This window comes from Aphis gossypii, chromosome 2 (genome assembly GCF_020184175.1).
Source record: "Aphis gossypii isolate Hap1 chromosome 2, ASM2018417v2, whole genome shotgun sequence".
Classification (NCBI taxonomy): Eukaryota; Metazoa; Arthropoda; class Insecta; order Hemiptera; family Aphididae; genus Aphis; species Aphis gossypii.
This window is the reverse complement of record NC_065531.1, coordinates 17,542,068-17,614,156: the sequence shown is the minus strand read 5'-3', so window position 1 is coordinate 17,614,156 and position 72,089 is coordinate 17,542,068. Positions and strand designations below refer to the sequence as shown.

Sequence of the window (72,089 nt, the reverse complement as noted above, 5' to 3'; positions counted from 1 at the left end):
AGCGACATAGGTAATCAAAATAAATCACATCATTCACACCATCCAATCACAATATTTTGTATACATTACCTACATTAGAACGGTGAATATACGGAACGAATAGAATATACGGCTGCGGTTCGTACATCAAACCCACGAAGATATTATGTGTGTCATTATTTTCGTATCGAGCAATAGGTATGTGTTTAATTAATAACCCCTAACTAATAGCTTTACGTATTATCTGAGTATTCCTTCTGATCGGTAAAATCGACGCGTCCCAAGCATACCTCGCATTCCTGTGGCTGCGAATTATATATCACCAGAAGGGTGTTCGACGTCATATTGACTTACAAACATAAAATATATAAATACAGGTGAATCGTTCAAATCTAAAATCAACGGTAACATCGCCGACGAAACACGTTTGCTTTAGTAGTTTGGTGTGGCGTTTACGTAGGTATAGTTCTACCCTTAAGAGTATAAGACGTATACACATATAGAAATATATAATTATATTATTATTACGTGGACCCTCGCCAAGTGACTCTATACCGTTACCACTACCACAACCAACCCCCCCCCCCTCCCCCTCCGATAGTTCGATTAGGCGCACAGCTAGTCTATATATTTAAAACACAACGAATCGGCGCCGTGTACCGCGCTGGAATAATTAACCTGAGCGGAAAATGCGTTTGTAGTACAAACGCTGGATGCATACTTATAATAACCTTGTTAAAAATTCGAGATAGCGAAATAACGAAAAAAACAAATATATTTATACATGTACACATAAACTGTACATGCGTATTATTTTATACTACATTACTACCTATATACGATATTATAAAACCGTCCGCCATTAAATTTCACTACGGTTTCCGTTCAGATTGTGATGCTCATCTCTGGGGTACGATTTTTCGGGACGTAACCATGCCGCGCGCGCTCGCTGCTTATTCCGAAACGATATCACCTGCTAAACTGCCTCTCGCCGAAGCCCATCGCGGGGACCCATCAGAAAATTTGCATATACACTCATATCACACATACTCACGCGCACACGTGCGTTTATTCGACGCCATTATTTTAAATTGCGTTCGACGATTCTCGGGGACCGAATCGCGAGCAATATCCGCCGAATCGTCACACCGCACGCCGACGCATCTTCATCCGCCGCAGTCAGATCTCGGAGGGATATTATCGCGCGCGGTGAGATCGTTTCGGTCGTGTATAATGTGCGTACATAATATTATACATGCGTATAATAGGTAATATGTCGTTGTAACGATGGCATCGGGAACTCTCAAAAAAGTTACAGTACGCATAAAACTTTTCGAATCACTCAGGACGCCAATAATAACTATTTCACGAATAGCTGCTATATACGGCTACACATAGGTGTGTTATTAATTTTACCTATTAGTGAAAAACCGTGTTCACAGTTATTTTATTTGCCGTGTCATATATCCAAAAGTCGTGCTCGATCCAACCCTAGACATTTCTCGGTAGATCGCGATTAATGAATGATACCATCTTGATTACCACTGCCAATCGGAATGCGATAAAATCTACATGACACTAAAAATTTGAATATATATGCTGATGCGAACCCAACTTGACGGTATATGGTTAAACTATCCATAAAACTAAAGAACCACTCATTTGCATCATTAATTTGTGATAATTGCCACGCCAGAAGAGGCATACACGGTTTTAAGCAAATCCTGATCAAGGAATAAGAATCATTATTTTAGACTATGAGATACAAGATCCAGAATAAGGCCCTTCAAAATTTTAACATTATAATAATTAAATCAATGGCTTGGGTTTTTCAGGATTTATCGATTTAAAAACGTAATAAGTACTACAAAACGTTTTTCTGCAACAATTGTTTTATCAAAAATTATAATATAATATACACATTATTATTTCACATTTGATATTATGATGATTTACAATCATACCTATAATTTTATCGAGTTCGGCGTGTTTTGATAACAACGTATACATTGAGTCTCTGAAGTCTCTTACTTATAACCATGAATATCGTCCTTCATTTCGTCGTTATATTAGACTAATTTATTAGTTAATCATTACCTTTATGTATATAAGTGTAATATTTATTGTCGTATTCTATCGTATTATACTTATTTTCTGCTTTTCAGACGTCTCCAAGGATAAGTTTAGTAAAAAGAGTATACGCCTGCATACAAGCATAATGATTTACGTACACATTTATTACTCTTGATGCCATTATTTAAATCACGTTGTTCAACGATTCTTTGGGGCGTAACCCAAGCACAAACAATATTGGAATTATCTCATCGTCGACGTCGTTTTAAAGATAATATCTGCAGAAAAGTTCTCAGACGACGTATCAATCGAAGCGATCAAATCGCATTGTAAACGTTTATCCAAATATTTGTCATGGGGGATAAGTTTCTTCGAGTGAAACAAAAACAAACAAACCATTAGGGGCAAAAAAAAAATAACAAATAAATTCTTTCGTTAAAGTGCGAACGTTAGTCCTCGATAAAAAAAAAATAAAACTCATTTATGTGAATTGATATAAATCTTTTAAGAAATTCGATAATTATGTACATCTTTATTAATTATCATAGATTTTTTTTTTTTACAATATATCTAAATTAAAGCGGTTTAAAGCTCGTAAGTTCGTCTTCACCACGTACCTGCTTGGTGGTCTTATATAGAATAGCATATTACGCAGACATTTTATAGGATAAAACACGCGGCTGATTGGAAGTCGCTCAATGAACAAAGATAATATATTATTACCATAAATTATTTGCCCGTCCCGTATGGAAGTGGTAATTAATTATTGTTAAATTATTATCCATCAAAAGCCCGTATACGTCGTCGTTCGTGTGGAGTAAAGAGACTGAATATTATATTATCTTTATAATATATTATATTGTTGTTATTCTTATATCATTATTATTATTATGATTATCGGGAGACGCTATACGAAAGCAGTATAGAGTTTAATCTCGGGAACTCCTTGTGGTGGCGGTGCAAGGATACGACCACGGCGAGCGATGCTTCATTCCCCTTATTTCGTGCGGTATAGATTTTAGTTTTATTTTTTTCGCGCAAACAATAAACGATAATGCGCCATCGTTACGTATTGTTTGACTAATTAAAAACAAACCCTGGCTCGAATATCTCGGGGGTATTAAAAGAGCGAACACTGCTCCCCGCTATTTTTTATGATAGTCGTTACTCGTGTGTATATATATATTAAATATTCCTTTTTCATCCGTTCTCTAAAGACAATAAACGTATAATAATACAATATGTCCCGCCGATACGGTAGGTATATATTATTATATAGTGTTTGGTGTGTGCGGGGGTTCTCCTTTATTTAACGCTTCGTTGCGTTTTGCAATCGAGTCCGCAAACATTTAGAATATCAGACCACAAATATAATTATATATACTTATATAATATATAGTGTATACATAATAATATATAGGTGCTTTAAACTGGTTACTGAACACTACTACGGGGTACGCCGTATAGTGTCATCGTTGTACAAAGTAAGTATTTTGTTTGTTTGTTTGCTTGTTTAATTGATTAATTCTTTTCTTTTTTTTTTTATTCAGGCTATTGTGTGAAACTATATTATAAATTAAATTATTATAATTTATTTATATAGACATTATATTATTGTGTTTCACATTAAACATCTTATCTGTTGAATTTTAAGACATTTTTCATAATATGGCATAAATCAGAGACCGGTAACTCGATTTTCTCATGCACAAGTTTTTAAAACTTTAACGTCTCACAAACCAACTGTATAAACCTTTTTTTTTTTTTTTGATTCAAATAATAACCACAACATTTTTTAACTAAAGAGTGGTCTAAATCAAAATAGTAAATGGGGTGCAAGTTTTCTATCTCTGTTATGATGCACGGCATAAACATTTATAGCCATGTACAGAAGGTAATATAATATATAGGACGTTGATCGTTGGTCTCGTCATAAACACATTTAATAAATATTGAAAGTTATAAACTGCATAAACCCTAGTTAATATGCAAATATTTTATATGTACTACATCGTTTACTTGTGTGGATGTATTCGTTCTGTATAAAAATAGCTGATATAACTGTTCAAATTCGTTATTAAACATTAGTATGCACTGTTAGTTAAGTTCAATATGAAAACTATATGAGTTCACAAATCACAGTGACCTTAAATAACAATGAAAACAACAATCGTTATGTAACATTATTTATAGTGAAAGTTAGAGTAAACTTTACAAATGTTCAATAAACATTTTTCTTTTTTATTACACGTAGAAACCACATTAAAATATATTTATTTCTGACATAGAAAAATTATATAACTTTGAACATTGTGTAGTAGGTATATAATGCCATTAAAATTATACAACTATAGTTTTTAAACATGTGTTGTGACTGCCGTAGTCAAAATGCCGTAAAAATGTTAGCTTATGCTAAATTATTTATGCTTATCAAATTATAAAACTAAAAGTTTTTTTTCAAATATGACATATTTAAATAATTATAAATTTATATCTATGATATACCTGCCTATTGGCTATTATATATAATTCGATATTAATTATATTATATTATTTATATTATTATAATTTAATATGTTTGACTATTTATGTAGGTACATGATTATACTTTAAACATTATATTAAGCCGCACATGGTATATAATAAATTAATATAGTATTCAAAAATTATTTTAAATCAATAAAAAAAACAATAATATGATTCAACGTTGGCCGATGAGACAAAAAAGAAAATTGCAAATTGCAAATAGATTAACAATATTTTTTTTAATTTAACTAATAAAGGTTAAAAAATTTGTCTTACCTAATCGCACTTATCAGCGGATTCGTGAAACTGTATTTTTTTTGTGTCATTGCTGCAGTGACCAGTATGCTGCTGTATGATAATATATAAAAAAATAAATAGTTATGCCCATTTACGGTTTTCCGATTATTATAACACTATGAGTAGACATAACGATCAGTATACTATTTTTGCATTTGACATTCGATCTTTAAAATATGTGTACTGGATTTGACTTACACTCTACGATTGTAGTACCTACTAGTAACTATAGTTTCAGCGACTTTGATTATACAATGTCTGCAACTTTTAGTCTTGTATGGTTTCACTTACTTTTAAGTGTATCAATAGATTTTAAAGAACCAACATATTTAAGTATACAAGATTATAGTTGCTTGAATAAAAATTATAAAATCCATAAGTGGCTAGATAGTTTATACATTAAAAATAAAAAGACAATTATGATTAAATATGCACAACAACAACATTCTACGTGGTATACATAATAATATTATATATTTATTAATAATTATATAATTAATGGATTTATGGTATGACTGTAAATTCGTAGTATATTAATAATTATTATTTCATTATATATGAGGTATAGGTATTCAATTTGAATTTTTTTACTTATCGATAGAAATCGTAAATTATAATCTTAATTTCGAACGAAATGCGAGGTAGACAGTATAGACTCGTTAAAAGTATTATGGACACCGCACTATTATGGCGAAAAAAAGATATGAAACCGCTCGTTACGTATATGTTATAATGTGTCATCGTCAGTTATATACCGTGGACTATATGTATATGTACCGGCCGAGTCCGTAAGTTGCGGTTGTCGAGATGCCGAACGAATGAATTCCACTCGTTTATGTATATATATATAGATTATATAAAACGACGAACGGACGTCTTTAACGTCTCGACCGCCGCCACGCCGCGAATCCACGATCGAGTGCGGATATATAAATCTTCGGCACAGCGGCCGGGTGGTCTGCAGTCCGACGTGCTACTCCTCCTCGGCTCCGTTAAACGGATATCCATCACTATGCGGGCGCGCCCTCTCCCCACCACCGTCACCATCACTTTTGGTAGCCGGGGCCAGCGGAAAAACCGTTGTAGATTTCCCACAAGACAGTAGGAATCTCGAAGGTGTATAGTGTATGTATATGTGTGTCTGTGTGTGTCGAAATAGGAGCTAAACATTGTGGCGCGGGGGCGGCGAGGTTGTGCTAGCAGTGCAGGGTGGCCGAACTCCTTTGATAACTAATTAAGAAGGTTTGGCTTCTGCCAAGACAAAAGGAGTAATTAGTTACCGCCGTGCCGCGGCGGTGGCAAGTTCCTTTGGGCGCAAGCTGGCTAAACAATATCTTTTCCGATGCCCCGAGGGCACACAACCAACAGTCCAAATTAATAGCGCACATCGTAATTGCTTTTAATACAAACTGCCCGGTCACCCGGTGGATCGACAAGACGCGCGGCCGAATCCAGTAGCGGCGGAGGCCCAGAGCAATCAAACTTTATGTGTACTGCAAGACGCGAATGCGCCAGACTTTTTGAATTTACGATCTACACCGCCACTACGCATCGCAGTAAATAAATAAATGTATACGTGTATGAACGACCACTACATATAATTGGCATCGGGTAATGCCTTGTAAATTATACAAAAATTCGTGAAAAAAATAAATCCTTTGTACACCCCTACAGTTTGACCGTTCCCCTCAAAAAAATAAATAAATAAATAAAACAACCACAAGCAAACGGAAATTTCCCAGAGGAAAATAAGCCTTTCTTTTTTCATGCCTTTCTATGTGTGTGTAACTGATTGTATCGACTGCATCTTGGTCTTTAATCTCTACCCTGCACCCCATCTTTGTTACTTAAAATGACTAGCACTATAAATTAATACATTAATTAAGTATGCGAGTGTATTGCCATTTCGTGAGTTGTATTCTTTTTCTCTATAGGTTTATAGAAGAACTCATTTAATCTAAAAACCATATAATTATATCATAATTATCAAGTAAAACTAAAATAAAATTATTCTAATAATATACATATTATACGTTTGTATACTATTGTTTACTATAATTATGCTATCATATTTACTATATTATAACTATGTGAAAAATCAATTAGTCGCCTTATAAAATTCAGCATAACTTAATATTATATAATATGTATGTTTAATTTCTAATTTTTTAGATTAAAATTTTATAACACAAACGCCCCATAATATTTTTATTATTAAGAATGTAGTGAGTAGTGACTAGTGACTATATACATATTAAATTAACTTTTTCATAAATAATTTTTAGTATTAATGCATACAAATATTTAAATATATATGAAATGAACTCTTTAATTTGGTATAATTTTTAGAAACTTTTTATATTTCTAAAATATTAATTGTAAATATAATTTATTGTTAAAAAACGCCTGCTGTTTAATAATATTAATAATTGTTTCATTTACATACCTTATTTTATGACAATTAAGTATACACAAAATAATATTATGTGTATTAGCACACGAAAAAAATAATATCCTATGTTGGTAGAGTTTAATGAAAGGTAACACTATTATTTTATAAATACACATAAAGTATAATTTAAGTTTAACAAAAGACTGCATTCACACACAATAGTTGCATGTCAAACGCATTAACTCATTACTAACGAATCGTAGATTTTATCCAAATAATACACTTAAAGTATACAAGTCTATTTTTTATTTGGAGGTTTTTGATTTATACTGGCAAGTAGAAATATTAATGTTTCTTTCTTTTAAAATAAACGAGATAAATCAAATTTATGTTAGAATTATACAAATTTTAATTGGTAAATATTTTAACATAATTTTTACGAATCAAATTAATGAAAATAAACTTAAAATTACACTTTAAACAAATATTTCACTTTTTAATTTAAAATGAATCCATGATATTGTATTAAATAAAATAAAAAAAAAATGAAATTATCAAAACATTAAACTTTGACGAACATATTTCAAAGAACAAAATCCGTATATCTCATCATAACTATACTTTTATAGGTAATCACAATATCACATACATATTACTATAATATTAAAATACTTACTATTTTGCATAAGTTACATTTTAAGTTAAATAATATATTAATACAGATTATTATTTAAAAAAAATTGACTTAAACATTCAAATGATTATTTAATTGATAATCATCTGCTATATAACCTAAAATGTATAAAATATAAAATAATTGCATTTAAATTATTCTATAGATACATGTCTCAATGTCTCATATTAAATACAATGATTTTTAAAAGTAAACGATAATAATCCAACAAACTCATATTAAGCATTATACAAACCAAAATGTTCATTAAAATATCTACTTTGAAAACGTATACTTAGTATATAACATATTAATGAAATTTTTTTAGCGTTAAAGCACATATTAAAAATTTATTGTAATGATAAATATGGTATAAGTACATAATAGTTATTAGTTAAATGATAAAAAAAAACTATAGTTTGTAACTGTTATAATTAAATATATTTTAACATTAAATTAGAATTAAATTGATTTATAAAATATTTAGTTTAATATAAAAAATGTAAAAATATCTAAGATATTCATATATACAATATACATGTATAATATATAATTATTATTATTTATAAAAAATAATTTTAAGAATTTAAAAATAGAATAATTTAAGTTTAAAATTATATATGCCTATTTGTCGAAATACATTTTTATCATTTTAATCATAAAACAAAAATAAAATCATAATTTTTTGTGATTTTTTGTGCACTTGAAATATTCATAAGGTTTGTTTGTTTTTATGTGTTAAAAAGTGTATAATAGATTTTAGCATTTCGTTCACTCCCCAATTTCTGCCCACTCGAAACGCCTTTATTAATTTTTGTTTCAATTATAGACCGCGGAGTCATCCAGTCGGGTCTCAGGATTCAATTACCCTATGGAAATTTGTAATACATACATGTATAACATAATACATATTAACAAGTGTTTCACGTGTTCTGTCCGCATAACTTTCATGGCCGACAATGAAAAAAAAGCCACTTATTTGTATTTTTAACGAGCAAATATCATGTTTTGAAACAATAGACACGATCGGACGCGATTCGGTCAAAACAATAGTATCGAAACTAATTTTTTTCAATGGTTCTCAGTCATTTGATACAACTTATTTTAAATTCAAAGTGGACTATAAATGATGTTTTATGTATAAAGATATGCATTTTTAAGATATGTTTATTTTATAAAATTTGTAAAATTGTGCAAAAATGTATTTCTATCAATCGTTCACATTGGCAAAGTGATATTTTAAAAGTTTTGTTACGTTTATATTATAATAATATATTATTATCTTATAATAATATTATATCTTTTACGTGACTAAACAACCATAGTATAAAATGTATTATACCTAACATAGATGATATATTAACACACATTTGTAACAATTGGTTATTTTTTATTGACTGTAAGTATAATAATTATTCTATAAGTAGGTATATAGTTTTAATTTGTAATAAGTAACTATGTAGCTTTTCAATAACCAATAAATTAAGAAAAACTTGAAAATAATTTACTATTTAGTATTTATGCAGTATAATGTTTATTCTTATTTAACACTGTAAGCGGTATATTCCTACATAGAATTAAATAAAATTACTATTCTGGCCAAATGTTTTGTGTATTAAAATAGTATATTATGATGTATAATATTATTCAAACTTATTATCCATTTTGGACTCAACATTTAGTATAAATATGTTAATCATTAATTATATTATTATTTAATTTTTAGAATTATTATTGTTTCAGTAACGCATTATCCGTGTTAACTAAAAAAAAAATAAACAATTTATATGTATATTTTTAGTATATACGTGACACTTTAGACCATTCTCGATATGCATATATTTTAATAGATAGTTTGATATACATAACACCTATATTATCTATGTAAATTATAATGGTATCAAATGTATTAATTATGAATAATCAATAATATTCATCTTATATAAAACAATTATTTTCGTATGACTTATTAGATTGATGAGTTGATTTATGAAGAATTGAAATCTAACAAAATTACATAAAGGAAGGTTCATAAATTACTAGGTATATTTCTTATAACTAGTATCCATAGTAAACAATGTTTTCAATATTTTGTTATATTGTTATCTAATGTTTAATATTTGTAATTGTATTTATTTTTTTTTGCCTTTATAAATACTATAGGTACTACAAAAATATCCATTTCTCACCTATAACTTTTTAATTTATATAATATTATCTTAATATTAATAATAATGTAATATTACGTTCAATGAACATAGACGACGAAGTAGACTTTTAATAATAATTATAAAACACCGTCCATATTATTATTATTAATTAATGTGATTTGTACATTTTTTTGTTTTATTTTTTGTATATTCAAAAAATGCACTTACCTATATTTACATCATATATTGAATTGTGTACAATAAAGACCATAAAAGAATCAAAGTTTTGGAACTCCTGACCAACGGTCGTTGACGTAAGGGTCGACTTTAACAATATGTAGGTACTTACCTTTTACCCGAAAGAGAATTGGTATATTGAATCGTGGGGTTGTAAAATAAAAAATAAAAAGGGGGTTACGATGACCACCGATGAAGATAAGCTCGCAGTTAATTTATACGAATTTTGCATGTAAGGTCACGTGATCGAAGCAAAAGACATGAAAAATATTACGAAACGATATATTTCATGCACGGTTGTTCTACCGAATATGTTTTGCATATAAATAGGCCGGAAAATGATCGTCGAATTCAAATTTTTACATTTCTGACGTTCACCCACCCCCTTTCCTCGTATAAGTAGAACACAAGTGTCTTGTATTACAATACACGGTCATTGTCTGAAAGTTTTTTTTGGAAAACACGAGAAAATGTATCGCCATCAGCGGCGGAACGCTTCCGGTTTTATTCATATGTACTACAAAACGTGGTGGTATTCAAGACAAACGATATTAGCATTATGTGTTTGTAAGCTTTGACATTTCTTTTCTCATGTCTCCGGTTTTTTTCATACCCGTCTCCTTCACGCGCACGTGTGTGTGTATTTTTTTTTTTTATTGTAGAAAACGTTTTCCCGCTTTCCCTTTGACAGGACGAAACATTTGATGGATATCAAATCCTGTAAGGAACGAGACTATGACGTCTGGTCGTATATACAAGTATGTATTACATATAGCATACGTAACGATTACTAACCCCCTCACAATAATTTTGTTTCCGCCTCGTTTTCTCATAGCGTTACGAATTTGACGTGGTTTCTTTTTCAGTTTTATAATAATATACATAAATATATTATATATGTATGAACATATATCCATTTATATATAGAAATAACTTCAATAGGACCCCTCTGCAAAGTATTTGGTAAATCGTTTTTATAATATACCTACATATGGAACTAAAAAAAAATCTCTATTTTATTACAATAAAAGTCCACTAACAGACCTGTGTAGAAAGCATAACAGCGATTATTTGATATGAGATTTAACTTTATTGCAACAATGGGAATAAATAAATCATATCAATTCCATGAGTAATACTAGGAAACAAAATGACAAAAAATTAATTGCTTGAAACCAAAGATAGATTGCTAAACATTACAAGCCGGTACTGTAAATTTAATTTTATCTCGTACCTACCTCCATGATCTATGTATCATTTTTGTTTTTTTTTTGTTTTATCATAAAAATTATAATTATTAATTCCAAACAAAATTCAAACATTTTATTTTATTAATGTGTTATTAGAAATTATCGTGGTATGTAAATTGTAATTAAGCATGAAAATAATATGCATAATTATTATTTGTTTTCAATAATTGGGATGATAAATTAAGAATTCTATAAACAATAATGGATTAAAATTATTTTATTTAATTCGTGTATAGTATTATATTTGGGTATATTAATTATAGCTACAATAGCTACATACATAATATAGTAAATGCTTATTTTAATTTTATTTCATATACTACCGTAAATTGTTATCAACATTATTAACATGAACACATTTCCACCTAAGTGAGTTGAGATTTTAAGGTGCAGTTACCGCTAAACAAACAGTAGGTTCACAAGTTACACTCGATTTAGAGCCAACTATATAAGTGGTGTGTTGTAGGTATAATTATACATCGGACTATAATAACCGCACACGGAGTGTTATGAAATCATCCGAATCGATTGATAAAGTTTAGGGAACCCCAAAACACAATTATATATTATATACTTACCTATAAAACGTATATTATATACGTGCACAATCGGTATATTATTTCGGATGGAAGGTTCTTCCACCGTGCGCATTTGATCACATCAAGGCCATAAATTGTCAATGTTTACCCGTTCACCACCATCTCACAACCACCAATCACCGCCCGACCGCCCTATATCTATTTTGGACAAGGTACTTGGTGGCAAAAACGTCCGATAGCTATTAAACCGGGTACGTATTACCTATACACTTTTGACAATCCTATGTTAAGTATATCTATACTGCCTACAATATTATATACTGCACAGAGAGAGTGGGGTAAATGTTTGAATACAAAACTTGGCCCAAGTGTGCGTTTAAGAGCCCTTTTCTCCATTAAACTCGCACACATCGATGTCTCCACACCTGCGTGTAAATCACATAGGAATTCTAGAGACTTAACCTGTTAAAGACGCTCCTTCATACCCACCTCACAACCCCAACTAAATAGTATATAATATTATTATGTTAAAGACATAACTGCAGGAGCATCTTAATTATAAATGTACGTTCTCAGTTCTGACGTTTTGTCTAGGTACAAATTATGTTGTTATTTTATTATCTTACACCAGTGTGATAAATATTTTGTTACTTATATAGTTATATGCAAATAAAATCAATAGTTATAGTATATAGCAGCAGTTCTCAAACTATTTTTGGGGGTATCACTTAGGTGTAGATATGTGTATTATTAATCAGGCACGTATCACTAATGATTAAAAATAGAACGATTCAAATTTTACAATAAAATACTTTACTTTTTAGTTAAATACATTTGTTTTAAATAACATGGCAGTTAATTGCTTTTATTCATTAGTTTTTTAAAATAAGATATGAATTATATAGCACATTTTCAATGAGATCAGAATCTAATACTTATTTTTAATTTTCCGTTTACCACCATTTGGCCTTACGCGCGCGTACTATCATAGTCTTTCGCGTACCACAGTTTGAGAACCGCTGGTATGTAGTATTATAGTATAATAGTTATAATTATAATATGATTTCAAAACTTTCAAAATGTTATTGAATGATAATAATGTAACAAATCATAATATCTTATAACCAGGGCTCGAATTTTATAGCACTAAAAATTACTAAATATGCGCTATAATATGCGCTAAAAACAAAATAAATAGCAAAAATGAAAATGTATTTTGTTCACAAATTAAAAAACTTTTATATTTATAAATTAATAAATAAATTTTTTTTTTTTTAAATTGATTATGTACAAAAAAAAAATGATAAAACATTTATGTTACAAACTTTTTTTTTAAATATTAGGTAATACTACTTGAATTTGTTGATTTATTAAACTATAAAATATAAACGATTTTTGAGTATGACAACTATTCAAAATTGTCATTTTGTCATGATTCATTGTTTTATACCATATAATATAAATTAGTTTTATAGCGTTTTATTAGCGTATTCTGCTATTTTTATCTGTATCCAATAAAAATTAGCAAATGCTATAAAATCCGAGCCCTGCTTATAACAGTTATAACGTAAAGTTTTATACTTCTTTTTTTGATATTAGGCATATGGACAATTTTAGATCAAAGTGTATACTATAAAATTTATAATTTTTTACTAAAATTATTTATGTGCCTACTCCAATATTGAATACATATAAAATAATAAGTTGAAAGCTATACTAAAATTAATATAGATACATACATACATTGATTATAACTCAATAGTTTCTATAGTACACTTGGCACATATTACTATAGGTAGTTTGTTTAATGTTGTTTAAATTTTATATATTATTAATCCTATATTTTTTTTTTTTATAATATATATCAATACGAATACTTACGCACACACTATAAATTTACACTATACGAGTACGCAGTGTTAGTAAATAGATACTTGTTTTCCGGCATACATTTACAGATAATTATATTTTATATTGCTAATCTATAAATAATTAATATCTACATCGAAAAATCCAACATTGATTAATTTATATTACTTTTACTTATTTAGTATTTAATAGGGTTTTATTAAGTTATATTTTTCATTATGATAAAATACCTACAAAAAATTAAAATATACATCATCATGTATAATACCTTTAATTGTATCACATTAGTACATAAACAAATAATATATTATCAATATTTACAAAGTACACATAAAAAATGTATAGGTACCGTACAACTTTGGTATTGTTGGAATACTTTATACACTCATTGAATACAATATGATGTATGAATAATTTCAAAATATTTAAAGTGTATTTTTGGCTTAACGTCTGCATATGAGACCAAGATAAACTCGTTGAGCATTCAATCTTCCAAATTGTCCAATTTACGGGAAACGAATTACGTATATAATATACCTACGGTGCTGTATACGAACAAAAAGTTGGCAAACACTGCTGTGGCAATCGTCTTTATAAAGGATAACCACGTGTCCTTATTGAAACAACGCGCTACACAGAAGCGAATCCCAGGAGAAGAAATAAAAAAACACGTGCACACATCCAGGATAAGTCGTTAAAGAAGGGAAAATAATGATATATATATGTACTCATGTATACATATTACACATATGTCTGTTATACGGCAGCTAGTATTAATAATTTAACAACACTTTGATCGTTGTTCAATACATGTATAAAGCTTATGGAAAGTTTTTTTCAATTTCGTTCCTCGAGTCTATTATCTTCGAAACAATTTTTTCGTCGCCTTAATAATTCAAAATATATTATGCTTTACCCACCCCCCTTCCGGGTGCTAAACAAACATAATATTTTGTACTTGCAGCAATTGCAACAAGGCACCGAAGGGCTACAGCGGCGGCGATACATACCGTGGGCGCCATTCATCACATAATAGCTTCAGCTCGATTAAAATTTCACTACGAACTAAATCGGTTTCTTGTTTACATTCCATGCTCTTTCTCTCTGTCTATATGTGTATATATAGGTACACATACATGTACTAACGCACACACGTAGAGACATGTGCATATACGTACGTATAGGTATAGACCCTTATTAGTTTAATGAACTGTCCAGTGCGTAGAATAAATGAAAAAAATTCCTACTGTTTTATATATAATATATTAAATATAATTTACGCAATACTACCATTTTTGTATTTTTGTGTTATTCCATATAAGATTGTTGTATGTAATGAGCTCGTGCACCTAACCCTATACCGTATATAGGCTATACACTCCCTCCACTAGTTCTTAATTCGCGGATGGCTATGTTTTTATTTCTCAAATACGTGACCAGAATTTCACTTGCTGCAGGTGATATTTATTTTATAATTTGTTTACCGACATCATATAGCTAAGAAGAAACGAAATCGGTCGTCCGGAACAAAGACAATAACAACCATTTAACTGATCATCATACGTATTCGTAACAACAATGAACTTTCTGCAAGTAAATAAAATAAAATAAAATTAGAAGTTTTAAAGTTTTTTTAGGAGCATAATATAATAGATCTATACACTGAGTATTAAGTCAAAAATATACAGCAAGGTATATATTTTAATACATAAAATATATCATTTAAATATGGCATAGCGTGTTATATAGTATATAATATATTATATTTATATGTCACTTTATGTATTTGAACGAAAGTAGCTTGTTTATATTACTTACTGTATAATATACTTATAATACTTAATGTGTTATTATGTTAAATTATCGAATATTTTAATATTTAGTATTTTGGTGTAGGTAACACGCACCTAACCTATGTTGTACACTAAAAACGTTCCATATTGATTTTATAAAGTCTAATACACAGTGCATAGATAAATATTTTAGTTTGAAAATAACGTTACTCATTTGGGACCGACATATACTTTTCGTAAAACTTTAGTAAAATATATACACAAAAAGGTATTATTATAGACCCTTGAGTTATATATAAGTACTATAACTGTTAAATTATAATTAAAATTAATGCACAAACTAACAGCAAATTTTAGAGTAAAATATTTTTGGCTTAGGTAACCATATAATATACTGCAGCTGATGCAGCTTACATAATTATGATTTTGAATTCATAGTGAAAAAAATTACAAGTGGATACTTACTGTACAGCAAGTGTCGAGTAGATCACTGTAATAGATGTGTTTAGTTTGAATTAAATAATATCTCAATATATACGAATAATGTTTATTAATTATAACAAAATAATTAACATTATTAATCGTTAAACATTAAAATAACTATTAGGGAGGTATGTAATTTCGTACATTCGTTAACTTAAAATGTCTTAAAAAAAATTGTGGTTATACATTTTTAAACTATATTTTGTCTTCATTATAAATAATTTTATATTATTAGGTATTATATTTTAAAGTCTTAAAATTTAAAAAGAAAATTTTTTATAAATTTTTTTCTAACAAATATATAGTTATAACTTTTTATAATTTTAAAAATGTTGTCAAAATTATATAATTTTAAAAGCTAGTTATATATTATAATATATTATTATATTTTGGTTTAATAATTTGATATTTTTTTAATTGGTAAATGAAAAATGTATCAGAAATTTGTATTCAATTTAAAACACTTACCCACCGAAAATCTTTTTTTTACATTGATAATAATAATATTAAAAAAAAAAAAACTAAAATTAAAAATGTAAAAATTAAAATTAATTTTATACAATTTTATGTTACATAATATTAATTTAATTACATAGAAAAATAAATTTAACAAATTATGAAAAAACTGTTATTTACTACATTTCAATATGCAATAGCAATCAATAATGTGTAATTTAGAAATTATAGAAATTATTCAATTTATCAATCCCATGTTCAATAGGTAAATATGTGGTAAAAAATAATTTACAATAATTAAAGAATAAACTTGGGCCATGGCCCATGAGGATTAAATATAGGTAAATTATATTTTAATATACATTACGATTATAATATTCAATGTAAGCATTTCTAAACAAGTTTTGAAAAAACTAATGGGCATATTTATTATTGAAATGTAAATATGTTCAGTGTTTTCATAAATAGGTATAATAATTTAATTAGTACCTAGTTACCCTCAAATCCACTCACCCAAAACGGCAAAACACCTCTCTGTTTGTCATTAATTGTTCCTAATGTGACATTAGGAATGTCTTAATATACACATAATTCATTGTATATTGTATATTTATATTATAGAAGTTTCAAAGTTTGTGTATAATAATAAATAATAGGTTTATGATTATAAACACAGAAGGTACCTACTACCTAGGAAGTATACTACTAATCTCGCGCGCTTTTTTTAATGAAAATGTGAGCCGGTCTAAGTGGTAACACTGATTTTTAGCTTATCACAGTCGCCGGAGAACCAAATTCACGTGTGATAAACAACGTTATTTTTTGTATGAGATAAAATTCATAAAATCGCGTTTTTCCGTTTGTTCTTTTCAAATCCAGTTTATCGTAATATTTTTTTTTTACCATACGTTATTTCATCACTTGTGCCCTCAAAATGCCTTCCATTACAGACATGTTAAACTTAAACAAACTGGAAATGTTCCAGACCATGAGAAAGGTATTAGAAACCGATGGTGCAAACATCGTTCGAAATCTTATAGCATACAAAGATCAAATATTGTATATTTGGAATCCCGACGAATGCTGTTTGTATTCACTACTATTGAATACAGTTCATGAGGAACATCCTTTATATCAAGTAAGAAACCAATATTAATAATAGTGTTAAGCTTATCTTATTGTGTGTTTAACGTAACATGTTATGTTTACTAAATAGTAGATTTGCTCAATGATTGTTATTTCCCATAAAGGAATGCTTCAAAACTACTATTTATTATTATTAAACGATATGACTATAATATATTAATTGGATGTAGAATTATTAATAGTTCTACTATTGATATCCTATAGTCGTACCCTATTGTAGTAGGTACAATTTCAAACATAGTTATTTTTTTAAACACAGTGAAGTGTTTCAATTTAATATACAATATATTTATACCTATATATTATTTAAAAAATTATAATAAATGTTTTTTTGTTTTTAAATGAGATTTATATGAATATTACCTACAGTACACAATTTCAATAATTACAGTAGACTAACCGTGTTAGACTTTGCTTGATCAGTGTACCTATGGTATTATAATATTTGAGGACAAGTGGATACATATTATAAATGATAAAACTGGCTTAATCGCTTTATGATATTTGTTTATTTGTCTTTAATAATAACCTTTAAGTATTTTATTATAATACTAAGTACATCATTGCGTTAGTATTTAAATAAGTTATTTTCGCTTATAAATAATAAGTACCTAGGTAATTTTTAAACATTTTATTATTATAATTCAAAATGTAGGTATGTAAATTTTATTTTAAATATGGAATACAATAAAATAATGTACATGTCACTTGTAGAAATCTTTCATATCATCAAACAAAATTATAATGTTGTCAATAATTTAAATAATATGCATATACTTACATTATTGATGCTTCAATAATTTATATTAATTTATTAGTATTCTAACAATGTTAATAGTTAAATAACCTTAATATGGATTGTTTTATTTCACAGATTAATAATTAGGTGTACTAAGTTGCTTTTAAATATTTTTCTTAAAATGTAACACCTAAATTATAAATCATGTAGGTAAACAATGGTAGGTACACCAATTACAATGACATGTTATTACTTATAATAGTAGCCGTAAAATACATAACCCCAAAGTATAATAATTTCTTTGTACAATTATTGGTTAACAGTGGTTATATAATAAAATACTACTATAAGTTATACCAGCTATTGCTTTATATCTATAACTTATGGCTATAAGTTATTAATAATTTCAATAAAACATTATTAATTTATATTCATATGCTATTCCAATTCCAATTTTAACTTTTTACAGAGTATTCATTGAATTATATTTATGTTAATTAGTGGTGTTGGACTATGAAAAATATTTAGTCTGGGAAAACTATTGGACTGTGCTAAAATTTGTTTTGATCTAAATATATATTTAGGATATAAGTGCATGCTAATTTTGAATTCATACAAAAAAGGTTGTCCCCAAATTGGTAATTAGTTAGTAAACTAACTCATATTTTGCACTTATAAGACAAAATATAGGTAATATTCAATTTAAAAGAAAAATGTATATAGTTTTTATCTAATAAATTACCGGATGAATTAATTTTATTTACCTATCTCAATATCTATAATGTCAACATTAATATTATTCAATACCTTTTTCTTAATAGTCCTAAAATAGAAATATCTAATTATAATTATGAAAATAAAGTGCGGTCAGTACATACAGTTATAACTTTATGATATATATGGTATTTGTATTGGAGTTTTTGGTTGAAATTATTATAAATCTTAACATGCTGCTTGATCTTGAAATAATATAAATCATGTAAAACCTCATACATGTCTTTACTCCATTTTTAATTATCTAATGAAATGCTCAATCTTAAAAGAATCAAATTTAGGTGTTTATTTTCCAATCAAAGATGTTTTTCTAAAAGTCTATGACTACTAAGATCTTAAATTTATTATTTGTATTTAAGGTAGCATAAATAATTACTTAATGTTTAATAAATCAATAATGAACTATTGTCCTTTAATATGTAATTTAGAGACTCTTGATTGATTAACTAATGAACCATTAAATTAATTATTTGTTGATGAAATCCATTAGTAAGTATAAATACTAAATAAATTAATGTACTTAACATTTTTTCCCAGTAAATAAACATATGTTTATAGTATGAACACATTTGAATACCTAATTGAAATTTTGATTAATATAGATATATTATAGTTAGACAACAGTGCCAGCATGGGTTTTAAGGGGCCTTTTGCTACTCCTTCCTGGGAGTTTTTATTTGTACCTACTTTAATATCTCATATATGACATTCAGGATGGCTTTTAATTTTATCATTAAATTAAATTCTATACATTTGGAACATAATAGTAATTATAAAGAAACAATTATTTAAAAAAAAATTCTCTTAGAAATACAGTTGCTTTAAGCTTAACTAAATTATGTCCCTCAAGGTTTCAAGAAAGTATTAAAAAAATTAAATTGCTATCACTGAAACTTTAAATTATATTAAAATTATTAATAATAAAGACACATTAATTAAGTATGTGTATATTTTTAGTTTTTTAACTACTCTAGTTTTTAGTTTATTCAAGGTTAATTACAAAATATTTGGTTAATATAGAACCAGTCTCTGATAAACAACAATATGCAGGTCGTGGGTGTTGATTTATTTGTAGCACAAAAACATGTACCAAAGTTGACTGATATAAGTTCATTTGATAAAATAGTGAATGAAGTGAGGTTTTTATATCTTTATGAAAGACATAAAACAGCATTTTGATAATGTTCCTATTGAATTTGTGTTAGGTACTTAGAATTTCTTTTAAACAGACTTTAAGATAACATTTTTTTGGTTGATTGATAATTATAACACTATATTTTTTTCCATGTTGGACTCTTATTAACATTATCATTAAAATTGTGTTTTTATAAAAATAATTAAGATGCTTTTTTCATATTTTCTCTAAATTCAAGAAATTTAAAGAGATGAAATTACCGAGTATCTAAATCAAAAAGTTCTATGAGTAATTTGTGGAGAATATTGTTGACTATTAATATTTTATTATTATACATTATTAATTTTTTTTTAGTGTGTATATAAGGTTATAAGTAATTTTTATTTTGCCCCGGATGTATTTTATACTGTAGACGCGCTTGTAGGCTGGTACATTTTCTATTGTTTAGGTATGTATATTAAATATAGAACATTAAAATAATGATTTTATATTTTATGTTCAGTTTTAATGATTGTAAAATGTATTGGTATGTCCTCAATTTTTTTACTATACAACAAAATAATTATTTGTTGATAATTAAAAAACAAAATTTCCAAGATTTAAAACTTAAAAAATATGCACATACTTTAATCACATAAAATAAATAATGCAAAACTAGATTTATACGTCTAAATATTTAATTTACACGAAACATTTACTACCTATACTTAATTTGATGAAACTTATGGTTAGTTTGAGTTCCGATTAAATAGGTTTAAAATAAATAACAATAAATTTAAAAAATATACCTTCTATCATCACATTACATTACACCTTTTTGGAAAGCCTACATAATTTTCTATTATAATCTGAAACACATCTCCGACTGACTATGGCTGTGTTGTGTATACAATATGTGTATATATTATATATATATATATATATATATATATATATATAATTCTACGTTTAGTAACAATAATAATAATATCCATTAATTTGCAAATTTACAGCGCCGCTGGTTGTTCCGCTTGCAGACCCCCGCCGCTACAGTGATGTGGCACTATGGTACCAGTAGAGAAGGCGGCGGGGACGTTCTTCGCAAAAGTACCATTTGGCGTTGATTCCTCTGCCGTTTTTCCTCGGTTTCCGTTTAGCGGCCATAAATCGGCATGAAATATAAGTTCCTATTCGGAATCGCGCAATATAAACACGAGCCGTTAACACAAACGCGATCGCGGGGACGATGACTATATACGCATCTTCTCTCGCCCCCTCCTCACCGACAACCACCCATCACGCCATGGTGTGTGCCACCACTTCACAGGACTAAGGGGTTTTACTTAACAATTATCATAAATATAAACAGGCCCGAACTTCCCTCGACGACAACTACTACTACCACCATCACTATTACTACTCCGACTACTACTACAACTACTACGACGACCAAAGATGCGGTTTATCTTTTGAGGCCATTGTTGAGTTTATATATGTGTGTGTGTGTGTTTGAGTGGAGCGTAGGAAAAATGGAATAATAAATTGCCATTATCGCTCCCGATTGTTCCTTATATTATATTATGTGTAATTATGTATATAAGTCCGCGGCCGCGGGTGTTTCTTCTTCGCGTCTCATCCTTTTCCTTTTCCTGTCGGCCGCCGCCACAGTCGTCGTGGTTGGAATAAACCGCTAGCAGCAATGTCGTAGGGAAACGTCTTCGTCCGGCTGTTGAATTATCGTTTATTACAATCCTCTTCTTATTATTCGGCGGCTTGGTGTACCTTCCCTCTCGCACCTCTTGTGCTTGCTAGTCGTCATTCTCTCGACCAAAGCACAGACCTCATGCACGCAAAACGGCTCTATTAATGCTAATATACACCCCCATGGAAGAAACGGGCTCGGTTCGCACAATGGTATTTCACGAAAACGTCGCTGCCCGCCCAACAACTGCAATTGTTTCTTTAGATGCTCCTTTCTACTTCCACTCCACCCCTAGTCCTTCGTGACGATTTCGTATTTCCTACTCCGGTACACTAATATCATTTATGTTCCAACATTTACCGAGCTCGAGCGATTTTTAGTACAATAGTGGGGTACACACCATTATAATGTGATATTACTGAAAATTCTCGGTCCTACGATATAGACTTCCTGCAATATTAATAGTCATCACTCCAGTTACTTATACTTTAATTTAAATCATTTGTATTGTGACTTCATCATTTACTTAAAATATTGAACTTTATACATTAGTAAACATTTCTTAGCCACTATCATTATAGACATCGGACCCTATTTAAAAATAAAAAAGGAAAATAATCAACCTAATCATTTTTTCTTTTATAGATCATGAAATTAAAAATTTAGTATTTACCTACTTAAAAATAAACAAAATATATTACTTTCAGTTATTTTTATAGTTTATTTATATTTTATAAAATAATAGTTTTTCAAATGCGTATAAGCTGTACGCTTGGTACGTATTTATCATTAAATATATAATATAATTTTAAACCTATTTATGTTTAAACTTTAAAGTAATGCCATCATACTTATAAATGTTTGTAAATTTTCAGAAAAAATATTGAAAAACAATACTATTTTATTTTATTTTAATGGGATTGATTATATTATGGATACCAATGAATGATTATTGATTACGAATGATAAATTAATACATTACTATATAATAAAAAATTTAAACAAAAATCAAATTTTTATTTTAAAAACAAATTTATTTTATCGTTAGACTGGTAAAGTTTAATTTAATGCAATACATTTTACTATCATTGAACTTTTTGAACATTGGAGGAAAATAGTTACGAATTTAAAGCCACGACGCGTCGTCGCGACGATACTATAATTACTAATTAATGTATACTATAGTACCTATAAAATAAATATGTAAAAAAAAATTAAGTTTATTCTACTATGGTTATTATATTGATTATTGAAGATAATGTTTATTTTGAGGTTGGAAGTTTAAGTATCTAAATTACTTTGTCATTATGTATGTGTGATATTATACATATAGAAGTGGGTTGCTATAAAGTCATAAAATAGACACTTAAAATCTGACTTTAAAAATCAAAAAACATATAACAGTGTTGACTGGATTGAAAATACTGTTATTCTGAATATCTATTACACACGCATTCACGGATCATCATAGTTTTCGATCCATTTGGTCTACCGTACTAAAAACCAAAGTCTTTAAATTTACACGCTACATTAGTGCCTTGTATATCCACTTGCTCCCTTCCCCTATACTTCCTTTTATTGTTATTTTAATCCTGAGTGCTATTTCGAAGACTGATGTTTATTATGCACATTTTTAGAATGTTGTGCTGTCGAACCCCGGAGTCTGTTTAATGAACGTTGAATTTTGAAAAAAAAAATGAAAAGCGATGGTTAGGGATTAAATTGACTGCACGTATTGAACATTTTTAAATAATAATAATAATATAGGGCGTGCCCAGAATATTATATTACAATTCCGTATCAGAAAATAATCGTATTAGCTTAATTAAAAAATAAATAACGAGAAAAAATAACATACACCCGTCATTCTATATGATTGGTAATTATCGTTATTACTTTAACGTAGTTACTACCTATAGTTATAAAAATGAATATCGTTTTAAAAAACGAAAAAAAAGTCGAAACTGTAGGACCACACCCTGTGGTCATTAGAATATTAGGCAATGTGTCATATGATGTTAATGTACAAAATAACAGTGATAAATAAAATATTAATGACATGACTGATGGAAAGAGCGAAATGAAACTGCAATGGACTGTTATAGTAATCGACTGTGGTCACGCTGACTGTTGTCAAAGAATTCATTATTGCTGAATGTGTTATGTTAATATAATGATGTTATATTTTACATAAATGTTTTTTATCCTTTGAATTATTTAAATCCTGTTGAAACAAATTTTGATAAAAGAAAATAAAATTCGTCAATGCATAATAATAATATTGTGATAAAACATAATACCTATATAACATTGAATAGTATAAATTATCTATAAGTTTTTGTATATGCTAAATGTACAGTGTGTACTATATTTATTTTTTTCTTTATGTATATATTAAGGGTGTTTAACGTAATATATTTTGTTTTCCCTATCCAGTGCAATCGTATATTGAATGTCAGTGCAATTAATTAGTTGATAGTAGTAATGAAATTTATGAGCCGTATAATTTGTCATAAATTAATCAATAATATAAATACTTAAATTTATACATGTATATATTATAATACATTTATCGACAGTGAAAGGTTAATGTTTTTTATGACGATTAAAGGTTAATACGTTCTATAGAATAATAGAATAATATTGAAAGAACCTTTTAGATATAATATATATTTATCAAGTTATTATTTATATATATTATAGCTATGTTCGTATATATTTTAGCCCTACCAATAAATACAAGTCCAGGTTAATTCATTATCCAGTGTCAGAGAAAAAGGCACTCATAACGGATGTGATGCGATTACCCGTTATGTCGGCATTGTCCCGAGAGAAAATCCAGACGGATCGGGTACGCGTTTTTATTGGATGAACTTTCTTCTCCTTTTCTTTATTTTTTTGTTTCCTGTGTTTCTATTTCTTTTTCTCCGTTCTTATTACTACTATCGTCATCAAGGACCAAACTTTTACTTATTTATTGTCGCGTTTCTCACTTTATGAAAAATATATCTACAGATAAAAAAAATATCTCTATCTGGGCCTTGCAATCTAAAGGGGAAATGTTTTATTCGACTCGATTTTTCTTGCTTTAAAACAACACGGAATTAAGTTAAATCCGCGGCCATTAGACCTTTTGCGCCCTTTGTATTGAGTAGTTGGCCGCCCAAATCCGTGACACGGTAATCAACGGGTTTTACTTGGCAATATAATAAATAATGAAAACCATTCGACGTGAAAAAATGATAAGACATTATGGCAAAGATATTTGGATTGGTCAAATATATAGGGTGTGGTAAAAAATAAATTTATACACGTGATCCTCGGTCTGAAAGGAAATATGGTTAAATGTAAGTGCATGGCATTTTTATTTTTCCATTATGTCGCAATTAGGATTTTATTTTTACCCCTTTGGTTTCCATTTCCTCCTCTCTTGGAGATTAAAACGAAAGTTGCCTTTCGGTAATTAGATATGCAGGTCCGAGTGGGTTTTTGTAATCTGCGGTATTCTTAAGCTCGGACACGTAAAGGATTAACTGACAGTGGGCGAGCAAAAAACTAGTTTAAAGGACATTTTAGGATTAAGCACAGTTTAAAAAGACATTTAAAAAAACATCCTCGACACTGGATTTCGTAGCAGCTTTTAAGAGCTACTCTGAATTTTTGAAATAAGCTTCAACTCATATCCTGCTTTAATATCACAAAGTCTTTAGTAACTTTTTAAAAATTATCTTTGCATCTGCATATTTACAATTTCAAATGCCCAACTATAAGACTCCTTTTTGTTTTATTAGATATCAACAAAGACCAATTTATTTACTATTATTATGTCTTATAAATTATAACTATAATATAATATTTAAAATTTCAAAGTTTACTTTATGTTTATTGTTATCAAATAAAATAGTTATTTAGTGACCTATAAAACATAATATATAATATTTATATAGTATATAGTATATACATATATTATTCAAGCATATAATATAATATTTTAGGTAAGTTAGAAATTTATTTTTAAGCATTTTTTTTTTGTTTTCATTTAAATTTAAATTCTGTATAGAGAAAAATGTTGATGGTTTAGTGATTAAATTTGTTTACATCGTTGTAACTTATAGCTTTATTAATCAATTAAAAATATGTCATATCAATTATATTATGTAACTATTATATTCTATTAGCTTAAATATTTGAGGTATAATAATAAGTACAATTACGTAGTATATTGTCGACACAATACAAATTAAATTAGAAAAAGCACTCGTTTTTAAATTAAAGTATCATAATTTTCGAAATATTGTTTCTTAAAAAATTTTTATTTTTTATTTTTAATAATAATATAATGCTGATTTTTCCTAAAGTCGCTGAAAGACCAGTCTGTTATCTGATGAAATCTATCTATACCTATCTATTTGTATTTTTGATTCTAAACGAAACAGAAATTGCATGTATATACAATTATGGAATTTAAATGTCTAAAGAAATGTAATTTAAAATTTTACTAAATAATAATGTGTAAGTTATTATTTAAAAATGATATAGAACAATAATTAATTTTAGATTCTAGAGAATGATTCTTTTATAATAAATATATAGATTTTTTAATTTATCTAAATGACGTATTTAAATATATTATTTTAGCAAAGATACATTATTTTTATTACAACATAATACATTCAGCTATTGCTGTTTGGAACACCAATCAATTACTGATTTTTGAATTCTGAAATACTGTTGATAAGACAAGTATACTTTGGTTTTAAGTGTGCGTATAAAGTTTTGTATTTGTTTAAATAACATAAGATTTATGCAGATTGTACGAATTGTACATAAGTATTACTTGATATCGGAATAATTAAACGTTTAATTAAAAGTCCGTCGTCTACGGCCGATAGAAAATACCGCTAAAAGCCTCGTATATACGCGCATACAGGCGGCTTTAATTACAAGCCCCCGGGGTCATGAGCGGGTTAGGTGAAGAAGTGGGGTGGCAAACAAATTTATGTGCAGATTTCAGACCTCTGGGAAACGAGACTTTGTTTGCGGTGACAATTTGAACGATTTATGTGCGCTATGCACGCGGTGGAGGTTTAAACCGTCTGCTTTACCTCTCTAGAACCCAATGCTTTTTAACGGAGACCCCTGTACTTGTTTATTTGAATCGTTAATTCTTAATTTTTGATATTTTAACATCAAACCACAAAAATCATAAACATTTTCTAACATTATAACTATTTTAATATAATAAATTATTCTTAAATTAAAATAGAATTTGTTGACGATTAAAAAAGATAAAATTGGCACATTTGCCGTTTTATGACTTAAACATTTATTTTATTTTAAAATGTGATTTCAACTTGACCAAATGGTTATATAGGTTAAGTATGAAGTCTATACTTTTACAAATATGAAATTTTCTCCATTTTATAAGTTTAATAACTTGGAACTAATTATTTTTTTTGTTATTATTCTTATGATTTTATATTTAGTTAATTTCAATGTCTAATACGATATGGCTCATTTTTAGTCAATAATTCTTTAGGTCAAATGCATTGTAGAAATGTAAAATTACAATCATGTGCATGTACTATAACAATTTTACTATCTTAAATCTCTGGAGATTTAAAAAAATATTATTTCATATATATAATATATAAGCTGTATATATCCTGCAGTTAGTTATGAGATATATCTAAGAGAGGTAACAATGATAATGAAAAACAACCGACATGGGATGTATATGCCCCACCGACCAAGGAAATAGATGAATACCATCGGGGACTCTCATCACGTTCGTGTAATTTGAGGGACAATGATTGAAAAGCGGTGGGTTTAATACTGAAAAATGACTGAAGATCAACAGCAGACGATTTTTCAAAAAAATACTACGTCGACCAACAGAAACTTATGACCTAGAATTTTCAAGAATGTCTAAATCGTTGCAAAAAAAAAAAAAAAAAATGATATGTAATATAAACGTTTTAGTTTTTATCACTATATCTGATGGATTATCATTTATTTATTTATACTAAGAAAGTGCCTTATCATAATTAATTTAAAAAAAAAAAAAAACAAACTTTGTAAAATTATATTTACAAGACATAACTAAATTAACTAAGAATTATATAGCTTGTGAAATATGTAGGTAAGTAGATTAAGAGTAGGTTACGTATAATTTAAGATATTTATTTTCAAACCACGTTAATAGTCATAATGAATAACATATTTAGCATAGATAATTTGCTTACTAATTTCCTTGTGCATAACTACATAAATTAAAGTTAAATAGTTTTTAAAAACAGTCTTATTCATTTTGAACAAAATGTTAATTCAAATTTTCTATTATTATACAAGACTTCTTTTTAACTTATTTACTAAAATTGTATGGTTATATCGAATGGTTCAATTTTAAATCTGTAACAAATGTTACTTATACAATTCTATACCTATTTTGATTTATATAATTTATGTATATTTATTTATTAATTAATTTAAGAGTAACCTAATCTAACCTAATTTTTTCACATTAAAATAATAGAATTTTCGTGGTACAATGATGCATTTAAAATTTTAAAAATTTATTCAAAAATCATTTAAATTTAGATGTTAATAGGTTGAAGTAGCATTATTATTTATAAAATAAGAATAAAAAAAAACACGATTTATGTGTCGCCGGCTAGGGTACATTATAGAATCATCCAATTTTCAATTTTATAGAACATATGAATATATTTTCATTTCTTCTACGTCATACTTAATTTCTAAATTTCTCAAATTAAATATGAATAACATATTTTTCGTTTTAATACAACTAAAATGTTTCTTGGTATTTGATATTTGATTTTAACTGTATGTTGTTTTTTAATTAAAGGAAAATAATTAAAAAGTTTTTATTTTCTAAAACTTGTTTTCAGTTCCAAGTTGAATGTGAAAAGAAATGGTTATAATGTAATAAAAGGGTTAAAATGATATTAAAAAAAAAAAAAACAGAAGCAAACACCCTGGGGTAACTTTTCCACACAAATACGCAAAAATATCCATTCCCATTTCTTAGTTATTTTTTCCACTAAATGCTTCAGGCTTATTTGGCTAAAATTACCAATGTGAATATTCTCCTAATGTTTGAACTTCGAAAAAAACCTCTCCAGTGGCAATGTAAATAATATGCTGTATTCTAACAATACAAAACTCGTTTTCACTCACAGTTTTTTTATTGACATTATTTCACATTAGAAAAACAACAGTTATTTCAAACAATATTAACATAATGAATTTGGCTAGTTGTGTACCTACCTACCTTATATCTCGCATGGTTGTACATTATATACCCAATTTTATTTTAATTCATATAAATATATGTATATAGGTATCATTAAATATTTACCTTGTTTAATAAATAAAACTATATAAAATTATAAACTGCATTAAAAGTGTTCTAATATTATTTAAATTTGACTGAATTGGATACCTGCAAAACTTTTTTTCAACAATTATTTGCGTGATATAATTAATTTAAATGTGTTGTGGAATTGTGTTATTAAAATATAATAATGTTAGCTTTATCAAATATATAAACCTGATATGAATATAAACAACACAAAAGGTCAAATATTGCGTTTGTTATTTTATGGTCACGATAAAAAATGTACTGCAGTTTTAAATACCAACCCTATCACTTAAATGAACCTTTTCCTATCAACCCTTCACATCAAATGATGTATGGCTGTATCATTTCTTCGTTATATTACTCAATGAACCGGTGCATTATATCGTCGATGATAATAAAAGCCGACGGATTACGAGTGGTGTACCATTTTTTTTATATTCATCCCATTATTTATCACCCTCTTCACCCCGTTCTTTTTCGAACCTCTATATTTTTTTTTTTTTTTTTTGAGAGAGTTATTTAATTTTTTTCACTCTTATTGATATGCAAAATACGTGTGTAATGTGTATACATTGAGTGAAATGGAAAACTGTCAATGTCGCTACTGATCGAATTTCTAGTAAATAAAACAATAATTTTATGGCCACTGTTCATTCCGTTATCCTCCACGTACAAGTAGACAATAATAATAATAATAAATTTTACCCACTCATACTGTATTGTAAAATTATTTTCAAAGAAATAACATCTGCACTTGTTTGTTGGATTTTTCTCCATTTGAACCAATTGTATTTAGGTAGGTACCTACATCGCGTGTGAATGAGATCGAGATTGCCAAAGTTTAGGCCGAAATTAAGGAGGGTTACCAGATAAGAAAAAACTTTTCCGTGTGCATTTTGTGTATACAAAAGAATCTGATTGTCACGACATCGTTTTACAACGATTTATTGGATTTTGTATATTTTTTATTTACTTTTTTTTTTCAAAAAAAAAGTTGTAAAAAACCACAATACAGGCTTGTCACGCAACCTATTGAAATAGACTGGAATCAATCATCCTTACTTTATTACAAGTCTCATCGTTTCTATAGTTTTATTTGTATATTATAGCCTTGGCTGTATTATTTTATTTGATTGATATTATCTAATTTTCCAACTGAAATTAACGTATTATAAATAACGTTCGGGGTCGACAAACGATTTATATCATATTATTGAAAAAATATAGCTCTTGGATGTGTATAAAATGTCTATAAGATAATCGAGTACGACACAATTAAAACTAATTGCATAAATCAACATAGCCTTTTTAACTATTAGAATAAATTAAATAATTTAAAACAGTTATTACGTATTCATACGCATACTTATATCACGGTATTTTTTTATACAATGTATGATTTATAAATTTATTTAAATACATTTTATGAATAGCATTGATTATTATATAACAATATAATATAGAAATAGGAATAACAATAAATGTTTAAGTAATTTATAATTTTATTTAGGTGTTGTAAAATATATTATCACAGTTTTAGAAATTGTATTTTGTTATTGCATTCCTATATAGAATAAAATAATCAGAAACAATTTCTAGTATTAATGAATCTGTAAAATAATGAAGCTCCATCAATAACGGTATATATGCTCGGGAATTTTAAATTTATCAAAATTATTATGTATTTTTCATGTTAAAAAAAATTGATATTTCTAATTTGTGATATCCCTTTATATAGCCAGTTTATATCTGATGATAACAATCCTTGTCGATGAGGTGTATTGATATCAATACATGTTGGTCGATATGTAATAACTATAATAATCTTTTTATTTTAAACATGGATGTATTATATTAGTGTGTGTTAATGTAATGACAAAAATGTAGAGGTTCATTACATTTCTCCTTAAAGTGTTTTCATACATAAAAAATATGGTTTAGTAAAACTTTCCTTTATTCCGTCGAAAAATAAATACATGTTACTATGTAAATAATTATTTAATAATAATAACATTATTTTTTCGTTATTGTATTATATAATAAATAATACATATATATACTAATTTTATCGTTATACTCATTAATGTATAATACGGTTCCTAATACCTACTTATAGTGCTTATTCTGAAATTAAAAAAATATATATATTTTTATCTTGGTTATTCATTCTAATGTATGTATCTTACTATTCTTACCTGGATTGTTTTAGACATATGTAGTTTCACGTATACTTCGTATTCGTGAGGTATCGGATTTTTTTGTTTTGACTTATACTGTGATAAAAACGTTTGGCTAAAACTTAATGTTCCGAGGCGTTTTGTAACGACTTCAAAGGAAGACGGATGGCCGTAATAACAGTAAGGGCTTATGGTTCGGACTTTGCACAAAGGTCCTTTGTGCAAGTGGCATCCTTTCAACTCGACCATTAAGCTTTTCCGCGGGGCACACATACTAGTAATATATTGCTGGTAATTATAATAATAATAATAATAACAACAGCAATATTATCATCGTCATGCGTGTAATCTAGCCAAATCTTGTGTTCGTTCTCTCCGGGAGAGTTTTAAATAATAGCCGTCCACCTCTACAATTAAATTACATCCATAGGGGTAAGCAGGCAGGGTGTCTGTCGTCCGTCGTAATTCGCGTGTCCTGTGATATACGAGTGTACCTGTTGGATTTTCGGACGTTTAATCACAAAGGCTTTTGTGCGCGGGTTTTCGAAAAACTTTTGTCTCACTCTACCCTTCGGGCTCGTTTCATAATGTTTGATAATTATTAATTTTAACTAGCTTGTGAAATTTAAAATAATAAAATAACAATAATAAAAGTTATGACCAAAACAAAGCGATTTTATATCTTATTGTGATGTCATACACAATATTATACCCGTTTTATATTTTATTTTTGACACTACTACACGATTATTTAATTAATCATAAATTCTACGTTTATATAAAACATAAATGTATTATAATATTAAACAAGCAAAATTGTTTCTAAAAATGTTAAGTATTACGATACATAGACCACAGAATATAATATAGCTTCATATTCCAAATACATAGTCGGTATATAATAGAAGTGTATTAAAACCCCATTTATAGCAACAATCATAATAGAAATTTGAATGGGAACATTTAACTCCAAAAACCGCTATTATTTCGTGTTTGTAAATGGACTGAAACAAAATCAAGCCAACTTCAACTCTTAGTCAAATAACGCGTATGCAAAACACTGTCAACTATTTATATGTACAGTGAACATGAACTTTAAAGATGTAAAATGTTTTATTTGATTTCTGTAGAGATAACGAATCAGGAATTAAGAAAGTATTGTATAAACTTAAGGTTTCGATTTGGTGTTGTCCATACATATTGCGTATAAACCAAGAATTTCGTTTTCAAATTTAAGAATGATTAGGTATTTTAAATACAACAATTTACAATTAATTTTAAATTGCGTATTTAATGCGTTATAGATATACTACTCTGTATAATAATCTTTCGTGGTTTCATTATTGTTTGATATGATAAAAAGCGCTCTATTGTGTCTAAATATTTTTTAAGCAGGATTATTTTGCTAGTCTGGAATCTGCGGGATATTTTCCGGAGAAATAATTTTAGAAAACTTTAAACTTCTAAACAGAAATGATAGAAAAATGCTTTCGACAGTTTGAAAACAACGACGTTTAGAAAGAAGTGGTTGCTGGAACGGTTGGTTAATTTATATATCAAATAGTTTCCATTATCTCGGTTTGTAGTTACGTATGTGTATGTTTAATGGATAGCAGAAAGCTTTTATGTGGTACTATTTATGTTTGGTTATGTGCACCGATTGATTTATATGCGCCTGAGAAGTCGCGCACACGGGGTCTTCTCCGTGTAAAACTTCTAACGGTATTTTTTCCCCTGCGCGCCATTCCTATCATTATTGTTATTATTTATTCACCGCAGTTTTTCGAAATGAGAAACAAACACATATACACACACACACACAAGCGACCCGAGCCATTAATATGAAATACTGTTTAATCGAAGATATTGTTCTTAAAACTTTACCGAGGGCGTTTTTTCTGCGTTTTTTTATTATTCGTTATTTATTTATTATTTTCCATCCCCCGGTCTTAGGGCTCTTTAATCGTCTACACTTTGAGCCGTCGAACCCTCTTCGGGTAGAATAAGAAAAAAAATAATAATAATAAAAGGAAATAAATAATAAGAACAACCGACCGAATAATATCGTCTGCAAACGACCGAAGGCCATATTTCGTAAAATTAGGTTTTTATTTTTATTTATTTATATTTGTTGTTATTATGTTTTTTTCTTGCTTTTGTAAAATGACTTGTTTTTCCTCTGGGAATTTCTCGCTGTACAATCGATTGAGATCTGTGGTTTTAAGGTAAAATACTAGTTATATACTATAATATGCAAATCGCTATGATTGATTTTATTGTTGGTAATAATGTAATAAAATTTAAACGTTGGAATGAGAAGAAATATAAAATAGGTAACGCGTTATTAATGCTTTTTAATAATATTTTGTAGGTACAAAAAAATAAGTGTATACACGTTAATATTATATAGAATTATGTTTGTAAAAAAATTTATTTATAAGAATATACAACACTGTTAAGTCCGTATTGTTGAACTTATATAATTTATCAAATTTCAAAAAACAAATAGTGTTTTTATTAACAAAAAAAATATATATATATATTAATTTTATTGATGTAAAGTGTTGATGAAGAGATATGTTTTTTAATCTACCTCGAATAAGCCTTCTCTACTAATTTTAACTAAAATAAAATATGGTGTGAACTTTGTCGTTGAGAACAAAAAAGCAGAAGAGTAGTCTAACGTTTTTGGTGTGATGTTATTATTGTTCCTCTTCTATCACACCGGCGTGTTCATGCAACCAATTTCGTCTTTATATAGAACATAGAAAGCAATAACCTTTGATGGGGAAAAGGCCGCGTATTGGATGTTTTAATAAAAGTTTAAATTGAAAACGATTCGTAGTCGAGGCCATGAGGGAGATGAAAGTTTTATAATATTATTATAATAAATATCCGCGGAACGTAATCGTTATGCGAAGCGAAAAAGGGCTCTACTCTCCCCGATTGATTATATATGTATACACGTCTTCGTCTTCCAACGTTTTTAAACGAGTTTCGAGCGTATTCTCTCAAGTTTACTGACATCAAAGTCACCTTATATAATAGATATTATATATGTTACACAAGGTCGGAAAAGTCGAACAAATTAGAGAATAATATCAACTTAGCTGGTGAACACATTAATGAAATTTGCTTAAATTCGATTTTCATTGAATGACATAAATTTGATATGCAATAACATTAGTTTTATAGTTATCCTCTTGAATAACTAATTATTACCTTCACATGTATTTTAAGACTGTATAGCTAGTGTACATTAATAAATTGTTTATAATAATATGTAATATGTATATTATGCTTACTATTATTATTATTATTTTTTTTTTTTTTTAATAACTATTTATATATACTTCGTAATTTATTCTGCGCAGTTGTATTTTGTATTAAAAATGTTAATTACATCGTTTTTATACACTGCATTTTTTTTTATATTTATAACAACTACTCTAACTGTCACTACGAAATAAGCATCTTTTATGAGAATGTAGTATAAATGATATTATAGACTAGGTTAAGATTTTCAAGGATTTCTATCTACAGTATAGAGACTATCGTATTGTACATAGTAAATCAACTTAAGATTTTGTTCAACAAAATTACTTTCAAGTGAATAATTACTCCTTTTCTATATTCAAACATCGCACTTCTTGCCAAGTCATGTGGCACCCCTCTAGTTTGTACACAATACAATTGCAGCTTTATATAATATTATATGTCTATAATATGTACATATATGTACTCGTTCATATAATATATCGTTTTTATTCCATACAGGGTTTTTCAGAATTACTCTATATGTTCCAATTAATTTATTTTTTATACATTCGTATTCATTAAAAACCCTATTCTTGATCGCACTGCACTTCCGTTTGTTCGAAACCACTGAATTATTTTTCGAGTGTGTTTCCGTTTGATTTTTAGAATCATTTATTCGACTTTGATGTCCTTTTTTAAACTCCATTTATTTACGCACCACAAAAAGTCAACACTTTTTTCGATTTGCTTATGACGTGGGTGCTCCTCCTCCTCCTATCATAACTTTAAAAATTTAATAATAATATAATAAAATAATAAAAATAAAAAATGTCACTCTTTTCCCTTTTACTTTGGTATTATAAGTGCGTGATTTTCACTCTTTACCGACGGTGTACTGTAATTGGCGGCTTGAGTCCTCTAATGACTTTATCAATAACAAAAATACGTAAAAGAATAAATAGTGAAAAATCAAAGCCTGATAACGGTTCGACTAACTCGTAAACGTTAAAAGAAAATCTTTTGATTTTTTTTTTAAAAAAAACCCACATCTTTGGACCGTAAAATCGGCGATTTTTATGTGCTTCTCGCCTTTTTTACAAAGCGAGTTTTGAAAGTTTTAACGAGACTGCCATTTTTTACGGGCGATGAAAATAAAAAAAAATATTGTCATGTGTAAAAGCTAATCTTAGTATTTGATTTTTTTACAATTCATATACATATACACATACAATATTAAAATAATATTCTTGAAAACGGTGACAATCGTTTCAAAAATATTCTGGGTATAAAATAAAAAATGTGTTATATAATTATTGTATACTTTTTATTATAAAATATAAATAAGTCAAATACTATAATTAACATATATTAGTATATAAGTAGTTTAACTCGTTTTTGATGAGTGCTCATCTGAAATATTTTTAAATTAAATATTATTTAAAATTTACAATTCTAACTTTTGTAATTAATATTTATGGACGTGTATTTACATAACGTATACAAATTACAAAACTAATTTTTATTTTTATCACAATTATTTATTACTAGCTTTATATATTATCTAAAGTATTCCTATTTTATCATTCAATTTTTTGAAGACATAAGTTGTGTCTAATTATATACGGCGCTTAAAAACTGCTCCGAGATAAGCTGCAGGTAAATCCTTCTTAAAAATCTTAATCGTGATAAAAATATCAGTTTATTATATTTAATATAATGATATAATTATATATTATATTATGTATATAAATCTATATCTAATATTAACATTTAGTATGAATTATTATTATAATTATCATAAATAAAATATACCATTATATTTACCATATAGATTTAGTTTATGGATAGTTTATTAAATGTATAATATTTGATTAATAATTATATGTATAACTAAAGAATAATTGTATAGTCTCCATATAAAATTTGAGTAAATATAAACAGTTATCCTGCAGTTCGGGCTTATTATCAATAATGTCCCGCATGCTTATGAAAATTAAATGGAAAATCTAATAAAACTAACGTCGCACGGTGTGGTTATTTATAACGGATTGGTGTGATAGGAGGAAGAGGAGTAGGCGGGTTCGGTCAATTTGTTACCCTTTTAATTAACGTTTGGGAAAACTGGGAAAACGCGAATATGGAGGACCCCCTTTTTGATAATGTATTGCTCTCTCCCATGCACGCATTATAAAATGACACTGGTTAATGAAATTCTTGTTCTTCATTAATACAACATTATGTGTGTACACATATACACCGGTATAGTAATGTGTGTGCGCGGGTGTATGTGTATGCTTCTAGTTCGGCGGCCTTCTTCGGCAGAGCACACAAAAGGGACGACCCTGAAAATTTATGTCTTCCGAGAGACTGGAAACTATGTGCTATTATCCTTTGGTTACACACACGCGCGCGCACTGGCGCAAACACATTCCGAACGTAACATTTTTGTAGTGCCGATCCATCGTAGTAGGAAGGAGATAAAACACTTGAACTGCGTGTGCACTGATAGTACATTATCTTGCTTAACAATACTTTATAGCATATATATCATAATTCATAATATATAATATAATATGTATACACGTCCTGTTTGTAGGTACGTTGTTTCATCATTTTTTCATCAGTATAATAATAATTCATGTATCTTATCTAATTTAAACTATAAATAATAACTGTTCACAAATAAGTCAATACACACCGAAATCTAAATAGACTAGTTTAAAATACTTAAACGATACTGCGATTTTTAAAATTAAATTAAACTCAGTCCGAGTTCCAACTGAAATGACTACATAATTATTATATATTTTGTATTTAAAATTTAAAAATTGTATAGGTACTTACGTTTGATACACCAATCTTGGCTTAATACTTGAGAATCTGTTAACTATTTAAAAGTTCGATGTAAGATTATTAGTATAATATTGTATAGTTTTTAGTATTTGATACCATCATCGACTCATGCTGTAGTATTTATGTATTTACTCATTTTATTTAAAACATTTTGCATGCATGTAATCGTTGATTGGTAGTGTTAATTAAAATATATAATATACTATGCAAATCCTATTTAAATCCAAAGTAATATTAAAAAAATAGAAAAATATGAATTTAATCGCAATAGATATTAAATATTATTTCGTCATATATAAACCATATTGTTCAGTAAGAAGCTAAAACTGATTTATCCAACGAGTGGTATAAATTGATAAGGAGTATGTAATTAACCGAATACATTGAAATGAAAAGTTGAAAAGAATTTGATGAACGTACTATCGATGTTGTGGCCACCGACGGCGGTCGGTTAACTATAACAATAATATTATTGTTGTCGATTTCGATTACACACGGTGGTTGTGTATAGACTTAGCTACATACTAGTCTATGGTGCCATTTGCTTAGGGGGAAATACGAATGCGGACATTCAGTTTATCTTACCTAGTAATATAGCCATTGTATTGTGTATTATTGTTATTATTTTATATTCAAAAGACAATTCACTGTGGAAACTGAATCGTAATATCGGTGGCTGTGTTGGGGTAATACAACACGCAGGAATAGGTTTTTTTTAGATTTCTATTTTTCTTTTCATGACCGAAGGTAAATTCCGAGCTTTTTAATCCTTTCCCTTTTCAAAAAAGGATTATACGACACGTAGAACAAAAACCTGGGGGGAAAAAACGCCCAAGCTCGCGCTCAAATACACGTATATGTATATTGTGTATTTAAAAACGATGCCACATGGCCTTTACTTACTTACTAATCCTACTGGGTCACCGCGATATTCTTTACCCTTCGAGCTAGGCTTAAGTGCATATAATATATTAATTTATGATATGTTTTGTAAAACTTTTGTTTTTTTTTTTTTTTATAACAAACCGTTTTTTTTTCTAGAAACTCTTTCCTGGATCTCCACCTCTGTTCGACGTTGATGAAATATTGATCAACGAACCAGGCACGATGTGTGCACTTGTGGGCTCCAAAGGTGTATCGGTGATGAGGTTTCCGAAACGGTTGGGATCCAAATCTCTGTATGACACTGGTGGCAGTCAAGGCGAAGGCGTAACATGCAGGTAAAAATGATACATAAATTATTATGCAAATGGAATCTGCTTTGCGGAAAAAAAAGAAAATAGAAATAAAAATAAAAATAATAATAATAATATTAATAAAACGAAGGAGAAAATATATTATATATTATATGTACGTCTAACGCGAAACCGAGAGAATCAGCATAAATTAGCTTCAAAGCGGTATAGCTTTGTGTGACAGAAACATCGGGGTTATACTTGGGTATGGACATGTATAGTCTTTGATAGGAGGAGATTTCATTAACGGTCAAAAAGTCCGAGAGCGTTCTTTTGACGTTATGGAAAATAGGAAAAGCCCCCGCGTGTCCGCCAGCCCGGAAAATTAACCCTTTGCCACCGACATCATATCCACGTTACGAGTATATATGACAGATCAGATAAAAATATCTTAATTATACGAACTAAACAATATTACAACCCTAATAATCTATTGTTATACACGTGTTTCAATTTTTGCTATCAATTTTTTTCACTTGAAATCCGATTATTGTCCCTATATAGGTCCTGTATATCCATAAAGTTATAACGTTAAATATATTATTATATCTTTTTATTTTTTTCCAAAACCCTTTCCCTATAAAATATCCTTATTTATATTTTCTATAATCACTTAATTTTAGTTTATAAATAAATTATATTAGATTCATCTGTATTTAGCAAACTATAAAGAGTATACGAGCTATAATTGTATAATGTTGGTAAATAAGCTATTAACAATTTCTGTTATGGTAACAGGCTTATATGATTTCGTTGTCTAATACAATATTCTGTTTACCTTGTTTGATGTACCTACCTGTAATTATTTCTAAAATTAAATTATGAGTTCAGCTAAGCAAAATAATTATATAATGAAACAATAATGACAAAATAAAATACTAAAACTACTCAAATTAAAACAGATTTTTTTAGCTACATAATAACAATCAAAAATTATATATTAAAACCTCTTTTTTACTTTATAAGGATAATTTTGTACATTAACGCTATTTTCTGAAGATTATTTTATGACAATTGTTTCTTTTTTGTTTTATCTTTTATATATATTATAAAGGTATACAAACATAAAGATATGAGCTGTATTCGTTTATTATCGAACGACGAACATCGTAAATTATAATTTTTAAATTTTTGATAATTATATTTTCTACTTTATCTACTTAATTTCCATTAATTACATTTTTTTAAATGTATCACTTCATTAAGTACAATCTAGATCTTCTGTCATTTCATCCGTTGACTCCAATATTTTTTCCTTATTATTATATGATAAATATTATATTATTATATAATAATTATTATTGATACTTCAAAGTATTGAATTAATCGATCATTTATTAAAAAAAATATGTTTTAGGTATATTTATGTTGGTTAATCATAAATGGTATTTTCTTTTTTTTTTTTTTAATATATATTTATTATTAAAGTCGATTGTTTTTTTCCAAAATGAAACTTTAATTTGACATTTGACATTTGTCTTAATACACAAGAAATACCATTTACCATGGTATTATTCTAGACCCATAATATATACTTATTATAATTTTATTTGTTGCGTAATTTCGTGGGTCAATATATAAGGTTATCCTTAGTTATGTAGACATATTTGGATACATTGTCCCTTTTTACCTTTTATTTTTCAGATCCCATAAGACACATTTACATATCCCAACTTGAAGATTATATTAATCGGCTTATGTATAGTTGAAATAACACATACTTCACAACATGATTAATGACTCTTAAAATAACTGATTAAACAAATTCTTAATATTTAAAATAAAACATGCTTAACAAATTATTAACTTAGTTTTAATATTTGTAAGCTAGCTATTATATTTAATTACCCATATTATAATAGTATAGTAAACCGTTTGCATAACTTAAGTAAATGTTTTTTTTAATACCTACACTTCTTTAAATCATATAGATTATGGCCTTATGGGTATGGGTATAATATTGAAATTTATAAAGAAGATATACTTTTTTATTATTAGTAGTTATTAAGAATACTTTCAAATTAATATTAAGGATTAAAATATAATTTTAATATATAATCTAATATTACCTTATTTATATGATTGAAAATTGTGTGTTGGAGGAAATATATCTGAACAAAACCGCTATTTTCTTAGGGACGTTTATAGGGATTGAAATGATAGATAGGTGTATAACATATAGAGTTATATTATAAGGGGTTTTAGGAAAACCTAGTTCCGGATTGGCTCCTGGTGAAATATTAAAATTAGTATTCTAAATCCATACGTATTTTCTGTGTGTAATATACCCGTTTCTACCAACCGCAATCTGACCGCAGGAATCGCAAATGTATATGCCTCCTTTCGGTGGCCAGTTTCGCGGTCGCATAATAAATTAAGAATTTATACATTATTGTTGTATGTCGGGTGGTTTCCCAGGGTCCAAAGGGTATAAATGAAAGCACGTGAGATTAATGTTAAAAATCCCGCAGTAGTTTGTTTAGGACTTTTGGATATTGTTATTAGCCACACCGCCAACCGTCCGTTGGGAAATATAATAATATTGTGTTACGATCAATATTTAATAGACTCGCAGGCAATTAAAAATTATAATACTTGAAAAACTTTTGTCTTACCATTACAATACGTCTAACAAAATTTATTATGCATTCATATGAAAAAAAAAATAATACCGAAAATAATATTTATTAGGTACCTATATGTATGTACACAATTACATATTATTATCTAATAAATTAACATAGAGTATGAAATTGTAAAGCATAATTTAATGTCTGAGTTGAAATTTCCACGCTTTCTATATCATTTTAACTTTTATATTATAGACAATTCACTGTAATTTATTCTTGAACTATAAATTGTAAACTATAATTTGAAGATACATAGTAAAGTAGCAACAATTTCACAATATGTAAAAATGATTTTATCATTGAATAATATTCTGTATATTCATAGATTATAAACATCCTATATATCTACTATTAACTTATTATTAAAATGTAAATGTTTAATGTTCATGTATCTTAAGAAAAGGATTATGATAATGTATTATATAAAAACATTTTTTTCTGTATTTTCAATTGTTTATAGATTATAAGTACTATAAAGTTATACAAATAAGAGTATAGTTAACTTTGGGGACGATGATTACTGGTTAAAAATTGAATTTTGTTGATATTTGTGGAGAGGATAAAAAGGAAAATATTTCCAATGAAATAATTGAGGAAAAAATGGAATTCTGTCCGTTAAACCAGTTTTTGACAAAATTAATTTTTTGTTTTATTATAAATTAAAAAACGAATAGCCGCAGGTACCTAAAAATGTTGTTAAATGTTTACATTATAATTTTCAAAATATTTAACCCTCTTTTAAGCTATTAATAAATAGTTGAATTATTGATATTTTAGTGGTTTTTTTTAATGTTAAAAAAAGTTTTGATTGGTAAAAAAACTTTAAAAATGTAATATAAAATTTCACATAAGTTTTTATTTTATTTATAAAAAAATATTAAAAACGCAATTTTTATTTGCAATTAAAATTTAAATTCCGACAAATTCGTCAATATTGCACAAATTTACAAACTGTTTTGTAGTTACTAATTCACTTACTATACGCAAATTTATTTTTAAAATATTTAGATTCATTATGATATAATATAAATATATATAATAATTATTTTATATTTATTTTATAACAAGTGTATAATGCTTTCGGCTACTTCTAATAGTACAATAAATTGTATACTTTGATATCTATATCAATAAAACATATTATCCTGAAATACACTTGGTGATAGAGGCTGAGAGACATTGTCCCTCGGAATCAAGTTTTTCGTTTACAATGATTTATCATTGAATTAAAATTTAACACATCCATTACAGTGACCCACTTAACACCTACTGTACACTGTAGTGGGTACTAACTTACTTCCTTTTTTACAATTGACAATACTGCGATAATATCACCAGACATCGTGAAGGTATTATATTTTATTTTCAAAAATTATTTAAGCAGAATAAAAGATTACATATAAGCTATATGTATAATGCATTTTTACATGTTACAAAAGTAGGTAAACTATAGATAATATTAATGAAAATATAAATAATACGTTGACTATATTATATACGAGTATACTATTCAGTAAATATATTATATCATATTATAAATATTTTGTATCGATAGAAGTGTCATTAAATAACTTTGTTGAAAATAAAATTATGCTAAAATGTTAGGAAAAGTTTGAAAATAAAGTTAAAATTAAATGTATTGTTTTATAAAACTCTTATTTAACAGCATTTTTTGATATCATCCCTAGTGTCTACCTACGCATTATTAAAATTGTAATAATATTAAAAATAAATAATGTTGGTAATTTCATTATAGTATGTCATTCTATGTACAATTTAAATTATGTAGACCGCGATTAATAATTAAGAAATATATTTCCGATTATTGTAAGGATAAATGAGAGACCGTAGTACGGATTTTCTTATTACCTATATTTGAATATTGAATCTATGAATCAAAATAATGAGCATGTTCCGTGTTTGCATGCAAACCAATAATATAATTATTAATAACGTAACGACTAACTATATAATGTACGACGGTATATAGTACACATTTGTACTGTTTTAATAGCATTTCGAATACCTATTCAAACGATGTTTATTGAACGTTACAATATATATTTAATAACCATTTTCGGCAATATTACACATAAACTCGAACGTTGATGTACATACAAAACGATAATATGTACGACCAGAAATAATTGTTATCAGTCGTACATATATTTATACGTCATACCTACGGGTTTATGTTCATTTGACGGTACGCAATATACATGCACATAAATCTAACTAATAAGTAATTATTATTCACGACGGTGACGTTATTATTATTACCGTATATATTCGTGATATAGGCGGTTTTCCAAACATCGCGAGCCCTCTATAAAATATTATTATACCCCCATACGTATACCTATACTTTTCAGCTGTATCTAATACGCACGCACGCACGTCAAATCCACTATCTTGGGCTTTTGAACGCCTATAAAAACCACACCGCGATCTATATAATATATGTGTAATATCGCACCGCCGGTCTGGGGTGTAACCATATTATACACCTATACGCGATGCTGCCCGCGCAGAGATGAGCGAGGGTCGCGCGTCGTTCGGAGAACTTTTAATGAATTCCATAAATAATAGACGAAACTTCTTTCGATAAGAAACGGCGATGACGGGTTTTTATAGGTTAACCCGGTGACCGGGTGGAACGACGGATTTTGCGGTGGCGGTGCGCGTTATATAAGTCGGCCGGAAGCTGCAGTGTGGAGCCCCGGTGCCACACGTGATCCGCAGCGATTCTTAATGATACCTCTTCCGATGTCTCGGTGCAACCCGCGTGTATATATAGTGCACGTATAATGTAGTCCTGTGCTCGGTCGGTCGCTATACATTATCTTAGCGCGAGTGTACGCGGCAAAGCGTTTAATAAAGAACCGCCGAGTATCGGATGATGCGCATATACTTTTGTTTTTGGCGCGCCGAGTGTATTTTACGAGCACCGGAACAGCGATTAACTTTTACGCTAATGGACCGGCTATTAAGGCACCGTTGCCGACGCCATCGCCACTGACACTATACAGCGTCCACCCGCTCCCGATAATCGATACGACCATTTTTTTTCTATACCGCGACCATCATACTATAAGGACATTCAAAGGCAGAAGACGAAATCGCATCAAATGACGTATCTACCTTAATATATACATGTGTATTAGGTGCGTGTCCACCCGTTTTAAACATATTACTTATACATAACACAACCGTATAGATATCTTACAATAATATTTTAAGGAGTAATTTCAAAACACTATTCTAATGCACGTGTTTAGTCCAACAATAGGAATAATTTTTTTGAAACTCTAAATAATAAACAAGAAAAAAATACTTAATAAGAATAAAATTATTAAAAAAATATATCAATTCAGCATTTGAATGTTCGACATAATGCCGTGTATATAATTTAATACTATAAAATTGTATTTATAGTAATTTTAATATCGTAAAATGTTTAACTCAGTAGATATTCGATTTACTTGCTGTGTACATAAGTACCTATATGGTAGAACTCAACACGTTTTAAAAAAATTATTTCCGAAACTTTAATATTATGTTTAATTATCTATATATGCATGATGTTGTCTTAGTAATTTATGTTTTTCGGTATTTTATTTATCTGGGACATTATATAAGCACGAAATTTTTAAGGTAGGTACCCAAAAGTTTTTATTATAATATATTTCATTTCACGTATTTTCTAGTTCGTTTGGTTCTTTTTTCGAGAGGGGTGTGTACAGTCGGCTGCTTAACGCGTGTTTTATTAAAACTGGGCCAAAAATCTTTTACTCCGATTACTTTTCATCCAATTTTGGCCGGAAATAACGCGCAATCAAATCCGCACACTTATCAACAAAGCGGGACATCCGGCGTGACTTGCCAAGAGTACACCCCCTTTTTGTATTCCTGACGTTTTCGAAATATCGGTAAAAAGAGGGATGAATTGACGTTGGCTCGGTGTCATTCAGCACTAATTGACGGCCGAGAACCGAGCGAAAAACAAATTAGAGTTTGTACATAATTTATACACACGAATAATAGATACTCGAACAATATTACGATAATGCAATGGATGCGATAAAAACAAAAGTAGGTTGCTTAAAACAAAAAAGGGGTGAACAGTTAGCTTATGGGTGCATAATTGATTCGAATGAAATATTTATATTATAATTTCGATTAATCATCAATAGTCATCTAGTTCCAGTTTCTATAGACGATTTTCGTTGTTTTTTTTATGCACATAATAAATTGTCATGGTTTACTATTACGTTATTGTGTTCCTTGTACTGCTTAAATTATATATACTTAAAATCTATCAAAAACGGGTAAATATTAATATTATATTATTGTTATTAATTATTTCAATGCTTTGAAAAAAAGGTTGTGCCTAATCATCTCATAATATGGAATATAATATATATTTTAAAAATTCGTTTATATACGTATTATTATAATACTGTATGTAATATGCTCGTTTGGTAAAAAATTTTCCGCTACAGCATTCTATATTGTTGAGTATTACAAGGTTATCATTACTTACCACCTATTGTTACATAATTGTTTATTAAAATAAATATCAAACAATAATAAAAAGATAAGCTTTACACCTATATTATATTATCAGAAATATTTTCCGAAGATGACGACGGAAAATACGATTGAAGAGTTTTGTCATCAGATGAAATTTTATTCGAGTCCACTTTCATAATCGTAAACTCCGCGGCGCAGGTACAATAAACTATAATATATGCCTATTTCTGTATACATGTATAATGTATATAATATACTGAACCATCATATCCACCTCTGCACCTCGCGGCGGATCCACACGAACTTTGCTAATAACGTTAAACTTTATTGACTTAACAAATTGTAACAACTGTGTATATGGTTTCTATTCGAAATTCGGCTGATTTATTAATGACTGTAAAACGCATGGTTTCCTAATGAATTTCACTAGAATGAAAAGCAAATCCGAATCCCCTCGTATTTGTTTACGAACGAAAATACCAGCGCGCAATTACATTTCGACCGAGATGAACCCTCCGAATGAATATTCTGCAAATTATCTTATATGCCGTATATGAGCTGTCGTTAAAAAAATACTACAAAAACATTTTTGCCTTGTCAACGACCAACTGAGGTCGTCCTCGCAATTTCAAATTTGCTCCATTTCGGTAAACTTCAAGTGCGCTTTAAACATCTGTTATTGAATTCAAACGCACATGAATGTAACACGACGTAGTCGTCTTCTGACGTTATTGAACGCTACGAGATGAATTACTTAATTCTTTTACAATTTTATAAACGAAATATTTTCTTTCTAAACGTTTGTAATTGTCTCTACTCTAACTATATTGATGGTTTTCTCTCTGTATTTAATTTTTTTCATTTTAATTCGTTAAAGTTATGTGATTTAAAAAAAAGCTATTTAATTACGCTCTTTTGATGCGAATTTATATAATTTATACAACTTTATTAAAACAATACATCACAGTATAAATTGTTTTTCTGGAGAATTTGCAATTATAATATATTTATTATACGTTTTAACTAATATTTTGACAACATTTGTGGGTGTTTTAAACTAACTAAGTCAGAACACATTTTTTTTAAATATAGTATTAAATAAACAGTATTATAGTAAATTCGTGTATTTTTAAGGAATGAAATAGTCGAAAAATATATTGGTAGTTCGTATTCAAATATTATAATTTTATAATTTTTATAAGATATTTTACAACTTCACAAAAATCAATAAGATATTTAAAAATATTTTAGAATATTTATATGATTAGACTACTATTAAAAATACCCAAAAATCTATAAAAAAAATAAGTAAGTAATTTCCTTTTTTTTACATTATGTAATATAAAGGTATTATTTTGGTTTATAGCAAACGTGGTTTTTATATTATATAAAATTTACATACGAATATATACCTATTTGTCCTATTTATATACTACGATATTAATTATTCTTATTTATTAATACACTAATGTTTGTATATGTTTTACAATATATTTATATGGAGAGGCGTTTTGGGGGGAGCACATAGGGCTCGTCCCTCCATTACCGTATTATATACTTATTTTTAATTTTTATTACTGAAAATATTAACTCTCTTACTCTACTCTTAATACACTGGCACGTAGTTAGATTAATTTGATTATTTTTGTTTTTGTGTTCTCTCCCCCTCCTCCGAATAAATTTTTTTTAAATACGCTCCTGTTGATATGTATAATATTATTTATTTACAGCACGGCAATTTTGCAAGACAAATTCTTCATAAATAAACACTTGACCGATGTGAAACGTGTCCGTTGGTATCCAGGCAGCCCCGAGGACAACCATCTCGTGGTACTCACCAACAACAAAAATTGTTTGCGACTGTTCAAAGTAGATAAAGACACAGGTAAACTAGTGTCTATTTGGCGACTGGGTCCACAGTCTTCTCGGATATTAGCTTCACTTGGCGATACTGCTGTGGATTTTGATTTCGCGCCGCCTGTACTCCTCGGCGACCGAATCCGATCGGAACCGTCGATCATGTGGCCCATACTTGTGTTGCAAGGAAACGGTAAAATAACAGTATAATTTAATATAGTTTCCACACAATTTTTTTCCAATGAGACTGATTCCCAGTATTTCTATAAAAAATATAATTAATTAAATAATATATACGAATAGCTACTTAAGAGCCTATAGAAATTTAAAAAACTATTTAACTTGATACCAGGTGAGGTCAATTTAAAAAAAAAAATTAGGTGATTGGGTATCACTCTGTTGTGGTGTCGATTGAATCACTATTATGAATATGTTAAATTTTAATTCAATGATAAATCGTTGTATTAGAAAAACTCGATTCTGGGGGAGACGTTTGTCTGTCTATATATATCATCAAGTATAATTCGTAATGTAGTATATTTTTTGATATTGCTATTAAAATGATTTATTTTATTTTTAGTATTACGGTTGGCACATTTATAATATTAGTATTTTATTTTTGTATTATCTATTTATTTATTATAGGTCCATATTAAATTTAAATACATAAAATAATGACCGATTTCTAATGTTTTGATGTGTTTAAACTTTCGAATATTCCGAAAATTAAATTTGGTAATACAATTAGCGTATTGTAATGAGGTAGACACATAATTAGGAGCGAACCTTTTTTTTATTTTAGTAGAGTTAATCCATGGGCGTCTATATTGCGTCCTATTGAAATTTATCAAAATGTACAGTCCTGCAATATATTTGTTTTTTTTTTTTTGAAAATCCCGGAACTCAAATAAAAATATATATAAATATTACGTTGTTGTTCTCAGGAGAAGTTTTGTGTCTGAATACTACCGTCGACGACTCGATGAACATAACTTCAGCAAAAATAACTGGTCCATTGACCATGTACCCACCTGCCGACGATAACTACAGCGAGGACGCCTGCTCCATTCTTGTCATGGACACCATACCACCCTCGGTCGTCATAGCTTCTAACTTCGGTGAACTATACAATTGCCTCCTGTTGCCGGACACGCAAACTAAAGTGAGTGTTTTTCATAATTATATTCGATTACTATATTAATATATAATCATTTTATTGTATTGATTTATTACTCGAAAGGTGGAAATTGGAATTTTGATGCAGTTTCAAGTTTTTTTTTTTTTACTATTAAAAAGTTATTTGAATCATATAATGTAGTATTTAGTTATTTTTTAATAACTTGTAGAGCAATTGTTGATGTTTTTTTTTTTAATATTTAAGCTAGGTACCTGTTTTAATGAATTTTAGTGCTTTTCTTGAAATGTCTGCATGTTTTTTAAGTTTATGTAAGTTTTTAAGACATCAAAATCCCAGTCTTAAATTATTACAGTTAGTAGGTATCAATCTTAGTCAATGAGGCCATAATGATATATATTCTGCGGGGTTTGTTGTATATATTATGTATTATAGTAATTGATGTACCTGTGTATAGAACAACCGATTGTTAGTACTAAATGTTAAAAGTTTAGAGGTCCGCAAAAGTTTGTGATCCACTAAGATCTGGAAACTATTAAGTGAAACCAACCGTCGAATTAGTTTGTCAAACGAGCTTAACCCCTATTGTGGTTAACGATAATTAACGATGGTTTAATCTAACCGTAAAATAATACATTAACCGTTAACGATGTTTCTTTATTGTTTTCTAACCCGCAGGTGCTATATACGCCGATTAAACGAAACAAAATATTACGTTCGAATTTTTAAACTACCACTTTTAAAAACTATTTTTCTATAAATTCTACGTACTTTCCACAGTGGAATTTGATATATTATTATTACCTTTAAATTAAGATTTTTTTTTTCATTCTGTTTTCATGAGAAGTACAACATTGGGGAAATCATTTTTTTTTTATATATTTTTACTTGAGTATATATAATACGGTATATTATACAATAAATTATGCACAAAATATACATTTTAACAACACAGAAAAATACAATATAGAAAAATAAATAATAAGAAGAAAAAATTTTTAATGCTTGACCAAAAATATAAAATCTAAAAGTGAACGTTTTTTATTGACCATGTTTTCGTAAATTCGTAAATAAGCTATAAACATATTATATGAAAGTCATTCATAGCTCATAGAGTAGTGAAACGTTTCCGTGATGTATAAATCTACTGCAAAGTATTGTTAGAGTTTAAGTTTTTTCCAAACATATAGTTGCTTTTGTTGTTTTATCTAAATAATCTAATAAATCTATAAATTATAAATTATTATTATTATTTATTTTATATTTATATTATTATTTAATACACATCTCAAACTATCGATAATATTCATGTTTTAGAACGATGATGAATATGAGCCTACTGAATGCCAACACCAATACAGTTTGCACATAATCGAAACCATCGAACTAGAGTTGGGCTTGAACATTGAGGACAATGGCGAATATGACAGCTCCAACATGATTCAATTGAAAAGAGACGCGTCCGTCACGTCCAGATATTGGTGTTTACACAACACTGGTGTACACTCAGTCACGGTACCGCTTACGGAGTTATTGGACGAGTTTTCAAAAACCACTACCGGTATACTTAATAAAATAGTTAATATAATAATAATTGACTTAAAAGATAGGAAATTGGTGACTTTTCATTTTTTTTTTTTATATATATAGCATAAAATTGTTTGTAATTTTTCTTAAACTTTTTATTTCAATAGAAATTTTTACGTTTTTAAAAATATATTTATGAGTATTAGAGATTTTTTGTTGCGATTAGATTTAACGGGTTTAGATTATGCTTTTATCAAGAATTATATTTATATATTGTATAGTAAAATCCGATATAGTAGACAAGATTAAATTGACTTTGACGTATAGAACGTTGTACTATTAAATTTTGAATAGGTACAATAGACACATACAATGTACAAGGCCGTAACTGGAAATTAATTTCGGAAGGGTTTTAAGCTAAAATATTGTGTTCTAATTGGTAATTTAATATAGCATACTTAACCATGTATGTAATAAAACACAAAAAAATTGGGAGGGGGTGAACCCCCAAAAACCCCAGGTACGGCCTTGATTATGTATGTATGTATAATATATATTATAATATAAAGTACATTCTTTTAAAAAAAATTGTTTTACTGTTTTAACTAAATTACATGTACCTTTCAGAGGACTTCCATGGATCGCCAGACATACAAGGACAAAGTTTTGTAGAATATTACATTTGCACGGGTCTTATGAACGGCGAAACGAAACCTATCAAAGGGTTCGCCGTCCTAAGCTTTCCTACAGACTTATTAGTCACTTTGTTGAGCAACGGCGAAGTCGTAACTCAAGCTGTTCCGGATTTCCATTATAATAAACTGTCTAATATGTATATGAAGGAAGACAACATCGCTTCTGAAGACCAAGTCGATAGTTCTGAAAACGTAAGATCGTCTAATTAATGTTGATCACTATAAACATTCGATTTACATTCAAAATATTGTTTGTTTTCCGGTGACTAATAATTGCAGTGTATTTAAATTTTAAATACAAAATCACTTAATATTATGTATAATCGTTTTGCATATTAATGATTATTGTTTGTATTATTTAGGCTGACAAAGATGACTTCAGTTCATTTATAGCTGCACTACTACAAAAAGAAAATGGTACCAAAAATACAATTCTTAAATTAGGGCCAGACGTTCCCAAAGAGGTTGTAATACAGGTAAATATTACTTATGTATTTTTAAATATACAGAAATATTGCAATATTTATATTTTTTTTAATAAAGATAGTTTATTTTCAAATTATTACTTTTAGATAGTTTTACAAACCATGAGCATACAAAGAGTCACATTAAATAATCACAAAATAGTTTCTGAAGAAATTGAACGAAGAGTGCGCATGCTGTCTAAAGCAAAGGATAGGCAATTGCTAGAGATGCAGCGATTGGAAGAAGCTCGGCAAAAATTACAAGATGATGTAGAAAATAAAGCTGAAAAATTAGATGAAATTAATAACAAACAAGAAGAATTGACTCAAAGGTAATTTAAGATTTTCGTGATTTACTTTGGTACTATCAAACAGCAAATTGAAATGTGTTTTCTTAATTTTACAACAACAGTAAACATGTTTATATGTTTTAAATTAGTTTAGACATTAGGGGACTTTAATGAACACCTATTGATAACCTTTTTTTTGTATAGAATATTATAAAATGAAACATTCTAATATTAACAAAAACAAAAATTATTTTATTTAATATAAATGTTTTAATTGTTTTATACATTTTTTATTTATTTAGAGCTTCTTCAATACTTTTAAAATTAGTCTCAGCATCGCCTGATAGTGTATCAATAAAGAAGAAAAGAGAACTGCTGGAATCATACAAAACTAAGATGAATTTGATGAATAAACGCATCGAAGAAGCTAGAGAAAAATGGAACATTGTGCAAACCGAATCAACATCATCTGCATATAAACAATTATATGGGACCCGTTCATTAAAATTAACTCTTGAGCAAGAACTAGTTATTAAAGGAAATTTATCTGAAATGTATGTATACATAAGCGAACTATTTAATATACAAAATATTATATTTGTATAGCAATCGAAGTTATGTAATAAATGTGTGTTTGTTTTTTGTTTTTTTTTCAGGGGATCTACAATTTTGGATTTAGAGAGAAAAGTGAGAGATTTAAGAACCGTAATTAATACTATTGCCAGTTAAAATACAATGTTTACAAGACTGACCAACTGGTTTCAAGATATTATTTTTACAAAATATTTATTTTTCATTCATTGTATAATTATTTTTTTCCTGTTAAATACCCATTAAATTTTAGGTTTTTTGATGTTTGATATTTCAAAAACTAAATTGTAAATATGATAATTTAAAATGCATTATTCATTAATAAAACCATGATAATAATAATAATCATTGTCTATACTTTATCTGGATATACTCTTAACAAACTAAAATAAAAATTTTTATTTCTCTCTTCGATACATATTAGATACCTAAATACATTTTTTATTTTAAAATATTTATAAATACTTTTTTTATCTGCAATAATGTTTTATTTCATACCAAAAAAATAACAATTTTAATAACTAAAGAATATTTAGTTTGTAAAAAATATATTTATAATGCTAAAAAATATTGTTCCAATTGTGGTGTTAGTCACCATAATAATTAAAAAGACCGAATAAAAATATGTTTGATTTGCAAATAATACTATTTATTACAACTAATAAGTGTTTGACAGCAGACATGCAGATCCCACAGATCCAATGCAGACTGAAAAATACTACTGTACAACATATAGATATTATTATCGTTGCTCTCTATTGATGACAACAGTGACAATATGACCAAAAATAATCAAAACAAACTCAACCAGTCTAACATATTTTAAAATTAAAATTGTTGATGTATAAAGTTTGAGTACTCTCATTTTTAAAAAAATAATAATAATAATATTACAATGTTGGTACATTTTAAAATATTCAAATATATTTTAATTAATCTTAAATATTTTGGGAGTAGCTTTATTTATGGAATGAAATAATCAAGCTATTGTATGATCCAGATATTGTTTGTATGGTAAAGTGTTGTTTTATTTAATTTCATAAAATTGTCCATCAGTTAGAAATGTATTTGTCCATTAATATAAACACAAGCTATAATTTGTGTACAAATTGTTTGGCATAAAGTCAAAGACGCATTTAGGAATTTTGCACCCCAGGTTATCTGAGTGCCATTACTTTTTTTTACCACCTAAATGACCTAGGTATTGTATCAAAATGCTGATATCTAAACATAAAACTGTTAAGGACTCAATAATACCTACACTTGAAAATGATGTATTTCAAACTCTTTTATAAATATTGTTTTAGTTCCTATTTTTGTAAACCAAATATGACCTATAATACCCTTGTAAATGTTTTTCAAACTTAAATGTTGTTTTCATATCTGTGAATAAAATAATATTTTCCATAAATCAAAATGTAATAGACACACTATTTAATATGGAATATGATTCATTCTGTTATGAAAAACACTTTTCTAGAGTATTTCTTAGTAACTAATCTGAATATAATTAAATGTATATTATACAATTAGCTAAAAGTCCATAACAATTGACAATTAGTAATATTAACTTAAACTTGTCAGGTAACATCTTTGAGAGCCTTCCTATTCTAATTCTAAATGTTATTGTTTTATTGTTATTGAGCTTATTTATTAAACCATGTATAGATTGTAAATATATCAAATAAAAAAAAGAATAAAACAATAATATTTAACAAAGGAAAATATATTTGAACATTTTAAATCACAAATTTTATCATAAGTTTTTTTTTAATTTTTCAGACTTAAAAGTTTGAATTAACAAACAATTCTATTATTTTTTTCAAAGGAAGTTCCACCAAGCATTATTAGGTAACATTTGAGAGTTTTAATTTGAACAAAAATCTATTCAATAAATTACAGTCTAAAAATTATACTTTTATTTTATACAGTAGCTAAAAATTGTGATACTAATTTCAAAAACTCGTGAGGTTTTTCAGCATGTAACCAATGGCCAGCACCAGGTATATAATCAAATTTAACTGAAGGGAATATCTGTTTGATGGCCTCATGGTCTGATGGTTTCAAGAAAAGTGAATTTCCGCCTCCAATGAAATATGTTAGACCATTATATGTTGATTGCAAAGGTGGAAACACAGCAAGATTATTTTTAAAATTAGCATTGATGGATTCTATATTTACTCGCCATTGGTATTTTCTGTCCACTTCAATAAGATTGGTTAAGAGGAACTGTCGAAGTATTGGACTCTGTATAACATAGAACAAAATGTATTAATAAGTAAACAATAAATAGTTGTTAATATTAATATACTATTTCAAGCTATTCGATAATAACTAGTTAAATTAACCATCACTGCCTGATTATAGTAAATAAAATATTTAAAATAAAAATAATTGAATAATTATATGAAAAAAAAAAAATGTATAAATAGCATAAAATAAAAAGTGATTTTACTTCTATAATTTTATTATACTTATAGATATCACAAACACTTTCAAATTTCTATAAATTTGGAAATTAAAAAATAACCAATGCAGGTAAAGACAAATAAAACGTAGTGGGAGTTATGAGCATAAGTGCATACATACAGCAAGTTACAGCAGGTAATGTGTGTCACTAGGTACCTTCAGAAAACTAATACATATTTCTAATAACTTTTTAATCATTTTTTTTTTCTGAAACTTTCTCATTAAATGTCTTAAACATATCAAACACTCTGTGTTTAAAATAAAAACCCCACAAATTGGTTCAGTAAAACTTCAAAAATAGCTATCCAAAGAAATTACCTCACATTTTAACAATACAAAGGAAATAATTATTATACATATTACATTTAATATCTAAATTCAAATTTTAAAATATTATAATCAAAATGTTTTAAGTCTATGAAATCAAAAGTTAAGATATTTTAAATATTTAAAAAAAAAAAAACTATTTATTTTCATATCAATATGATAATTTTACATTGTAAAAGAATCTTAGATTTATTTCTGTATTTGACTTGATAAAATCAGATAGTTTCTTTCTACCAATTATTAAAAAAAATACAGTAAGAAATAAAATGTAGATATATTTTCTTCAATAAATAATTTAAAACTAACTTAACATATAGATAATAATAATTTCTGAATAATACACTACATTAAAAAAAAATCTGTGTGTAGAGTTTAGATACTTGTGTAATTTGTTATTTTGTTAAATTAAAATTTTAGAAATTACCTATTTAAGTTACAATCAGTGTTTATAGTAAAAATTGTATAAGTTATAATACTTAGTAATTTAATATTCTTATAATATTTTGTAAATTAAAACAAATTGTGGTGGATGAAATATTTTCCTTAAAACTGTATATCTTCTTTATGATACCTAGTGATGTCTATTAATCAAACTATAATATAGTTTAAAAATTAAGTAACCTTAAAGGCTTAAATAATGATTATTTAAACTCAACAATTACAAATTGGTTATACTTATAACTTAACATACCTCAATTGAAGTTTTCATATGTTCATCTGCCAATTTTCGAACTTTTGATATAGGTCCATTAGTATCTAAATTTACACCTCTTAAGACATCTAAAATACTTTGGATATCACTCACTTCTTTACTGTTGATTGGCGATATATCAACTGGTATTAAAGATTCCACAAGCTCTGGCTAAAAATATTTTTCCGTTTATTTTTTCACTGGTATGTAATTAATACAAATAGTAATATTTTAAAACAAACCTTACATAGATGACTGCTAAGTACATCATTGTTCTGCCACCCATGCTATGACCAATTAATGAAGCTTTTTTTACACCTAAATCTTCCATTAAATATTTAACATCTTCAGCCATAAGCTGATATGTATGCTCTAAAGTATGTGGTGAGTCTCCATGATTTCTTGCATCAACAGTAATTACCTTAAAACCAGAAACAAGGCATAACTAAATATATTTAAAAAGTTATGCATTTATAAGAACTTTGTAATAACTATAAAGTTTTTTTATGTGTTAATAATATACAATAAATAGGTAATTTTTTATAATATTATCTATTGCATTATTTTACAACAAACAATTTTAACATTTTCTCTAAAAAATATTACATTTACACGCATTTTATTTCAGTAAAAATTGTATACGATGTTTATTTTCATAATGAAGATAGGTACCAACAATTTCTTTCTTTTAGTGCCAGTAATAATTATTCATGAAAAAGTAGAAATTTGCATCTAAAATTGTATAGGTAATTTTTATGTATTAAGCTATTAAATATACATCTATATATTTCATTGTACAATTTAAATAATACTTAATAAGAAAAGGAAATTAATGCCCGGAAACAATTAACCAAAATACAATAGGTATGTTAAATTCATTAAATATAATAGAAACAAAAAGTAAATCAGATAACAAAAGTATTTAAGAGATAAAATAACAATAAATACTTTTACTAGAAAAAATATGACTCAACAGTCAGTTATAATTTTGTAGATTGACTTTATAGTTTATACCTACAGTTTGATGATTTTTAAATTAATTTGTTAAACAAATGGCAATAGTTCATACATATTTATGAGGTATCTATATAGCTAATAAAAACTAATAGAATAATATACAATTACATTAGCCACTGAATGAATTTCTAATCTAATCTAGGGTTTAATGTTTGACCTTTTTATTAATATTCTAAGTATTCTATACATTTTAAATCTTTATATATTTACTAAAATATGTTAAAATGATACTAAAAGAGTACCTACATAATAATATTAATAATTATAATGTATAGCATTACAATTCTAAACTTACAGAATATTATACTTTATAACTTATTGTAATAAATTTTTGATATATAAAATGTTAAAAGACAATAAAATTGTTCAATAAACCTATGTAAATAAAAATACATTATGACAAGATTTGATAATAATTGCTACATTTTTATAAGTACCTAGTTATTAATTATGTATTTAATTGAAACAATTAGGTAGTGATTGGAAGAATTAAAGTAGAATTATAAAATTCTGTTATGATTATAATTAATCATATTTTGTTTAAATAAATTGTAAATTTTTGCAAACCGTTTAGGTATACATTTGAGAAACTGTATAAATACATACTTTTCTGCGGGTCATGTTGTGAAGGGATTTGGACAAACTATTCCAATTGGACTTGCAACCAAACAGACCGTGCATGATGATGATTGGAGGTTTTTGTCCACCATCGGCAGCTGACTCGTATGATGTGAACGACATTTTGATGGGTTCTAGTTTGGTGCTCAACGACCGCCGATATTCCGAAAACGATCGGCTCTCCTTAAACAAGCACGTCCTGGACAACAAAGCCTTAGACTTGATCATAGTGGCAGTAAAGGGACTTCGGCGTGAATCCGGTCTTGAACGCCTGTACAGTCGACTATTGGTGGATAGTGCGTAATGCACAGGAAATCCAACCAGAAATTCGACGATGTAGCGACGTGCCGACTACCAGTTCGTCCAATTCGAATTATTGAAATGAATGAATAGGTGATGTAATGTTTTGTAAACTACCTATTATAAATTATAATAAATTAATAATTAATAAATTATCAATCGAATGCCGTGAAAAACAAAAACTGCTGTTCGGATTAAAGATAAAAAAAAAAAGTATGATAAAAAAAAAATTACTGATAACCGGAGCCGGCTCGGTCATATTGTTTTGTTATCTGTGGCTCGGTATATGGTGCATTACAATTTACGGAATTTCGATTATAAGGAATCTATATAATTTTTTATAATCGTGGTTTTACATATTTTTTCGTAAACGAATGTGGATGGTAACACAGTGCCCTCTACCGACTCCGTTTCAAAAATTCACCATTAACAGCCTCTTAATTTTACCGGCACACGGCACTGTCGTATACAACTTTGTTTTCATATACAACTTTTTAGCACCCTAAAGTTTTCAATTTTTTTTTTTTTTTAAATGGTTAAAGTTGTGCTGAGTTATCTTTAATACTTTGAACGGGAACATTACTTTTTTATTGTCTTTATAGCATATTAATCCTTTCAAAGTATAATTTATGTATACTGTGTATTAAATTAATTAATAAAGTATTAATAGATTTTTTCGATTACAATGAAATAGGTATTAAAATTTCAAAAATTTTGATTTAGAAAATGTATGAATTGTAATTTTTTGTTTCACTGTAAATAGTAAAAATGTTGAACCAAAAGAAATAATGAAAATAAAATTCGATTCTTATACGAAGTGTCCCGTGAAAATTTACCTATTGTCATATCTCCTGAAATAATGGAGAAATCATACAATTTTTTTTTTATGACTCACGAGGACTAGGAGACCTACGTGTATTTTATATTTTTCTATGTTTTGGTAAAAAGGTAAAAAAATCATTTTTTTATTTAATTATATCAAAAAAATCGAAAACTTTTTAGTTTATTTTTCTAAAATTGTTGATGTTTCAACATTTTATTTTCATAATTTTTAATATTTTTTATAATTTCTAGGAACATTTTGAATTATATATCAGTGCCACTGTGCCAGTCAAGGCCGTAGCCAGAAAAACATTTTTTTTTTTTTTTTTTGGGGGGGGGGGGGGGGGGGGGTAATGTATAAATATGTTATATTATGTTATAAAATATGAAATTCTAACTATTCAGTCTTATTTAAAAAAAAATTCGGGGGGGTCTAACCCTAAACCCCCCCTGGCTACGGTCTTGGTGCCAGTGATATCAAACACGATGTGGCTTTATGCGGTTATTGGTTAGCAAATGCTTAAAACAAAACTTTTCTCATAATTAAAAAAAAATATAATAAAAATTATCATGTTAATAAAAATAAAATGTTAGTCAAATTTTTCAGAAAAAATAAACTTTACAAAATAGCTATTTTCGATTATTTTTAAAGCACTTAAAAAAAATTATTTTTTAACTATTTTCCAAAACATTAAATTAAATTAAAATATGAAATACTTGTGTTACTTATTTGATATTTCTGCGCGTCTTATGAAAAAAAAAACAGAATATTATCATATCACTATTATTTCAGGAGATATTGCAATGAGTAAATCTTTACGAATTACAGGACACTGTATAGTTATATATAAGTATACAGTTTGTCAGTATGTAAACGCTAACTGAGAACACTCAATATCCTTGCGTTGAGTTCTGAATTCTGTTTTTTGGTCGGTTGTTATGTCATAAAATTATACATTACCTATACTACAATATATAATATATAAATTTTTATGACCTTTGAATTTTTTAACTTAATTAGAGATGCGCATGTGCAGTACAACTTTTTAACTTTTTTTCTTAAATTACGCAACCACCCATTATAACCATTAGTTATTTTTCAACTAATTTTTTTATGCAATTTTTTTGTTAAACCAACTTTCAATTCCAAAATTTACTAAATCATAGCAATAGTTTTTTTACCGTAACTTTAAAAATAATTATTCTATTCTAGGATTGTTGAGGCTTAACATTTTTATCCCTAATTATATGTAATAAGATGATATTTGAGTACCAATTATTATAAAAGTCATCGGTGAATTCAAATCAGTTATTAAGAGTAATTCAAACGGCCAATTCTTTAAATATTATTTCAACCAAAATATTCTAATCTTTTGTCAATCATACCGTAAGACAAGGCCGCTTACTCGTATGAGGGGGGTTTTGAGGGTTCAAACTTTTATAGTAATCGTAACTCGAATATACTCTTGAAAGCTGATTCGAACTTATTATTATGTCTACTTGATATCGATCAGGACTTTTTAAGAATTCGTTCACCAACTTATAAATTTGGTTTCATTACTTATCATAATATAAATGATAATCATTTTAAACTGAAATTAAAAATTTTAAAATGTGTCCAGATTGATCTCAAGTAGATAAAAAAATTTTTAACAAATTAAAATTAGATTTTAGAAGTCCCATTTTTATGTCTATTGTCTATTGGTTATTCTATTTATTTGGTATGATTAATAAAAAGAATGCATACAACTTACAAGGTACATCAATACATTATAGATATATACTCATTCACCGCAACAATGTCGCTCCGCTATTTCTTTTAGATATACATATATCAAGTCACACGGCATACACGCTAACAATTATTACGTCTTTTAAAATTTTAAATATTACACAGTACATAAATGGTTTCTAACATATCCTATTCTACGCCCCTTTTAGAGATTTTAAAAAGTTTCGTGCCACTCTTATAAATTGTAAAAACTGAATAAACATAGTTAAATAAATATACATTTTTGAAAGTGATAACAGCTTGCGCCTCCCTAGCAATAAGTATAGATACCCCTCAAAGGTGGAGAAATATTGTAGTACGTAGTACGTACCTATACATTTTTACACAATTATTTGAATGTACTACTTTGCCTATATTTAACTCCTTGAAAGCAGTCAGTTTCCAATTAATTCCTCGATCCGGATTTGCCATTAAACAAAGTATACACATAACTAAAAATTAATATTATTTAATAAATAATGTTTATCATTTTAGATTCTGAACGAAGTGATGAATGTATTGATTTATATACACACAATGATGTGTGTTTTTTTTTGTGTGTCTGTGTACAGCATAACTAGTCGAAATAATGCTCCAATTTCAAACTATGGGGGTGGTTTCCGTTGTAAAAGTGAATATCCTTGGTGCATTATAGAGGTAAAAAGTTAACATTTACCAACAGTTTTCAAAAAAATCGAGAAAAATAAAAAAAAAATGACGGAAAAACAGCAATTTTTACGCAAAACCAGTTTTCGACCAAATCGATTTTTTTTTTATGGTTGTGATTCAAAAACTAATCACTGAAAATACTTGAAATTTTCACCAAATGTTTATGTCAGTGGTATCTGTATATAGTTAAATTTTCAAAAAATTATTTGTAATTTTTCAAAAAGTATAAGTCGTAGATACTTGAAAATTTTACCAGTTATTTAGATTGGCATTTTCCTTACATGATTTAATTTTCAAAATATTTTGAGTTTTTTTGAGCTATTTTTAGACAACCGAAATTTTCAATTTTTCTGAAAATTTTTTTTTGAAGTGTCGATAAAATTTTTTTGGCCCTATCAAAATACTTGAAAATTTTATACAAAGTTCCTCATATATTATTCTTATATTGATTAAAAAATTATAAGAATACATAGGCACAATTTTTTTTATTAGCATTTGAAGTTCAAATTTTGACGAAAATTCGTCAAAATTATGAATATTTGCAAATTATTTTGTAGGTATAATTCATAAAAATGTTTGTATAGGTAGCTAAGAGTTGAAAATTTAATACAAGATTTTTCATAAGTTTAGCTTACAATAATTATAAAAGGACTTACATTTTGGTGTATTCAGGCCTTTAAAACATAAACCACCTTTTTCACCAACCACTGGAAATTATATCCTAGGCTGACAAATCATCTTCGTTCAGAATCGTTTTTCGTATACAATGATACCTATCATTGCATTCAAATTTAACCTACCCTAGTCCGAGGTCAACCCCACCCCCTAATGTACAGCAGAACAGTACCCACTTGCCCGCTTTTTTACGGTCGAATCGCTAATTAAAAAAAAAAAAAGTGATGTGGCATATAATCGATCTTTATGAGAACACTACAAGATTAACAATGGTGATGATTATTTGTTGCAATTTAGCATACATGATTAATTAATACTAAAATAAAGTTGAAACGAAAAAGACCAAAAATTTTCTACTAACAAATATTGACACCGGTTCTGATTATAAGGCGCCTAAGAAAATCGAAAATGGGTTGCAGAAAGGTTCCGATTCAAATGGTTTCATTTAAAATACCAGTGTTTTAAATTTAGGTTTTAAACCTTATGGATTTTAAGTTCAGATTTAATATCAGTAGTAGACAGTAGCCGAGTAAAATTTATATTTTATTAAAGATACTTCGTATTATAATATTATATAATATTTCATGTTTAAAGTTAAAACTCTTTATGTTTGTGAAATGATCTATTTACAGTATTCTTCAATTGTTTATAATTTATTTCAAATTTATTACAGCTATTATACAACTATCTGAAATCAAGGCGATTGAAGCAAGGTGATGAATGATGATATAAGTTCTCAACAACCGGTCTCAATTTCCTGAGTTGCCAACTAGCTTATTTTTTAATCATAATATTAATAATGTAATGTATCACGGCGTAGCGTATAGACAATATTATTACAATAATAATCATTGCATTTTGATGAAAATAATAAAATTAAAAAAATTAAATAGTTTGTTATAAACCATCCAAGATAGAATAAATAAAAAAATTTGCAAAAAAAATCAATATAATGTTATTAAAAAAATCTTATAAGTAAATATAACAACTATAATAAATAATTATACATATTATGTTATACGTAATTTATATAATAATACCATAAATATAACTAAAAACAGATTTTGTCATAAAAAAAAAAAAAAACAATTATATTAACAATTTACATTGACTAGGTACTTACATATATAATATAATAAAGACATACATTATTATATATTATAATAAATAAGCATGAATGTTAAAAATATTATTGAATTACATATAATTATGTAGGCAATATTCGAGATTAGTACAAAGTCTAACACATATCAGAAACAAACGTTTTAGATTTATTGTTATCTTATTCAAAACTTATATTTTGCTTTTAAACTAATAATAATACGTAAAGAATAATAATAAAAAAAGATGTATTTAATTAAAAATAATATCACAGCGTGTAGTTGCTAAACATCATTCCATTACCTATTGAATTTCAAGGTTCAACGATATTATAGTTTGCCAATTTGTTCTTGATAATAATGCTCTGTGAAAACATAGCGTTATTATTTCTATTGTTATTATAGTTATATAATATTTAATATACATCCATTTAAACATTTAAATTAGTTTTATATTTAATCAATGTTTAGAGACCATATTATTTGAGAGACTTATGCACTATGTACTTACACACTTAATAATGACAAAACTTGGAACAAAAATGTATTATACTTACTATTATAAGTATTACTTTAATGCAAACATAATTGTCTTAATTTTGATGTAATTCTTTTCCAAATCAAAACCGGAACCAAGTTTTGTGATGGTCGTCAGTTGAACTCCGAGGTTTTTTGATCGTCGGAGATAATTGTTCACTAGCTACGTTAAAAAAAAATATTTTTTTGTTAACAAATCATAATGATTAAAAAGTTATAACTGGATAATTCTCGTTAGACATATGTATTCAATCAATATGTAAATATTTCAAACAAAATGCATTGTGCAATTGAGCAGTAGGATACATGTTTTTGAAGCAGTGGTATAGGCGTGTCCAGAACTCTAGACCTCCATGGCTGGGGAGGAAAATTTTAAAATTTTAGTTTTTATATACAGCTGTCTACCCTGCCTCCCCCTATGAGCAGTGCTTTAAGTATAAAGTAAACTTTTAAAAGTGTTTTTCTTAAGACCAAACCTATAAAGTATTTATATTACAATATGATAATTGTGATTTTGTTAAAATTTTAACTAATTTTGTTTAAAGTTAAAATTTATATTGCTTGTACTAATAGGTTCTTAAACATTTCGAGGGATTCTCTATTGCTATTAATTATACGTTTATATTACCCACTCTTAATGATTATGACTTTTGAAATACAAATTAAATATAATTAACTATTGTGTGAATCTTTTTTGTTTCATTTTAAAACGACCGTTAGAGGTAACGTTAAAAATATAATATAATGAGTATTAATTCTGTTTACGAACAATATAATAGGACGGTGAAACAATATCATATATTTATTTTTGCTTATTCAAATTAATCCAAAAATCTGGTGAGTAAGTGGAACAAAATCTTATGATATTTTTAACACGCCTACATGGCTCAAAGCTACCAATAATACATAGAAAGTCGCTCCAAGCATAATATAAATATCATAGTTGTCCCTTTTTATACTACGTCTCATTGGAAGTAATGAATATTATTTGAATATTACAATTACTAACGGTTTGTGTGGTCATGTTCGTCATAGGTTAGAGAGTGTTGATATTCTTTAATTATAATATACGTATAGTCGTATAAAAAAATATAGAAAGTGTGAATATTAATGAATACGATACATATATATTATATATATATAATTGGTATTGTACCATACATTTATACAGCACATTATGTATATATTATAGGTACTACGTCGTACATATTTTGGTAATGTGAAAAAATTGTTCTGAATCCACAGTTTAACGTGTACATAAACGTAGATATACATATATATTTTTATGCATTAGCAATATTTCTAATGAATAGGAAATATTATTAATATTTTTTATTTTTTAATATTATAATTTTTTTATTTGTAATATTATACATTTATGCGCTGTGCTTAATTCATCATACGATCCTATTATAATACGTAGTTGAAAGTTTTATAAGGTTTGGTTAGTGTAGAATTTTTTACTTATAATTTGTTTTCGTTTTATACCATAATGTATTGTATATATGTTTATTGTTTATAAAAAAAGATAATTTCTTACGTTTTTTACCAAATTCCCGTTGCAGACGTCGACTATTCCACTTTCGTTTCACTTTCATGACGTTTGTCACCATCCATGCAGCGAATTTCTCCTTGTAGCTGCTATCCTTTGCTATCACTCGTTCCCATGCCTGTGTTTCCAATTTTTTGTCGGCTTCCATTCTCAGTTTTAAATCTGTACTGTTTGTATAAACCCAATCATGTAATCGGCACGCTTCGTCTAGCTTATTGATGCCAAGCTGACCGCGAGCAATCCGTTCCAAAAATTCCGTTCCCGGTCCACAGAAATGATAACCAGGAAAATGAGCTGTGTGCAAAAGATTTTAACAACTTATTATATTTCATCATATACAGTTATACAAGACAATAAGAATTTTTTGTGCTGACAATGATCTTTGTTCCAGTTTAATAACTTGGTATATTGTTGTTATTTTATAGAATACAAACTTCACATACTATACAATAGATATACAACTCCAATATTAGATTTTGTCAGATTTCAATGTTTTATAGAACATAATTTTTATTTACTCATTTAAAGAGATCTTTTATTAGTTATAAACTATTGTTCATTATTTTTCTTATAGGTAGAGGATACAATATTATAGTCTATAAATTCTCAATAATAGTAAGTAGGTACAGTGTAGGTACACACTATAGGTATGAATGTCAATTTTAAAAAACTCAAATCACATTATTATATTATATTATCTATATTATTATTAAAAAAATGATTAAAACTATACAATGTGTATATACACTTACGATAAAAATTAATAAGATGTTTTTTTATTTATTTAATCCTTCACCACAAGCGCAATTTTTTTTTTCAATTATTATACTCGCGGTGTATTTTGTACACCAATTTGGTTTACATAGAAATTAATGTCGTATTATACATATACTCGACTTTATTTACTTATAAATTATAAAACAACAAAGTTCTACTTAATATTGTTTTAAATTAAATTATTATAATGTATAAAAGAAAAATATTTTGTTATTACTATATTATAATTGCTAAAAGTAAAGATATCTCACTGTCAAATAATTTTTCCGAACTTAAAATTATTTGTATGTATAGGCATTTCCGTGCAGGAGTTCATCAAAGACATAGAATACCATAGCCCATAGGACATATTATTAGTAGGATGTTTTGAAATAACCGTCAAGTGAATTTTAATTAAAACGTAAGTATAGAATTTAAAAAAAAATCATTCGTGTTATTATTTATATATTATTAATTAGTGTATTACCTTATTGTTACTTTATAATTTTTAATACAGTGATACTTATGGAAGTATCTTCATTTTATTTTATTATTATTGTTTGCTTACTTTCTCTTGATTTTGTCTGTACATGGCAATTAAATGTAAACCAAATTAATAAATGCACTGGAATGAATTTTAAAACCATTGATTAAATCAATTTTAAAACCGTTGAAATAAAAAAGTATTGAAAGAAAATCAACTAAAATGAGCCGCGAAAATTAATTCGATAGTACCTATACGGTAACGATATAGTTGTAGCCTAGGAGCGTCTTGCGCTTCGACCACTGCTACGTCTATGTGAAAACTAACACGCGATCTCGTATGTATTACATTCGTACGTGTATCCACTAAACTGGTTCCAAATCGACTTTGATATGTATTATATAGCTATTATATTTAAACTTCAAAATGACCGCCGCGGTACGTTATAAATACTGTATTTACAGTAATTCATTTTTATGGAATGATTTTCCAATCGTAGGGTTTTCCCACGCGTGTGTATTGTGTAAAAAATCTAAACACTTTGCAATATTTTTCAGATGATATTCACAACTATTTGCGATATATCTAACACTGACGGAATGCGTGTGCACATAATGCATTTTATTTTTGACGCGTAAAGTAGGTATTTGAACATTTTTTTTTTATCAAGCTGTTCAAACCGTATCACCGTACGTAAAATCAGAGATTTGAATTTTAAATAGGTGCCTACTTATCAAATTCCTTTTTTATTTTTCAAGAAATTCCCTGCAAACGTAAAACAAAATAAAATGACTAGAAAAAATGTCTGTAAATATTTTCAGTAGATAATGCGGTTTTGTAAATTTCTATTGTTTAACATGACGTGTAGTGTGTACATGGAAAATGTACTAATAAGTATTATGATGTCTATATAAACAAAGATAGTAAAAATCTTATAATTCATTCATCATTCGTAGTTGACAGTTGTACGTAAATGTTGAAATATTTCACACAAGATACAAGAAAATTCTATGTTTAAAATAATTACTGCAGAAATAAAACAAAACAATAAGCCAGCTGATCAAAAGTTGGTTTAATTTTTAATTATAGTCGTCATTATTTATTTATCGAATATAGATGAATTATTCCAAAACATAAGTTGGTATTTATTTTATTTTCATTAGTTATAATTTTATAAGTAATTTAAAAAAAAAAGTAAATGCCACGACTAATGTAGACTTGTTTTTTTACCAATTTTTTTTTAACAACATTATTGTACGATTTTCTTTTAAAAATTGTTGGTTTAAAAAAACACGTTTTCTCTATACATGTTAGGTTAGGTTAAGATACACATTTATATTATATTGTTTTATGTATTAATATTATTATAATCTAAATCTATTTGTTTGTATTCTATATCTGTATTTCCATTAGAAAAAAAACACATTCAAATTGTTTTCTATATTTAAACTTTTTTTAGTCTGTTTGAATAAAATATGATAAGTGATTGATATAAAAATATTATATTTATAGAGAACAAAAAGGGAAAAAATCTTAAAAAGAGACTCAAGTGATGACCGTCCCTATTGGCAGTTAATGTTACGTTTATTCTTTATACGAGTAAGTAATGAGTATAATACTATAATATAATATACCTGTCTATTAATTAATTTTGCTCTTATATATATTAATGTTTATATATACATACCTAATATATGAGAGTGTGTTTATTTTTAAATTTGCTTATTTTTGATTAACGAAATATACTACTTCTGAGTCATGAATTTAAATGTTGAATTTAAATTTATTCCAGCAGTATCTTTGTCAACTGCGTGGTTACGTTAAAATTTTATAGAGTAGATGATTTCCATAAAGGGCACGGGAAAATATTTTAAAGAGCACCGGTTTTTATTTTCTGACAATAAATAATGATGTATGTACTTATTTACATAATATCACATTAAAATTTTTCTTATTGTTTTTTTTTTTTGCTGGCAACAAATGCATGATTTCGACTCACGGATATTGTCAACTGTCAAGTTCGGGGTGGAGTGCCAAAAACAACTGTGTTTATAACATATCGTTATAAAAACTTGTATTATATTACCATTGAATAACACAACATTGAATAAATGCACACAATACATGATTTGGTGTACTAATACGAGTGTCGCGATAACTATAATAAGTCTTTACGATTATATCGATTCCGAATTCTCGGACTATTTATAATTTAGATTTTCCCGTCATTCATTACAACAATGAATAACTACTGTGCGGTATTTGCATAATTTATGAACACTAATTAATTTGTACGATATAGATTGTGAGCGCCGAGCGGTAATACCAATACGTGCGATACGACGCCGTATAGAATGCAGTTCGTTGACACCTGCGCCGTTCGTGAGTTGAACTACAGACGTAAATTGGCAGACAAAACGACGTGGAGGCGACCGATGCTGCGTTCGTTTCGTTTAAGCCCACGATCAGCTCCAAATAGTATTATAATATTTTTTACCGTCGAGGCCTTGGAGATAATAAAGATAATCTTATAATAATGTCTATTATAGTCTTAATAGCTAATATAATTTTCAATAATATCAGTATTATATTATAGGCACGGGCGTTTGATCGAGGCCGGCTTCTCGACTGACCCGACACGAGGTCACGCAGTGCGTTAGCCGACCCGATTCACGGCCAACAACGCTCGCTAACTTTTCATAATATTTCAAAACTCGTAAGCTCCAGGCGATCTCGCGACACAACAATGTTCTCACAAACAGTGATTTGGTATGCGCATAATATATACCTACTCTCACTTCGTTGCTTATATTCACTAAATACGAGCTTCGTGTGGTGTAATTCGGAAGTTGTAATGATGAAGTGAGACGATGTTTACATTATTGTTGTAATTATCATTTATCGCAGTTTTATTTAAGTAATATTTTTTTCGCGACCTTGAAACCGTGCATACATTCAATAAAAAAAAAACCCGAGTACATCATGGTACGTTTTCTGTAGTAGAGTTCTCTCATTTAACTTTAAAAATTTAACAAATTTTTCATCAAATCGACATACGGAATTATTTTTATTTAATTTAAAACATAACTCATCAAGAACAACGGAAAATGTATTGAAAACTAAATTTTCTCTTTTCGTTAACAATTAATTGTTAAATAATATATAAGTCACTATAAATCATGGCGATGTCAAACAATAATAAAATACGTTTAACAACAATTAATAAAGACGATTGGACTGATTGGAGGTAATGAGTATAATGAGTTAATGGCTTTCTAACAACCGTGTACCTACATGCAATAAGCACGTGTGCATAGTGTGTTGTATAATTTATAAGAACAATAATGATATGAATTGATAAAAGATAACGACGGCATAAGGGTAATTATAAATATTGTTATAATTTTAACTATAACTTATACGCCTATATAGATCTTTTACATTTTTGCCATGTACGTATTATATAGTAATATTATATTAATAAATGACAACTCAATACTCATACTACTTTAAATGCAGCAATCGTATCAACTGTCAACATGTATCTATGCAAGGATGTAGTCCATCTTAAGATAAATGTTCTTACAGAGTAACTAGTGTTATAATTTATAAGTTAAAATAAGTAATAACTTGCTGATATAGTATGTATATAATATTAGTCATGTAATCAGATTTTTAAATTTTAAAATGTCAAATCTTATGTTAAGAACTGTTGATAATCAGTTTATTGGTTTATCCCGTATTTGCGACGAAAAATAATGAAAATTTTATCAAAACGATTTTCTACTGCCATCTTTAAACATCATAATGATGCCACTAGACTACTAGAGGCAATGAAGTATCGATTTAAGCGAGGCTATCACAATAAAATCAAATCGATCGTAAAAAAATAGTTTCATTCCGTACTTCCAATAGTACTTAAGTAAAAGTATGATACAAAATAAATATGAAAAGTTTTGGAACAGTTTTCGAAATTTATTTTAAAACTGATATTAATTATATTATATTTATATTAGAAATTTGTAAACATTTTATTTAAAAGAAATCATAAAGAGCAGAAATAAAAAATGAGTTCCAAGATTTTAAATAAAAGTTTTTAGTTTATTTTTATATAATAATCAAGTTTATACTACTAATGAAACACTGATGTTTCTATAAGAAATACAAAAGCATGTTTTTGGTAAAAAAAAAAAAAAAATGATGAATTTTCCATCGTTATGTATTACAATTTATAATTAATATTAAGAAGGAACTTGTTTATAAAGGAATGACGCATTGATATGCGTTCTTTTTCAAATATAGGAACGAGTTCTTAGTTATGAAGAAAGTAAATTTTCATTCCATGTATTATGAAAAAAACAAACGTAAGTTATTTTTAATTATAGGTAATATTGTGTAGAAATTATTTTAGTGTTGGTATCATATCACTAATATCACTGTTAAAAATTTGGGCTTCTTAAATATTCTCATTTTTTTATCACTTTTTTTTAGCTTTTCATTATTCGTTTAAACATTTATTGTAAATGATAATTATTAACAATGAATATTGTTACGCACAATGGCGCTCGATAATTCAACATTATATTTTTATATCTATCTAGATACATTAAATATATTAAGATGTGTTGTAGCCTATAATTTATTTTAAACAATAACCCCGAATATCAAAATATTATAATCATTATTTTAGTTTAAATAATAAATTTTTTTGATATTTTAGTTATTAATTTTTTTTTAAAGTGATTTTCATGTTTACGTATTTGTTTCGTTTTATTTTCATTTTAAATATTTTAATTCTCGCGAATTAAATTTATGTAAACATTATTTTTCTGAATATTATTTCCATAAATATTCTTTCTTTGGATGCATAAAATATTTTATTCTCATATTATAATACACAGTCTATACGAGTATACTGTGGAAGGCGTGGGCAGAGTTTAATGAATTAGGTATTATAAATCTGTTGAGGGTATATATAAGCGTAATTATGACAGAGGGGTCGACCTACTTCCCCTTAACAAATTCAAAATCTGAAATTATATACTATAATTGATTTTATTGTAGTGAACATAATATTATGAATATGATTATGAACACATATATATTTTAAATAAATCAAATTATTTGTGTTTTTATTTTAAACTGTGGGACTCTACTTTGTGTTTGCCTTTGATCAAAAACCCCCCCTTCAATCATTTTTTTTTTCCGCGATCTCAGAGTAAATTATCTGGGTATAATAAAATCGTTATGAAAAATAATAGGTACATACATTATGAAATATTAACATTTCTATAGATCTAAAAATTTACAAAATAACACTAATATTCGTTGTCGCTTTCTATGGTAATCATTAGACAGATGCAAGTAATTTTCAAAACTTTTATCTAATAAAAAGAAATATTATGTTTTGACACAGTATGTTTTCGGTATTTGTGAACATAGTACCGATTCCATTTGTATGAAATCAAGCTCTCACAACT

The 72,089-nt window shown here is 27.7% G+C and overlaps 3 protein-coding genes across 3 annotated transcripts; 1 reads left to right on the top strand and 2 right to left on the bottom strand.

Moving 5' to 3' along the window:
• Positions 1–17,534: 17,534 nt before the first annotated feature.
• On the top strand, positions 17,535–53,166 carry LOC114128589 (nuclear pore complex protein Nup88). The gene is made up of 10 exons (XM_050199621.1): positions 17,535–17,855; positions 38,906–39,084; positions 47,993–48,312; positions 49,064–49,281; positions 50,572–50,815; positions 51,409–51,668; positions 51,839–51,952; positions 52,049–52,272; positions 52,533–52,784; positions 52,887–53,166. The coding sequence occupies exons 1-10, from the start codon at positions 17,652–17,654 to the stop codon at positions 52,957–52,959; spliced, it is 2,088 nt and encodes a 695-aa protein (XP_050055578.1). The 5' UTR covers positions 17,535–17,651; the 3' UTR covers positions 52,960–53,166.
• Positions 53,167–54,529: 1,363 nt separating this feature from the next.
• Positions 54,530–58,432, bottom strand: LOC114128590 (protein ABHD11-like). Its single transcript, XM_050199622.1, has 4 exons — positions 57,932–58,432; positions 56,556–56,729; positions 56,309–56,479; positions 54,530–55,068 (listed from the first exon to the last, which is right to left on the bottom strand). Exons 1-4 carry the CDS (start codon positions 58,169–58,171, stop codon positions 54,745–54,747), a joined length of 909 nt encoding a protein of 302 aa, XP_050055579.1. The 5' UTR covers positions 58,172–58,432; the 3' UTR covers positions 54,530–54,744.
• A 4,272-nt stretch (positions 58,433–62,704) lies between these two features.
• LOC114128591 (uncharacterized) lies at positions 62,705–66,981 on the bottom strand. The gene is made up of 4 exons (XM_027993136.2): positions 66,694–66,981; positions 65,358–65,663; positions 63,838–63,980; positions 62,705–63,645 (listed from the first exon to the last, which is right to left on the bottom strand). Exons 1-3 carry the CDS (start codon positions 66,770–66,772, stop codon positions 63,901–63,903), a joined length of 465 nt encoding a protein of 154 aa, XP_027848937.2. The 5' UTR covers positions 66,773–66,981; the 3' UTR covers positions 62,705–63,645; positions 63,838–63,900.
• Between the last annotated feature and the right edge of the window lie 5,108 nt (positions 66,982–72,089).

Bases quoted from the DNA above. Each gene is read 5' to 3' on its own strand.
- LOC114128589 (XM_050199621.1), top strand. From the start codon at position 17,652: ATGCCTTCCATTACAGACATGTTAAACTTAAACAAACTGGAAATGTTC. The intron at 39,085-47,992 runs GTAAAAATGATA...ATTTATTTACAG, and splicing joins GGCGAAGGCGTAACATGCAG to CACGGCAATTTTGCAAGACA. The intron at 52,273-52,532 runs GTAATTTAAGAT...TTATTTATTTAG, and splicing joins CAAGAAGAATTGACTCAAAG to AGCTTCTTCAATACTTTTAA.
- LOC114128590 (XM_050199622.1), bottom strand. From the start codon at position 58,171: ATGATCAAGTCTAAGGCTTTGTTGTCCAGGACGTGCTTGTTTAAGGAG. The intron at 56,730-57,931 runs GTATGTATTTAT...TCTGGTTTTAAG, and splicing joins ACAACATGACCCGCAGAAAA to GTAATTACTGTTGATGCAAG. The intron at 56,480-56,555 runs GTAAGGTTTGTT...AAATATTTTTAG, and splicing joins TGTACTTAGCAGTCATCTAT to CCAGAGCTTGTGGAATCTTT.
- LOC114128591 (XM_027993136.2), bottom strand. From the start codon at position 66,772: ATGGTTTTAAAATTCATTCCAGTGCATTTATTAATTTGGTTTACATTT. The intron at 65,664-66,693 runs GTAAGCAAACAA...TTTTGCACACAG, and splicing joins ACAGACAAAATCAAGAGAAA to CTCATTTTCCTGGTTATCAT. The intron at 63,981-65,357 runs GTAAGAAATTAT...TTTTTAACGTAG, and splicing joins ACGGGAATTTGGTAAAAAAC to CTAGTGAACAATTATCTCCG.